The 72,089-nt window shown below is 38.9% G+C and overlaps 4 protein-coding genes and 3 pseudogenes across 7 annotated transcripts; 4 read left to right on the top strand and 3 right to left on the bottom strand.

The window, feature by feature from the left end:
• The first annotated feature begins 25,937 nt into the window (after nucleotides 1-25,937).
• LOC104248678 (uncharacterized) lies at nucleotides 25,938-30,597 on the top strand. 4 transcript variants are annotated; one of them, XM_009804982.2, is made up of 9 exons: nucleotides 25,950-26,012; nucleotides 26,107-26,146; nucleotides 27,737-27,915; nucleotides 28,218-28,256; nucleotides 28,399-28,485; nucleotides 28,594-28,654; nucleotides 29,174-29,298; nucleotides 30,213-30,304; nucleotides 30,421-30,597. In XM_009804982.2, the coding sequence occupies exons 2-9, from the start codon at nucleotides 26,110-26,112 to the stop codon at nucleotides 30,533-30,535; spliced, it is 735 nt and encodes a 244-aa protein (XP_009803284.2). In that variant the 5' UTR covers nucleotides 25,950-26,012; nucleotides 26,107-26,109; the 3' UTR covers nucleotides 30,536-30,597. The 4 variants fall into 4 exon arrangements, with proteins under 4 accessions (XP_070006173.1, XP_009803284.2, XP_070006172.1 ...); XM_070150072.1 differs by lacking the exon at nucleotides 26,107-26,146 and having other exon boundaries at nucleotides 25,938-26,012; XM_070150071.1 differs by lacking the exons at nucleotides 25,950-26,012; nucleotides 26,107-26,146 and adding an exon at nucleotides 27,347-27,459.
• A 6,018-nt stretch (nucleotides 30,598-36,615) lies between these two features.
• LOC104226265 (3-isopropylmalate dehydratase small subunit 1-like) lies at nucleotides 36,616-37,418 on the top strand (annotated as a pseudogene).
• Nucleotides 37,419-38,579: 1,161 nt separating this feature from the next.
• LOC138872275 (U6atac minor spliceosomal RNA) lies at nucleotides 38,580-38,714 on the bottom strand (annotated as a pseudogene).
• Nucleotides 38,715-39,951: 1,237 nt separating this feature from the next.
• On the bottom strand, nucleotides 39,952-41,586 carry LOC104226267 (non-functional pseudokinase ZED1-like; annotated as a pseudogene).
• A 6,395-nt stretch (nucleotides 41,587-47,981) lies between these two features.
• On the bottom strand, nucleotides 47,982-49,296 carry LOC104226266 (serine/threonine-protein kinase ZRK4-like). The gene has a single exon (XM_009778212.2). The coding sequence runs from the start codon at nucleotides 49,253-49,255 to the stop codon at nucleotides 48,179-48,181; it is 1,077 nt and encodes a 358-aa protein (XP_009776514.1). The 5' UTR covers nucleotides 49,256-49,296; the 3' UTR covers nucleotides 47,982-48,178.
• Nucleotides 49,297-50,167: 871 nt separating this feature from the next.
• On the top strand, nucleotides 50,168-51,369 carry LOC138871577 (uncharacterized). Its single transcript, XM_070149462.1, has 3 exons — nucleotides 50,168-50,630; nucleotides 50,827-50,887; nucleotides 51,078-51,369. The coding sequence occupies exons 1-3, from the start codon at nucleotides 50,168-50,170 to the stop codon at nucleotides 51,367-51,369; spliced, it is 816 nt and encodes a 271-aa protein (XP_070005563.1).
• Nucleotides 51,370-51,427: 58 nt separating this feature from the next.
• Nucleotides 51,428-52,045, top strand: LOC138871576 (uncharacterized). Its single transcript, XM_070149461.1, has one exon. It carries the CDS (start codon nucleotides 51,428-51,430, stop codon nucleotides 52,043-52,045), a length of 618 nt encoding a protein of 205 aa, XP_070005562.1.
• Nucleotides 52,046-72,089: the final 20,044 nt, after the last annotated feature.

Genomic DNA, 72,089 nt, shown 5'->3' with positions numbered 1-72,089 from the left:
AATAAAACTCCGCTCCAGGATTAACTTTCTCACCGGCCACCACTCTCAAAATTTATGGTACGCCACCTCACTCACGAATCTATCTTGCCAAACCTCCGGCTTTCTAGTTCTAGAAATGCCCCCCACTTGCAGTTCACCTCCTTCTCATATTTCTTCCTCTCCCCCTATTTCCTCCTCATCTCTTACGGCACCCTCTCCACATAATGAAGTTGTGGGAGAGGTGGAGTATCCATCCCCACTACCTACTGCTGAGCCTTCAGACGACCCAAAAGAAATGTTCATTGATGCTTGGGCAGCGGGGGAAGTGAGAGGAGTGTCTCTCAGTCTGTACGTCTCCGGATAAGGGATGTATTCTGGGATTGAGTCCGAAGAGATCTCCCAGGAGGACTCGTACTCACTCCCCGACATGTCAATGGCTCTGTCAGCAGCTTTTATGGCCTTCCTCATGTTTTTGATGTTTTGCCTAGCTTGGGGAGTGAGTTTAACCATTTTCTGTTTCCCTCCCTGGGAAGATTCACCTCTGCTAGGTTGTTTGGATACTTTACCTCTTTGTTTTACCATTGTCTACAAACACAATTCAAATGACTTTGTTAGTCTAAGTAGCAGCAGGTATGAAGCAGGATTGCCGAACAGATGTTGCAGACATGTTACAGATTTACCCAGTGCGGACCACACAAAATGGTGTGCGGCCGCACAGAGGCTAGTGCGGACCGCACAAAATGGCCATGCGGTCCGCACAGGGGTGGGGTTAAGAAAACCCACCCTATGTATCTTGGTAGTGCGGTCGCATAGGGGCCAGTGCGGTCCGCACAAAATGTAGCGCAGCCGCACTACCCAAAATTCAGCTTCCCAGAAGTTCATCAGTGCAGTCCGCACAAAATGGTAGTGCGGACCGCACAGGGGCACCGCGGACTACACAGAATCGATTGCGGTCCGCACTGAGTGCCCAGAAGCAGCACTCACTTAGGCTTCTAAAAACTTTGAAATTAAGTCTAATCTAACACCTAAGTCATGCTCCTACGTGTTTACCCAGAGTATTCAACTAACTAATTCTATTTTAATCAAAAGATTAAATACTCTAACCTCAACAATTTGAAGAAATTATGGGAAGAACAAAATAAAAACAAGGAAAATAAAAAGTAAATGGAAATAACTAAATTAAAGCAATCCAAAAAGGAAGAGTTACCAGTGGTGAGATTTACAAATGATAAGAGAACTTTAGCAGCTATTTACGAGCAGAAATTATGATGAACAGTGCTTTTTAGATGTTTGAGAATTAGAGGATCGAAAAGTTTGAAAAGGAGGGCCTCAGAGTCTATTTATAGAAAGGCCCTGGGGCCCATTCTCACCAACTAGTACGAACCACACAAAATTGATTGCGGTTCACATTACACTGTTTTATTCAAGTTTGCTCAGGCACCCCACTGCGGTCTGCACAAAATGGATTGCGGCAGCAGTAGTCCACCGCAGACCGCACAAAATGTAGTGCGGCCGCAGTGGCAACTTCAGAGAGGTGGTCATTTTACCATTCACCAGTGCGGTCCACACAGAATGTAGTGCGGCCCCACTAGTAACTTCAGAGACCTGTGCATTTTTCTACTATGTCTTGCACTGCATCAACACAAACCTATAGCATCTCACAACCAGTCAGCTAAAAAATCAATCTTATACTACAAAGAAAATCAAAGAAACAAGAAGAAGAACACATGGGTTGCCACCCAAGAAGCGCCTGATTTAACGTCGCGGCACGACGCAGGTTACCATCACATCATTTGAAATGAAGAAGTACCACCATGTGGCTGTCATCAATTTTTCGAAGATAATGCTTGACCCGGTGCCGATTAACTGTGAAAATTTCACCATTTTTGTTCTTTAAATCAAGAGCACCAAATGGGGTCACACACACCACTTCAAAAGGTCCACTCCATTTTAATTTGAGCTTTTCTGTAAATAGACGTAATCGGAAGTTGAACAAGAGAACCAAATCACCTACTTTGAACTCCTTTCCACGAGCATATTTATCATGAAGGTACTTCATCTTCTCCTTATATAAAGACGAACTAGCGTAGTCATGGAATGTGAATTCATCAAGTTCATTGAGCTGCTCCACACGAAGATTGGCTACAACATCCCACTCAAGATTAAGCTTCCTCAAAGCCCACATGGACTTGTGCTCTAACTCAACCGGTAGATGACAAGCTTTCCCAAACATCAACCGATACGGATACATACCAATCGGAGTCTTGTAAGCAGTTCTATAAGCCCATAGAGCGTCATCCAACTTATTCGACCAATCGGTCCTATTTGCATTGACCGTCATGGACAGTATGCTTTTGATTTCCCTTTTGGATACTTCAACTTGACCACTTACTTGAGGATGATAGGGGGTAGAAACTTTGTGATTGACACCATACTTTGAAAGCAAAGTGTCGAAAGCTCTATTGCAAAAATGAGAACCCCCATAACTTATGATTGCATAAGGAGTACCAAACCTTGTAAAAATGCTCTTTTTGAGAAATGCAACAATACTCCAGGCCTCATTGTTGGGCAAAGCCATGGCTTCAACCCACTTTGAAACATAGTCCACCGCCACAAGAATGTAAGTATTCCCACAAGAGCTAACAAATGGGCCCATGAAATCAATGCCCCATACATCAAAAATATCAACCTCAAGGATGGTGTTGAGGGGCATCTCATCTTTCTTCAAAATTCCACCCGCTCTTTGGCATTCGTCGCATCTCTTCACAAAATCACCTGCATCTTTGAACAAAGTTGACCAATAAAACCCACAAATAAGAACTTTATAAGCCGTCCTTGCCACGCCATGATGGCCACCATAGGGAGAGTAATGACAAGCCTCCAAAATACTCAATTGCTCTTCCTTAGGAACACATCTTCGGATCACACCATCCGTGCAAATCTTGAACAAGTACGATTCATCCCAATAGAAATACAAACTATCCCGCTTGAGCTTCTTCCTTTGGTTAGAAGAGAGCTCACATGGGATTATACCAGTCACAAGGAAATTAGCAACATCGCCAAACCATGGCATATCATTCATTGACACCGAAAGGAGTTGTTCGTCAAGAAATGAATCATTGATATCTAGGCCATCACGAGACCTCCCCTCCTCCTCCAAGCGGGACAAATGGTCCGCCGCTTGGTTCTCACTACCCTTCCGGTCCACAATCTCCAAATCAAACTCTTGAAGTAACAAGACCCATCGCATCAGTCTAGCTTTGGAGTCCTTCTTCATCATCAAGTATCGGAGTGCGGCATGGTCGATATGAATAATAACCTTGGCACCCATAAGATACGGCCGGAATTTTTCCATTGCAAACACTATAGCCAAGAGTTCCTTGTCGGTCACCGTGTAGTTCACTTAAGCATCATTCATTGTCTTGCTCGCATAGTATACTGGATAAAACATTTTGTTCATTCTTTGACCCAAAACTGCCCCAACCGCAACATCGCTCGCATCACACATGAGCTCAAAGGGTAAGATCCAATTAGGCGCGGTAATGATAGGAGTGGTGGTCAACTTATGCTTGAGAAGTTCAAAGGCTTGCATACACTTTTCATCAAATATGAACTTAGCATCTTTTTCTAACAACTTGCATAAGGGATTCACTGCCTTTGAAAAGTCTTTGATAAATCTCTGGTAGAACCCCGCATGCCCAAGAAAACTTCATTGTATTTGGGTCAACTTCTTGTATTGCCTCGTTCAACCTCTTTTGAGTTGCAAGAAGAGGTAATACCCATATGATCTGATCGTGGCCTACTCCGCACTACTAATTATGTAGTGAGATAGGGTCGTAGCAGCTTTTACCCGATTTTGGGTCGGGATCGATATCCACAGAGAGCTAGAATTGGAGTCGAGTATCTATCTAGTTTAGGATTGCGTATATATTCCAAATTACACTTCTCATCATATTTGGGGTTTTCTTTATAATTCTACTTTTATCAAACTACAAATTGTAAGTGCAATTAGATTAAGCTAAGAGTTAAATGTTATCAAATAGTTAGAAGGGCATTAGGGTAGTGTCATCCGCCTAGGTGGTCAATTGACGGGTACTTGAGACTAAGGCACAATTGACATGATTGGGGAGTATGATATAACCGTTGCACTACTTTACCCACTCTACACCTCTCGGTGGTTCAAGTGATTTTGCCCAATGGACTTTCTCAAGACCAATTGGGTATGCAAATTTGCACAAGCAACTAGGGTTCAAGTCGGGTATTACTCTCTCGAGGTCTAACCCTTTAATTGGGGCTATCAATCTCTTGAGTACGCCCCAATTCCTTGTTGGATCAATTTCGGAGACTTAGGCTCTATTTCTCAAGAAGAGCCCTAGTCAACTAAACACAAACTAGTATTTACAACCACTAATTCAGCAATTAACCATGAAATTGACCCAAATATCAAACACACATAGTCCATTTAGCCCTAAAATACAAGATCCATCAATTACCCACTCTAGGGTTGAGCCACAACCCTAGCTATAGGGTCTAGCTACTCATATTCAAAGAAGAAAAACAAGAAATAGAAGAAGGTAAACTCATATTAACTAATTACTAAGATAAAAGTGAAGATTCAATGTTGCAAAGTGGATAAATTGCCCAAAAATCGAAAAAGAATCTATTTATACTAAGCTGAAAAATTTGGACAAAAATGCCCCTGCGGGGTAGTGCGGACTGCACAAAATGGAGTGCGGCCGCACTAGGGCTCTAAGCTTGAAACTTCAACTCTCTGAACTCGGGCAATGCGGACCGCACAGAATGTACTGCGGCCGCAGAGGCTTCTAGTGCGGTCCGCACAAAGTGGATTGCGGACCGCATTGGCTTGAAAACTCCAAATTGCAACTTCTCTGATTCTTGGCTTTGCGGACCGCACTAAATCAAGTGCGGCCGCATTGCCTTCAGTGCAAACTGCACAAAACATAGTGTGTCCACACTGTCTCTCAGCCTGGAAGTTAGCCTCTCTGACTCTCCTAGTGCGGACCACACAAAATGGTGTGCGGCCGCACTAGGCTTGTTTTGCCTGAGTTTGTCTTGTCTTTGGCACTTGTCCAAGTTTCACTCCTTTTGAGCTGATCTTTGACATCTTGTCACGTTGTTGATCAAACCTGCAATCAAGCATAACTTGTGAGCCTTTTGGGACTATTTTTATGAAATTCTAATCAAAGCATAAGCAAGAAGGAGTATAAAATGCGTCAAAATCCCTAGTTATCATGATCAATCATTAATTAGTTTCTTTAAATCCTTAAAACTTCATATTAACAATTTCTAATAAAAAATTCATTACTCGGGCTAGGGGACTCAAAATTCGATTCCGGGCATATGCCCAGGTCCCATATTTTCCTATGGACCCTCCGGGACCGTCAAATCACGAATCTGGGTCCGTTTGCCCAAAATATTGACCAAAGTCAAACTTGGCCTTTTAAAAAAATCCTAAGGAATCCAATGAGCATATTTCAACCCAAACTCTTCCAAATCCCGAACCAACCGTCCCCGCAAGTCGTAAATTAGCTAAAGCAAGCGCGGGAAGTTTTATTTAAGGGAACGGAGTTCTAAAACGCAAAACGACCAGTCATGTCATTACACATCACGAACTACACTGACCTGATTCCTTTATAGCCAAGGATATAAAGGCAACTTCGGAAGCAAGGTGTGGTTAAATCTTTCAAAAAAAGGCTTCCCACGGAGTATTCAGACGGGCAAAAATCGCTCGTATCCGCTCACTTTATCTTTGTACGAAAACTCTTCGTGTTTCTGAGCAAAGAGGGGCAGCTGTGAGCACGTAATTTTTTCCCTATATGAATTACTCCTATAAAATTCAAGAAAAATAAAAAAGTTCCATTATTTGCAATTTTATAGGATTTTATGGAAATTTGTGCTAATTGTTTGCATTTTTGTGCATGTTTATTTTCTGTTAAAATCATGAAAATGCAAAAAAATACCATGCATTGCGTTTAGGTTTTATTTTTACAATTTTAAGGTTAATTAGTGAATTAGTTGCTTTATCAAAATTAAAAATCACAAAAATTGGTTTACGTTTGTATTTTTAGCCTTTTAGTTTTAAATCAGTAATTTCCTCTTTTAATTTAGGAGTAATTAATTTTCATAAATATTTTAGTAGATGATTAGTTATATTTTTCAAATTAATCATTTTAGGAGTTTAATTTAGGTTTGAATTAATTAAAATAGGAAAAGAAAATAAAAAAAAAGAGAAAAAAAAGAATTAGAGTTAAAAGGGCTGGTGTTGGACCAAATACCGAAAACCCAATTCCCCCCTCAGCCTAAATCACTCACCCGCCGGTCAGCCCAAACCCTTGACCCGCCTACCCCAAACCCGCCCTGTTTCCCCCTACTATAAAAACTCATTATAATATTTTTCTCAATTAAACCCTAAATCCAAGAGACCCAAAAACGGCGCTCAACACTGTCCACGCGACGTCCTCGTCCGAGCCAAGCACCAACTCACTTGAAACTCAAGCGAGTTCACTCGCACACACCCCCCCCATCTCACCATATCATCAAGATGCTAATGGTTTCTAACACCCAAAGTTCCCTTCCCCCCCACCCCCTCACTCACCCGATTTTGAGCTATATCATGCGATGGAAGGTTCTGGAGGACGTGCGTTGGATGAGTGAGAGGCGTTGGATCTATTTCACTAAATCCAAGCCTCACATTCATCAGGTGTTCGTTTTCAAAAAGGACCTCATCCGATTATCAAGGGAACAGAGAATTTTTGAGTGAAAATCGGAAAAAAGGTGGAAGGGTTTTTTTGGCTTGGCTTCTGATTTCTCTACTCTAAAAGTTTCTTTTAAAGGTTCAAAGAAGGACACAGTTATTTTTAAAAAAAAAATTCAATTTGGCTTTGAGTTCCAGAGACATGAAAAATGAATTGAGGTCTATCGATTAGTCGTGAGGTTCAAGTTCGTCGACTTCATTTTTTTACTATTGTCCTGCTGATTTGCTGTTGAACCTCGCTAGGATTTGGAGTCAAAAAGGTATATTATTGAGTCTATAATTATTAAAAGAAGTTGCAATTTCAGGTATGATCTTTTCTTTCATGTAACTCTTTTTTAGATGTTCTTGAGCTATGGGATCTCTGTCTTTAGAATGGTTTGTTCTTTGTTCTGTGATTAGACCTCATGAAGGAGTCGAGTTTGGGTTTATTGTTTAGTCTCGATTCATGTTCGAAAATGATATTTGATATGTGCTAAATGTGGTCAATCAATAAAAGCGGATTTGAGTATTTGTCTTCCATCTTCTGTGTGTTATAATTGTTACTATGGGTCGCAGTACATTCTCGAGTCAAGATGTCATCGTTTTTAAATGAATGATGAATTCAGCTTTGAAAATAGCACGCGAGCATGAAACTATGATGTTACTTCTCATTATGTGTGTTTTCCGGACTCTAAATGACCTGCTCCTGTGAAATCTCTTTGTTTATCAGAATTTTTTTTTTAAAAAAAATTAGAGTTCAAAGACTTCCTAGTTATGTAGTTAAGGAATAGCCACTTCACAAAAATGAACTTTTCTTGTGTTTCTCCTGCTGTATGCAACATGTTCTGATACTCATCGTGGTTTTCTCGAGCCTACTGTTTTGGCCTCAATGGTTCGACATGAACTACCAAAGAATCTTCTCTTTCCCTTGATTACATGATCCTTTTGACATGTTCTTGCTGGTCTGGAGCTGCTGAAACTATCTTCAATAGTATGTGCTCTTTATGGATTACCATGTTGAGATGACCAGTGAGGTTCATGTTTCCAGCAGTCATTTCTGCTTAATGAACTTCTTAAAATAGAATTTGACATGAAACTTGTGTAGTAGTGTGTTTTGTTTTCTTTAAAATCAGTTTGTATTTGCTAGCTCTTCTTGAATCTTTTGTCCTAGTGAAGCGTAAAGGATAAGATTCCATTCCCTGTTTAAATGGCTAAATATTTTGTTCTAATTGATGGGTTAAGGCATGTTATTTTTTTATTTTGGTTTTGTTTTATAGAAGTTGGCAGTGCCTAGCCCGAGGTAGCAACTGAATTGCAAGTTTGAAGTCAGGGAAAGCTTTTAAAACTGCCATTTTGATTGAATACATAAGTGTACATTACTGAATCCTTATTTACGAATCTGTGTCAACCCGTAAAAGAGAAAGATAAGTTGGTTTAGCAAAGAAATGAGTTCAAAATGGGTTGCTGGATGAGAATCCTAAATGTGCTTGGATTAACTTTGTTTGTTTGATAGTTCTTGTATGGAATGATAACAAGCTGAATGTGCTGAAGCTTGACGACATAGGCCTATACAGTTTTAAGTGTTTTGTTTACTTCAAGTTGTGAAAATTACCTATTAAACAGAATGTTTTAAGTTGCTACATGACCTCCCAGATTTGCTGCTACAGATCCGATTCTCCTCTTCTCTAGTTGTATTCTTCATTATGTTTATCCACAATCTCTATCTCTTCCATTTGGTTATTACTAAGGCACACACACAAGGAACTAGAATTACAATGATGGAATAAAACAATTAGATTATTTTCAATCCTAGTTACTATCCAGTTTTGTCTTTTTTCTCCTAGTTTGAAGTCTCTCTTTTGGGTATTGGCACATGATTTGCATCTTTTGATGAATAAGTAATATCTCTGCTTCTTGTGAATTCATCATTTCTAATTTCTTTTGAATAGTGACAATTACTTTGATCTTGGCTGGGTCTTTAATTCCACCTACTGCAGCGTGAACACTGTAGCGGCTACAATTTTAAGTTGTTGAATACTGTCTGCAATGATGAACCATTCTGATTTGTTGAATATGTCCTTTAGGAATGGGACTCGTTTAAACGGATGGAATAATAAGTTGAAAAGAGATTGAGCATAAAATTAACTTCCTTTTAGTAGTATTTATTTTACTTCTATTACTTGTTCGCTAGGAGTACGCTTAGGTCGTCAATAATTGTGAATCTCGTAGTTTTTTTTAGGCCCGTAATTAAAACATACCCCGTGACGTAGTTGCGATGATTAATTTTGAATTAGCTCTAAATATGAATATCCTAGTTCATTTAGTTGAATAGGTTTGAGGCGTGCCATTCATACATCGAATCATATAACTTATGGCCCTCATATTTATAATTTAGACACTAAAAAATAAATCTCGTAGTTTGCTTTAGTCACGTAATTAAATTATTGCAACTACGGGTACGGTTCCTGTGATGTGGTTGTGATACTTAGTTTTTTTTTAAAATTAGATATAAGTAGGAGTATTTTTGGTTTGCCTTAGCTAAATACAATTCTTTTCCTAAAATAAATTGAGGTGCACCATACACAAATAAAATCCATAACGTATTGACCTCTCATAAATACAAAATTAGTATAAAAATGCCTTGAAATTTAGTAGTTTTCTTAAGCCGCGTTAATTAAATAAATTGTCATAGCTACGGGTACGGTTCCCATGACGTAGTTGTGATGCTTTAATTTCTAAAATCTGGGGGTAAATTTATGTGACCCGGCGACAATTTAATTTTGTTAATAAATTAAACATGTTGTGGATCGTGGGTACTACTCCCATGACATGATTCACAACGTGTAATCAGATAATTAGCTTTATAACAATTGGATTATTAAAAGCGGTTTTAAAAAAAAGAGTTTTAAAATTCTCGTAGGTTTCAAAGATGTTTTAAAATCAAATAATTAGGCCAATAATAATAGTTGAGCAACTGTGCTAAAACCACGGAACCCGAGAATGCCTAACACCTTCTCTCGGGTTAACAGAATTCCATACCCGGATTTTTGTGTTCGCGGACTGTAAAACAGAGTCAATCTTTCCTCGATTCGGGATTTAAAACAGGTGACTTGGGACACCATAAATTATTCCAAGTGGCAACGCTAAATTTAATATAAATAATCTCGTTTCGATTGTCACTTAAATTGGAAAAAACTCCCTTATGCTCCCTTACGGGGGTGTGAAAAAGAAGGTGTGACAGTTCCCCACCGCCTGTATGAGCTATGGGTCTATATGCTGAGGCCCAATGTAATATATACAAGGGTTTGTGGGAGGCGGGGCATGTTCCAGAGGCCGCCTTTGAAGATGCTCGGGCGAAGGCATGCAAAGCTCGTATTGCCTGTGGTTACGACCCTGTGACACCGGAAGCTGGTGAGTGCGTTGATGTTGAGGATGGACTCCCTTCTGATGATGATGACGCTGGGGATAACGACGGTGGAGGTGACGCTGAGTGAAACATTGCTGCAACTTTGTACTTAGCTTTTTTTTGTCCTTTTATCACTTATTTTTACATTTTTCTTGAGGGCCTGTTTCGGCCTTTTGTAAGGCGCGGTTGTTGTGCACGTACATTTGAATAAAATAGTTGCTTTGCCTCTGTTTATGTATCTCTTGACTTTATTTCTCTTTCACCCCCGTTTTTCTTTTTGTTTTGTTTTTTTTTGGTTTTTGGGGAGAAGATTTTTGGATTTCTCCGTGATGAGTCCCTAATATTTTAATTGGGAATTCGAATGAGGGCGGATCTGGTTTACTTGACTAGAGTGAAATTGGATCCCATTGTGCAAGTTCAGGCGAGGTTGACTTCTTATTTGCCAACTTGGGCGGAGTCAACCTTGATTTGTATATTCGAACGAGGTCGAATTTAGACTTGCCAGCTTAGGCGAAGTCAATCTTGATTTGTATATTCGAACGAGGTCGAATTTAGAATTGCCAACTTGAGCGAAGTCAATCTTGACTTGTGTATTCGAACGAGGTCGAATTTAGACTTGCCAACTTGGGCGAAGTCAATCTTGACTTGTGTATTCGAACGAGGTTGAATTTAGACTTGCCAACTTGGGCGAAGTCAATCTTGACCTGTGTATTCGAACGAGGTTGAATTTAGACTTGCCAACTTGGGCGAAGTCAATCTTGATTTGTATATTTGAATGAGGTAGAATTTAGACTTGCCAACTTTGGGGAAAGTCAATCTTGACTTATATGTTCGAACGAAGTCAGTTTGATTTTTGGCGATGGCCGATGATCATAAGAGTATTAATTCGAGCGAGGTCAAAATTGTAACGTGTTTTAAATTTGAGTGAGGTCAAACTTTCCTTTCGTTTGGTGATGGCCGATGGCGGTAAGGGTGTTAATTCGAGCGAGGTCGGAATTGTAACCCGTTGTACATTCGAGCAAGGTCGAACTTTCCTTTCATTTGGCGATGGCCGATAGTCGTAAGGGTGTTAATTCGAGCGAGGTCAAAATTGTAACCTGTTGTAAATTCGAGCGAGGTTGAACTTTCCTTCTGTTTGGCGATAACCGATGGCCGATGGCCATAAGGTTGTTAATTCGAGCGAGGTCAGAATTGTAACCCATTGTATTATTTTTATTGGAGAACATTACACATCGCCATGTTGTTTATGCGTGCGTCGGTGTGAGTCCCGGTATGCTTGGTTTTGCTTTGATTGGAGAATATTGTGTGTTTTCATGGGTGAGTCCTAGTTCGCTTAACTTTGCTCTCATTGGAGAATATTGTGCATTTCATGGGCGAGTCCCAGTTCGCTTAACTTTGCTTTCATTGGAGAGTACTTTTCGTTGTTGCATAGTTTGTATGCGTCGGTAGTGTCCCGGTTTATCCGATCCCTTCGTTGCTTGGCCCAGAAAAGGCCATTGGCGAGACGGATGATGAACCTTTTGTTTGGGTTACTGGGCACTAGGATTTTCCATCCCATGCTTCATCGGTTGGGGAGACTATACGTTTCATGGACTCAATGCTCAGTCCCTGGTTCCGCAGATCGTTTCTTAATAATGCCGGCATGTTCTAGTTCAAATATGTTATTTATGATACGGCATGGCGCAGAGGGATTTGCTCGGTTGTTGCTTGCGAGATGGTACGGTGTGGAACATTTTCCTGGTGTCTGGTGGTGTTCGCTCCTCGTTCGCGTACCTGTGAGAATGCTCGTGTTCCTGTTCTAAGCCAAAGAGAGTATGATAAGTTAAATCCAAACGGAATTGCCTATTACCTTGACCTGCAAAGTCGGTGAAGGGGGAGAGGCGCTGTGAGGTTTCTTGCTTCGCCCTGTGCTCGAATGGCGGTTTCAGATTTGGTAGCCGCATTTGACTTCATCGTTGGTCGCATCTAGGCTTCTTGTGGGGTGGACTTACTTCTCCTGTGGGGTCTCGAGTCCGAGTCCCAATCCGATCCCATCCGATATATGCAAATAACATGGGAAATATGTCATACTCGTTCATAAATCACGCAGCGCGTGTGGGTACGAAAATAAGGCAGGATACGCCCATTATTTCAGAGAATCACTCAGTATGTTATCATCATTTCCTAAGAGGTGGGAGTACAGGCTGGTACATAGCGTAAACATATTAAGTAGGATTGCGGTTACGTCCGGTGCGTAGTGACTGTGGTCCTACTTCGAATATGCATATGACGTGTCGAACCCATCACTACGGATGAGGCGTGGGTTTTGCATAGATGTCGGACATGACTTTGATTTCATGTAGAGATCTGACCCAGATTGGTTTGGTCATCTCGAAGGCTTATCTATCACTTTTTCGAGTTGGTGTTGGTACCGAGATGGTGAGGTTACGACAGCCCCGAAATGATACTTGGATGGTTTTAGACCTAAAGGAAACTAAATATTTAGTTAAGAAATCCCTACAGACAGCGCCAAATTATTTGACCAAAAAGTGTTAAGCTTTTCGTCAAACTAATTAATAAAGAAAATGGAGGATAATTCTTAGCCAAACATAATTAACTCTATATCTAAACATATTGAATACGAGAATCGAATGAGGCCGATCTTATATATTAAAAGACATCAAACATAAATGATAAGCTTACATATTTGATATATTGTTCCATAATTATAAGTGCAAAGAAGGAAAGGAAGGAATGTCGTTCATAACTATGAGATCTATTTTTATTGATTCAACAATGACGATTACCAAGGTTTGTAACCAAAATCTAGCTTTTGCTTTGTTGTTGGAGGTCTCCTCCGATTCTTATGTTCCTTTTTCTATTTTGGGAACCTCTCCTTTTCTTGCCCTCTTATCTCATATATATATATATTACAAATCTTCCCCTTTATCCAACGGTCTTTAACCAGCATACCCCCTCTTGACTATACTCTTCATTACTCGCTCAAGTATTACGACATATATTCTGTCGTGCAAGCCTTCTGATGGCTCAATCTCGGTAGTGGCTGAGATACTCGTCACTATTACGCCTAGTGGGTACGACTATGACTTGGTTGACCCCTTATCATTCCTTTTAATGATAATTCACTTGTGGTCAGATTTTGACCCATACACCTATCATATCGAACGACCCCTAAGTTGGAAAACAAGTTATCACATGATTATTTATCTCGGAATTAGTTATCATACCCTCTCATAAGGATAAAAATAACACTATAAACCCGGGATAACTAATTATGAGATTCGTTATACCGCGATTTTATCTTAACCAAATATGGGACAAATTCATCTCAAATTTAATTCTTGAATTAATAATCACTTATTCCTCATATCAACCGAGCCCTAAGTGTGTAACTATTAATACACATGAGTTAAGGGTTCTCATGCCTTTTTCTTTCGAGATCGTTTGGTTTGTTAACAAATTATACCACGATTATAATGTAAGAGTTATAATATGAGATTTAACTAATGCTGGAATTATTTAGTGGATATATATTTTTAAAATATTTGGTTTATTAAATTAAAAATGTGATATATAGAATATAAATATGTGTTTCAAACTTGAACAAACCTTATTCTTAATTTTGACATTAGTTTTCTTAGAAAACTTTGACAGAGGACTATTAAAAAAGAAAGAATTACAAGAAAATATACATGACGTCACACCATAACAAAAAATGGCCCATATTTTTAAGTTTTACCCGATTTAGCTCATATTGTACATATTTTGAAAATAGTAGCTCTTGCAAATTCAAAATCTGTGTTCTTACAATCATTGCTTCTAAAAACTATGGAGTTAAATTTGTGTTCTCACAACCATTGCTTTCACTCTCTTCTTCTCACATCTTTTACATATGTTTCAAGGGGTCGTCCGCCATTACTGCTTCTCCCCCTATATCACCTGGCTGCAATATAAAAAAATTAAAGAGTAGAAGTCCACTATTGAGGACCATTCAAAGCTTTGGTTTCAAAAATAGGACTTTTTGAGTTTATTAGTTGTTTGGACTGAGTGTTGTTCCAATTGATTGAAAATATCAAAAGGGGTTCAAAATTTAAATTTGAAGTGATTTGGAGTAGATTTGAGCAAGATTTGAGTTAAATTTCAGAAAAGACGCAAGGAAGAAGACGAAATCGATTTTTTGTATAATCTTGTATAATAGTGTATATGAGTGTATAAACACATCTTATACACTTTTATACACCTTTATACAAGCGTCTGTAGACAACTTCTTTCACGATTTTCAGTTGCAATTCTTGTTTAAAACCAATTCAAATTTCAATTAAATGACTTCAAATTTAATATACAACCTCCTTATACTATTTCTAACAAGTCTAAATAACACCCACTCCAAATTTCTCACAAAATCAAATTCGAAATTTAAATCCCACATATTTAAGCTTGTTAAAAATCTAATTTTCTCCACCCCAATGGATTTGGTTTGTTGAACTAATATTTAAGTCACAGTTACTAATTCGAAAATTAACTTAAAACTTGAGCAATCTTTTTTAAAAATTAAATAGTAATTTTGAGAACCTATTGGAGTTGGATGTTAAATCTTAGTCTATTATTTTTGGGTTAGTTGGTTGTAAATTGAAATATGGGCTATAAAATTGAAAAGTAGGGAGCCGAAATTTTCCCAATTAAAAAAGAGCAAATGTGGCATAAGAAATAGTAAAAATGGCGTGTAGTAGCCACTAATTAGGGGTCTTTAATTTTTATCCACTAATTATAATGCTCAGCAAAAATAGCCACTACTAATAGATAAAAGACAATTTTACCCTTTCTTCCTCTCTTTCATGTTGCATTTTCATCTAGAATACCCAAGGTGATTTAACGGTCAGCCTCCTCCATGCTTGTTCAATAGCATCGGGTCTATTAGTAGCCCCAATTACTAGGACATAACCAGGTCCATTACGAGATCCTTCTGATTTTGCTTCACTATTTCTTTTACCAATACGTACAATAGTTCCTTTTGCATCATCAAAATTTTCAAGTTCTGAATTTTTGAGCAGATGTCTCAATTACATATAGTAATTTCTTTCTTCTTACCTTGTTTTTGTTTCTTTTGAGTTCAAAGATTAAAAGTTAAGGACATGAGTCTTTAAGTTTGACATGCAGGTTTAAAAGTTAAGGACACGCAGTCCTTAAATTTGATATGCAGGTTCAAAAGATAAGGACAGACAATCCTTAACTTATAGTTTCAAGTTCAAAACTTAAGGACAATCAGTATTTAAGTTATTGTTTCAAGTTCAACACTTAAGGACTTGTTGTCCTTAACTTTGAGTTTCAGGTTCAAAAGTTAAGGACAAACAGTCCTTAACTTATAGTTTCAAGTTCAAAACTTAAGGACAGGCAGTCCTTAAGTTATTATTTCAAGTTCAAAACTTAAGGACTGTATGTCCTTAACTTTGAGTTTAAAGTTCAAAAGTTAAGGACAGACAGTCCTTAACTTACATTTACACGTTCAAAAGTTAAGGACAAGCAGTACTTAACTTATAGTTACAAGTTCAAAAGTTAAGGACAATAGGTCCTTAACTTTGACTTACAAGTTCAAAAGTTAAGGACGCTTGGTCTTGAAGTTTGAGTTCCAAGTTCAAAAGTTAAGGACATGTAACCTTGAAGTCCTGAACTTAGAGTTCCAAGTTCAAAAGTTAAGGACATGTAGTCCTGAAGTCCTGAACTTAGAGTTTGAAGTTCAAAAGTTAAGGACATGTAGTCCTGAAGTCCTTAAGTTAAGAACATGAGCAGAAGGGTAATTTCGTCCGAGCAGTTAAAGTTTGTTAAACCAGTGGCTAAAGACTAAAGACATTTAAAACGCTGGCTTTAAAATAAAGACATGAGCGGTTAGTGGCTATCTGTGCAGATCGCCCTGTCAAAATGGCGTGTAGTAGCCACTAATTAAGGGTGTCTCTAATTTTTATCCACTAATTATAATGCTCAGCAAAAATAGCCACTACTAATAGAAAAAAGATAATTTTACCCTTTCTTCCTCTCTTTCGCGTTGCATTTTCATTTGGAATACCCAAGGTGATTTCACGGTCGGCCTCCTCCATGCTTGGTCAATAGCATCGGGTCTATTAGTAGCCCCAATTACTAGGACATAACCAGGTCCATCACGAGATCCTTCTGATTTTGCTTCACTATTTCTTTTACCAATACGTACAGTAGTTCCTTTTGCATCATCAAAATTTTCATGTTCTGAATTTTTGAGCAGATGTCTCAATTACGTACAGTAATTTCTTTCTTCTTACCTTGTTTTTGTTTCTTTTGAGTTCAAAGATTAAAATTTAGGACATGAGACTTTAAGTTTGACATGCAGGTTTAAAAGTTAAGGACATGCAGTCCTTAAATTTGACATGCATGTTCAAAAGATAAGGACAGACAGTCCTTAACTTATAGTTTCAAGTTCAAAACTTAAGGACAGTCAGTATTTAAGTTATTGTTTCAAGTTCAAAACTTAAGGACTTGTTGTCCTTAACTTTGAGTTTCAGGTTCAAAAGTTAAGGACAGACAAGTCCTTAACTTATAGTTTCAAGTTCAAAACTTAAGGACAGACAGTCCTTAAGTTATTGTTTCAAGTTCAAAACTTAAGGACTGTCTGTCCTTAACTTTGAGTTTAAAGTTCAAAAGTTAAGGACAAACAGTCCTTAACTTACAGTTACACGTTCAAAAGTTAAGGACAATCAGTACTTAACTTACAGTTACAAGTTCAAAAGTTAAGGACAATAGGTCCTTAACTTTGACTTACAAGTTCAAAAGTTAAGGACGTTTGGCCTTGAAGTTTGAATTCCAAGTTCAAAAGTTAAGGACATGTAACCTTGAAGTCCTGAACTTAGAGTTCCAAGTTCAAAAGTTAAGGACATGTAGTCCTGAAGTCCTGAACTTAGAGTTTGAAGTTCAAAAGTTAAGGACATGTAGTCCTGAAGTCCTTAAGTTAAGGACATGAGCAGAAGGGTATTTTCGTCCGAGTAGTTAAAGTTTATTAAACCAGTGGCTAAAGACTAAAGACATTTAAAATGCTGGCTTTAAAATAAAGACATGAGCGATTAGTGGTTATCTGTGCAGATCGCCCTAAGAAATATATCACGATTGTGGTGTAAACCGCAAAAAATCTTATATCAAAATTAAAAATTCAATCACATTATTTTCACATTTTATTCCCACTTTATTTTCGATTAACGACCCCTTATTATTTTGCATTTGCAGTAAGCCAGAAATATGAATAGCACATAAATGAAAAGTTTACATTAATCGATTCAATAGAAAGTCGAAACAAATGTAGAGCGCAAACGAGGGGAAATTTGTTTTGCGGATGATCTGAAACTCCAAAATTCGAATTGTTCTCTGTAATGGTGTCTTAAAATCCTTTTTGTTAAGTCTTTGTTATATGTTCAATATCAATGGCGGCTCTGCGTATTTTAGTCGCTTATTACGCTCTAATTTACTGCATTTTAATTGAGTTTGAGCTTTAATCGCTAGTGTTTTGCACTAAATATATGTTTTATGTCTTGTAGGAGTGGTTCCGATGTATGTAGGTGTTATGGAATGAATTCAAGTGATTTGGAGCTTTGAAGTCTGAGTAAAAGCCCAAGACATTAAGTCGGGATCGTGTTCAGAGGTCGTGTACCAAATCCGGATGTTAAAAGAGGACGAAATATGTTCACCCTGAGAAAATTACACTGCCGCGCTGCATAGGCCGCCCCAAGGCGCGACGCAGCAGTGTAAAATGCTGCCTGATGCGAAAAGTTGAGGCTGCTGATAATTTCCATTAGCGCGGCGCATGGTGCGGCGCGACTGTACAAAATTTATAGAGCCAGAGTCCTATTTCGCGCAGGAGAAGATGTTTTCGTCTGGACCCGACCCTACTTGGTATATATACATGGAAAAACGTTACTTTGAAGATATCTAACAGACTTTTGACACATCTTAGACCTAAGGACACACTTTAGACGTGGAGGAAGACAAACCACACTTGGAGGAGACTTCTAACTAGTTTTTCTTCTCTTTTCTTCTTTTAGTTTCATAGCTTATTAGTTCTAGAGTTTTGGGTGCTACATGAACGTTGTAGTTTGAAGCTTAGATTGTTCTTATTATTTTATCATATTGGTTTATTTATTCAATCTTGTGCTTAATTATTTAATTGCTTGATCACCAATTGAATACTATCTACGAGTCTAGGATTGAACTCGGGAGAGGGAATTCTAGATTGCATATAAGATTGGGTAGAGCAAGATCTTAACTCTTAGGGAGGGCAGATTTACGGTTAGGATAGGAATATACCTAATCGCGTTGCTTGGTTACTATACAGGAATTATTAATGTGTTCTTGTTAATTCTAATTCTATAGGAATATAGGCGTTAGGTTAGCTTGAATAGGCGAGTTGTACTTCGGGAGAAGGCTACGAGCAATATTAACACTGTCAACCAATAAACTAGATAAATTAATTAGACGATTTAAGTGGAAAACTCAACGGGATTTTTAGCTAACCCATAGCTCTAGAATATTCACTCACATTGAATTCGCCGTTAAGCTTGTCGTTGTTTTCTTTGATCTCTTAATTTGTTACTTTATATTAATTTTAGTAAAATATTCATACTTTAGGATTCGCTTGAATAGATTAATTGTTTGGTTTAATTTAGTTGATAGTTAATCACAAGTCCCTGTGGGTACGATATCTGGACTTACAATCCTATATTACTTGTCGACCATGTATACTTGCGTGTGCGTTTGGGAGCTACAGGCTCCATTCTTTTCAACGCCTATTCAACCTTTCGTTTATCAGGTATTCTGTGTATGTGTAGTTCGGCTTTTCCTTAATCAGAGTAGTATTGGGTTTTGTTTTTTTTTTGCTGACCAACTTCAGTTACTAACGAGTATATTTACCGAGTATCCGTGCAATAAAGGTATTAAATCTTTTCTATCTGGTTTCTGAATCTTACCTGGGAAGTGAATTTGTTACCTCGTGTTCCGTAGTCTTTACTTCAATTTTAGATAGCTAGTTGCAAATTTATTGATGGTAATTTCTGTGAGATCAGAATTTACTGGGACATAAAGTAAAAAGGGCTTTGGCAGAGAGGGTAACAAAGATGTTGTAAAAAGGAAAAACGAAACTGTAATTTTCTGCTTGTGTATTTGATGAATGAAGAAAAACTTGTTCTTCTCAAATGTACAATGCTAAACATATATACAGAAGAAAATCTTTAGGGTAACCTCCTGCATTGGCAAGTGGCCAAGTTGTACATTAAAGGAATACAAAGATGGAACAAATAATTAAATAAAATAAGTATGGGAAAACTACCTAAAATATAGTGTAGCATGTGTTGTACACTAGATTGTGTATTCTGAACAAGGCAGTGGCACAAGTGAGCCGGTTGAGCAGGCCTAATTGTGTAGACCACAATTAGGCCCAAAAATATTAAACTATCCAAATGCCAATTAGGCCCAATGCCCCTCAACCCGTCCAAAATCCTCAAATCCGTCCAACATACCAAACACCACTCAAATCAAAACTTTCTGCCTCAAACTCTCAAACCCTTCGAGAACTTTCGATTCCAACACCCCCTTCAAGCTGGAGGGGGTAGACGACACACCCAGCTTGCCCAAATGATCACGATGAAGAGGTCCGGCGAGTGGTTTGGTGAAGAGATCTGCTAACTGGGCAGAAGATCTAACAAATGTTAACGAAATCAGCCCAGCTAGGTATTGGTCGCGTACAAAATGACAATCAATTTCAACGTGCTTCATCCGTTCGTGAAACACAAGATTTTTTGCTATGTGAATTGCTGCTTGGCTATCGGAGTAAAGAGGGACTGGAAGAGAGATAGGAATTGACAAATCCTCAAAAAGACGGACCAACCAAGTGAGCTCTGCAACTACTCGCCGCATAGATCTGTATTCTGCTTCGGCGGAACTGAGCGAGAAGGAAGTTTGCTTCTTTGACTTCCAAGAGATCGGAGAGGTACCAAGAGAAATATAAAAACCACTGACCGACTTCCTCGAATCCGGGCAAGTGGCCCAATCGGAGTCACAAAAAGCTAGGAGCTTGAAGGAGGAGGAAGCAGACATAAAAAGCCCTAGCCCAGGATCTTTGAGCAGATACCGAAGAACACGGAGTGCTGCATCTAGGTGGGGTTGTCGAGGGTCCTGCATGTACTGACTGAGGTGCTGGACAGTGAAGGATAAGTCTGGGCGGGTGTGAGTGAGGTAGTTAAGTTTACCAAGGAGATGACGATACAAGGTGGGATCTTTCACTTGTTCCCCTATGTGAATAGACAAACGAGTAGACGAATCGAGTGGAGAAGAAACAGGGGACAAGTGCAGAGAGTCAAATTCTCGGAGAAGATCTAAAGTGAATTTGCGCTGAGAAAGGAGAAGTCCATCTGTTTCTCGGACAATTTCCATGCCTAGAAAGAAATGTAAGTCCCCGAGATCTTTAATTTTGAACTCTTGATTGAGAAAGTTTTTCAAAGCATGTAGTTCTTTGGTGTCATTACCTGTCAAGAGTATATCATCCACATAGACAGCCACTATAGAAACGGAAGAATCTGGCCTTTTAAAGAACAAAGAATAGTCGTTGAATGAGTGAGTGAATCCCTTAAAGTTCAAAGCAGTTGTAAGTTTAGCATACCACTGACGAGATGCCTGTCGTAGCCCATAAATTGATTTCTTTAGCTTGCATGCATGAGTAGGTGAAGTAGGTATAACTCCAGGTGGGAATTTCATGTACACTTCTTCATTTAGATCTCCATGTAGGAAAGCGTTATTCACATCTAGTTGATATAGACCCCATCCTTTCTTTACGACAGTGGCTAGTATGCATCTGATTGTGGTCATCTTAACCACCGGTGAAAAGGTTTCATTGAAGTCTATTCCCTCTTTTTGTATGTCTCCTCTAATGACCAATCTTGCCTTTAGTCTTTCCACACTCCCATCTGAATGGTGTTTAACCTTATAGACCCATTTGCATGGTAAAGCTTTCCTCCCTGGTGGTAATTCAACCACTTCCCAAGTCATATTAAGTTCAAGTGCCTCAATCTCTTTATTCATTGCTTCTTGCCACCCTGGGTGATGTGTTGCCTGTAAATAGTCAGTAGGTTCTTGTATATTGGACAATGTGTTTAGCATATGTTGATTGGTAGAAGATAGTCCACTAAAAGATATATATGTAGGTTTAACTGGTGCGAGAAAGCAGGAGTTGCTAACATCTGTGAGTTGGAGTGCATTACAGATAAAATCTTTGAGATAAGATGGAGTTGTGTGTGGTCTGGTAGACTTCCTAATAAGAACATCCATCGTAGAATCAGAATCCAAAGCAGGAAAAACTGGTGTAGATGTATGTGGTTGATTAGATGTAACTGGAGAATTTGGAGAGAAACTAGAAACAGAGATAGAGGGAATAGGTGAACTAGGATGGCTTGAATAAATGGGGGAAGAACAGGAGTCACTTGATGCAGTAGCCTCTTTGGAGAGTTGAGAATCTGTTTTAGTGTGGGGTCTGATAGGAAAAGATAGAGGTTCAGGAATCTGATGATTTGCAGAAAATGGAGCAGTGGGTAAAGAAATTTCAGAAAAAGAATTAGACTTAACAGAAGCAAAAGGAAAGAATTCTTCATGAAATATAACATCTCTAGAAACGAAAGGCTTCAAATTCTTAAGGTTCAACACCTTGTAACCCTTCTTTCCATGAGGATAACCTAAGAACACACAAGGTATAGCTCTAGGTTCAAACTTAGTTCTTTGATTTGAGACAGTAGAAGCAAAACACAAACACCCAAAGCATCTAAGGTTAGAGTAATTTGGCTTGCTTGAAGAAAAGACTTCATAAGGAGTCTTAAGCTTTAAGACACTTGAAGGAAATCTGTTGATCAAATAGGTTGCTGTAAGAAGGCAGTCACCCCAGTATGATGTAGGCAGGTGTGATTGGCATAACAAGGCTCTAGATGTCTCTAAAAGATGCCTGTGCTTTCTCTCCACCACTCCATTTTGTTGTGGTGTGGATACACAAGTGGTTTGATGAATAATACCTAGTGACTCAAAAAATTCTGATTGAATTTTACCACTTCCCAATTCAAAAACATTATCCGACCTTATGATTTTCACCTTGCTATTAAACTGTCTTTCTACCATAGCTATAAAACCTCGTAGAATAGTGAATGCATTGGATTTGTTGGTTAGTAGGTAGGTCCATGTGCCTCTACTGAAATCATCAATAATTGTAAGGAAGTATTTAAAAACATCATATGTAGCACTATTGTATGGTCCCCAGGTATCCACATGAATTAATTCAAACACTTTCTTAGTGAAAATAGAACTAGAGGGAAATGGAAGTTTGGACTGTCTTGCCATAGGACAAATAAGACATGGACTAGAGAATTTGGAACACTTGGATATAGAAATTGATGAAACATTTTTCATATTGCTAAGGGGCATATGGCCTAATCTGTAGTGCCATAGCTTGTCTTTTACAGTTGAATCAGAAAAGCTAAAACATGAATGCAAACTAAGATTGGAAATAGAATTCCTTCTTGGAATAAAAACACTTCTAAATTTGAGTCCACTCTTAGACACTGGTGTTGTATGTCTGGATCTGAAAATGTAGAGGCCCCCTTCCTCTTTACCAATTTTCAGTGGGCTCTTCACTGAAGGGCCCTGTAGAAGAAAACATGAAAAAGGTGTGAATAAAACATATTGGTTGAGTTGTCTGCACAACTTGTGCACAGACAACAGATTATATTTGAAGGATGGAACGTAAAGAACATTTCGAAGAATTAGATTAGGCAAAAGAGAAATGGTTCCTGAATGAGTGACCTGAACTCTGTAAGAGTTTGGGAGTTTTACCATGAGAGGTTTAGCCAAAGTTTTGAATTCTGTAAAAAAATCTTTGTTGAAAGACATATGTTCTATTGCTCCACTATCCAATATCCAAGACTCATCATTGATTTGAATTAAACATGCCAATTTTTCACATAAATTTGTCATACCAGCATGGCTCACATTTGCTGCAACATCAGGGGTTTCTGCACTGGAATGTCCCACTCTCACTTGCTGAAGAAGCTGCAGCAGCTCAGCCACATTTTCTTTGGTGAGATTCTGAACTCCTGATGCACTTCCCTCTTCATTTTCTTGATTTGAGAAGGAAGCTTTATTTGCCTGGGCACTTCCTTAAAATCTTCTCCCTTGTGAACTTGAAATCAGCTGGAAACCCATGAATTCTATAGCATTTCTGGATGCTATGTCCAGGTCTTTTGCAATAGGAACAAATTCCCAAATACTTCTTAGATTCAAAACTTGTTTTCTGCATCCTGTTCTCATTAAATCTTCTGAAACTTCCTTGTTGGTTGGTAGCAATGAATGAGGCAGATTCCCCTGAGTATGCAGGGGTAGCATGTATCTCCCTTTGCTTCTCGTCTTGAATCACAAGAGAGTATGCCTGTCCAATGGAGGGTAAAAGTGATGACAATAGAATGTTACTCCTTACCCCAATAAAAATATCATTTAGTCCCATTAGGAACTGCAAAAGTCTTTCATCTTGGTGTGCTTTCAAGCTTTTGACTTTTGCACCACACTCACACTCACATACACAAACATAAAATGTATTGAGTGTATCTAGTTCATCCCATAGGCTTTTGATTTTGGTGAAGTAAGTTGATACACTTGAATTACCTTGCACTACTGAACTTAATTCCTTTTGTAATTGGAATAACTTTGCTCCATTTGCCTGTCCAAATCTGTCTTCCAGGTCCCTCCACAAATCTTTTGCACTTTGTGAATAGAGCATATTTTCAACTATCTCTTTGGACAAAGAGTTGAGAAGCCATGAAAGTACCATGTTATTACATCTATCCCATGTCTGCTGGACAGCAGAATTTGTCTTAGGGATGATAAGAGTACCATCGATGAATCCCAGCTTGTTCTTTGCAGACAAGGCAATGATAACTGCCCTTCTCCAACCTCCATATCCTTTGCCATCAAAAACTGAGGATACAAGGTTCATCTCTGGGTAGTCAGAAGGATGAAGGTAATAAGGGTGAGTGGAGTCAATTACTCCTGAAGCAAAGGTCACTGCAGGTGCAGGAACATTAGTGGTGACAGCAGAAGCAGAAGCTAGAGTGTCGGATGATTCTGGTGAAGTACCCATATAAGATAGTGACAAGATGAAGATGAAAGAAGAAAAAAAAGGAGCTGGTTTAGTGACTGAGAAAGCAGAAAAATACCAGAATTAAACCTGCTCTGATACCATGTAAAAAGGAAAAACGAAACTGTAATTTTCTGCTTGTGTATTTGATGAATGAAGAAAAACTTGTTCTTCTCAAATGTACAATGCTAAACATATATACAAAAGAAAAGCTTTAGGGTAACCTCCTGCATTGGCAAGTGGCCAAGTTGTACATTAAAGGAATACAAAGATGGAACAAATAATTAAATAAAATAAGTATGGGAAAACTACCTAAAATATAGTGTAGCATGTGCTGTACACTAGATTGTGTATTCTGAACAAGGCAATGGCACAAGTGGGCCGGTTGAGCAGGCCTAATTGTGTAGACCACAATTAGGCCCAAAAATATTAAACTGTCCAAATGCCAATTAGGCCCAATGCCCCTCAACCCGTCCAAAATCCTCAAATCCGTCCAACATACCAAACACCACTCAAATCAAAACTTTCTGCCTCAAACTCTCAAACCCTTCGAGAACTTTCGATTCCAACAGATGTAAAGGTGCTAGTTTAGCATGTTTTTGCGCGGACCCAGGATTTGAGTATGACGGGGCACCATTGCCTTGAGGATATTTACCCAAATAGTCGGTCATATTTATTATTTACCTTTTTAGCCATATATATAAATTATACACATATAATACATAATTTATCATATATAATACGTCTACCAGCTATTTCTAGTTTAAAAGGTTAGGTGAGCAGCTATTTGGGTTAATTCTTCAAAATTACTCAAATAAAATTAAAATTTACTCAAATAAACTTATTGTTTCGGTTGAAGAAGAGTCTCAAAGTCAGTAGTCGTCGACGATTGGGATGTCAAAGTCGAGCTCGAGCAAACGCAGAATAAGATTAAAACAATCGCTTGAAAAAGTATTTTTGTTTTTGAGAAGAAGGGATGATGGGAGGGTTTTACCTTTGTTTGAAAAAGAGAGGTGAGAGGCAGAAGGGTTACTTTTGTTTTTGACTTTGAAAAAGGTTAAAACTTTAGGTTGACTATTGTGTAAGAGTATTGAGATTTCAAAATAAATAAAATAAAAAATCAGTAGACAACTAAGGCCAAAGGAGATTTAAAAACAAAACTAAAAGAAAATAAAATAGAAGTGCAGGAGCTGCGTTTCGAACCAGGGTGCATCAATCAACTGAAGCACTCAAGCAGGCTACAAAAACCACTTCTTCTGTCCTGCATTTGTTGTTGAGGGGGCCAGGAAAATTATTTAAAGGGTCTTCAGTGTATATACCAATATATATAAAATATATTTACAATATTTTTCCGAGGATAACGGGTTCCGGTGACCCCCTACCCAAGGTAGGCCCGCCTCTGTAATCTTGCCCATGTAATTAAATTCAAGTTATGAACTATATATTAAAAAAACATTTAAGTGCATCTAACATGTAGGTGCATCTGCTACAGAGGGGATTGGTAGGAAATAGAAAAACAAAAAGAAAAATGATAATGTTGACTGCTGTTGGATAAATCCTAACAATTTAACATTTGACTACCATTCTTTGTCTGTATATGGCTAGTATCATGACATTTGTCTCATATCTATGCTCTGTAGAGTCCACAAGATGCTGTGACACCTTTCCAGATTCCGGGTAATGAAGCCCAGATTGTTCAGGTACTCATTTACCTATTTTGGTTTCGCTGTAAATGACAAGTTTATATGATTGATTTCTTTATTGTTGTACACCTTTTCTTCATCTATGTTTCAGATTATGTTGAAGCCGCAAGAAAAGATTATTGCTAAGCATGGTAATTTGCTCATTGTGTTATTTGTAGAAGACATCTCCTGCATGGTATAACAACCATTTAGGGAAGCATTTGCTCATAAGAAGTTTCAGTTGTTACCATTAGTTAATGGCATGCCTAACACATTAAAATCTCTTCGTTGTCCATGGTGTTTGATTCAGATATTGGAGAATGAGCCAGTTCTGACAGGCTTTTATAAAATCTACAAACTTGAAAATCTAATTGACTGGATATTTCCTCAAGGATGAATTAGAATATGTTGAACGCATTAGAAGTTGTTCTCGCAGCATACTAGCTTATTACTTTTTGGGGATAGAAGCACATTGCCTTATGAAAATAGGAGGTTTTCTTACCTGTCGGCCACATGATATGCAAGAAAGACAAGCAATGAAATCATGATAAACAATAATGATCAAATGGTGATGTCCCAGTAGGTATTGGTTTTCCTTGTAGAAGGTTGAGCAGCCGAAGCATCGAAATGCTCCCCACCTAAAAAATAAGGAAAAATAATGTAGATCTATGTATTAAAGCTTATAGTTGGTTTATCACTATTCTAATTTGGTGGGATTTAGAATGGAATCGAATAGCGAATTCGTGTGCGGTTAAGACAACTCCTGCATCTCCTACCTAATGCAATTGAGGGACCTACCATTTCTTTCCTTCAATAATGCCTTCGCTTCAATTCAAGACGCTATTTACCAAAGAAACGCTACCTTTTTCTTTTAACGGAAGAAGCCAAAGGGCTGAATGAACATTGCAGTAACGAGCTGTAAGAAAGATGAACAGGGGGAGCGTGGTGAGATAGATAGACGTCCAATCCTGCAGCAGCTAGTTGCTCGGCCTTAGTCTTAGACTGATCTCAGACTTCAATCAACACTACCATTAGTTGTCGTACTTGTGTCATCTCAATATATTATTCTTTTCTATTGACAAACAACCACTCTAAGATTTGGTTGCATCAATGAATTGTTCTCAATGCTTGCAGTTTTCTGAATCTCATTTGACATCCTTGAAGGAATAACGTGCTCTTATTTGATTCCTGTAAATATCTTTTTTACACTACTTAGAAGTAAAATCAGTAGCTCTGACGTGTGTCAAAGAAAAGCAAATAATTTTTTTTTTTTTTTTTTTGCATTTCTATCCTCTCCTCAAAGGTTTTTGTTGTTGGGGATTGGGGGGGAGGGGACAGGGTCTTTGCTGTCAAAGAAGGGAGGTTCATTTTCTCAATTATATATAGTCAGTTGCCACTGTTTATATGGATAGTATCTTGTTTACACTAACAGATATTTCATTTTACTTGCCCGACATCGTCACGAGTAAGCCCCCCCCCCCCCCCTTCCTTTTTTTTTTTTTTTTTTTTAATGTTTTTCAATCGCCTTTGTTCATTGTGAATCCGTTCGACATATATGCCTTCACTGTGGTTCAACTCCACAGCGTGGTTAGAGAAGCACAACAAGCCAATCAACCAACAAATAGATACACTTCACAGAAGGAAGAGATAGAATCCAGCTTTTATGTCTTAATCCAATTATCATAAAATTACAAAAAGAATTCATCATTTTTATTACACTCTTAAGTGACAATACTTTGCAGGGTCCATGTGCTACACGTCTTCTTCGACTCACTTGGAAAATGTCTTCGCCACTGAAAATGATACAGGTGTCTGGCAGTGGCTTTTTGGAAAGAGTATTTCGAGTGTGGTTCTCCAGAATACAGGTTCAACTGATGGATTTGTTGGAATTTCTGCGCCTTCTTTGGCAAGAATCCTACCGGTTTGTTCTCATCTCAACTACGTTCCTTGTTTGGTACTTTGGTTGGTTATATTATGTTAGATGGACAATTTTTTTGCCTTTGCGTACCTATCTTGAACGGGTATGACACGGACATGGTACATCATATGGTCCTTCATGGCGTGTTGTATTTGCACCTGTACCTAATACTTGTATCTGATTCCATCATTCCATGTAATGTAGGGTCTTATAATTCTTATTTCCTTATAGATCTAATTTAATTTCTAGTATTACTAGATCAATTGTTTTTTTCTTTTTTTATCTGATGCACCGACACTGTACAGATTGATCTAGCAATGTTTGGCGGTGAAATCTTATGCCAGGTAAAGATTTCTCATTCTCTCTTTTGTTCCATCCTTGTGCTAAGGATATTATTCTAGCTTCTTCTTACAATCATCCCTGTTTTCTTTGTGGTTTATTTAAGTTTTCTAACTGGATCATCTCTTTTATTGATATATTTTGTAGCCAGATGCATTTCTATGCTCTATCAATGATGTCAAAGTCAGTAATAGCTTTGACCAAAGGGCACGTAACATGATTGCCAGTGCAGAGGTGAGATGACAGAATTATTTTGTGGTTATGTGTTGCATGATTATCTGCCTTTGTAATTTTATCACAGACAGATCAAACCTTTGTTTGATATGCTAGTAATATTTCCAGGGATCTTTGAGGCATAAGATATCTGGACAAGGGCTTGCTTTTATAGTCGGAGGCGGTTCTGGTATGAAGCTGAATCTCAGTTACTGTGAAAAAACCTTTTTCACTTTTTAGGCATGGCTATAATTTAAGTGTTTGATTCATGTTGTATGTTTAAACCGGCAAAAGAGAGAAAATGTGGGTCGTCCTAGAAACTTTAAAACTATCTTAGATACAGGCAATGAGATGCTATCGTCATGTTTTTCTGATTTCCGACAAACGTTATTTTAATTTTGGACACCGATTATTGTAATATATTCTTAATCTTAATGTGAAGATCTACAGTGTACTTAGATGTTGGTTATAGTCAGAAAGATGATCCTTCTCAGTGAATACAAAGCATTATGTGTTCATTGGGATGCTATTGGTGTTTCTCATGAGAATTGGATGGTTAAGATTTCTAACGTATTTGTTGCCAAATACGAAATACTTGGCCCATTAAATTTTTTCTGTTTTATGATATTAAGGAATCTTAAGTGTATTGAACATCACAAGTTTTATCATCTGATCCCTTTATTCCTGCCCAATGTTTTTCATCATTCAGTTGTACAGAAAAATCTTGAAGTGGGAGAGGTACTTGTTGTAGATGTGGCAAGCATAGTTGCATTATCAGGAACTATCAATTTTCAAGCCAAATACAATGGACAGATGAGAAGGGCGGTATTTGGGGTATTTGACTTGTCAGCTTCTTTTGGCTTCTGCCTTTTTCACTATTCTTAATATATATATATATATATATATATATATATATATATATATATATATTGTTCCTTTGCAGTATTATTTTAGATTCTCTCTCATGTTTGCCCTCCTGGCGAAAATTCCTCATGTTAAAAATTTAAAAGTAGCTTAGGACGGAAATTAAGATTAACAGCTAACAACAGGAACGCATGAAGTTAACAAGGTATATACTTTAGCCTGATCCTTCTCTTACACATGACTGATCTCTCCCTCACTGCTCCCTACCTGGTGCTTACATGCAAGATGTTCCAGGGGTATTTATGTGAATTATCATTAGAAACTTGCAGTCAAACTTGGGAAATTAAGAGAGGTGAATGAAATTGAGGTGCTTCTGGAAATGTTTGTTTGGTGGTGGAGTTAGTTTGTAATATATGTTATCATGAAACTTGTATATGCCATCCTTGCTTTTCTTTGATATTCCCTTTTTGTGATACATGTACTGATTTCGTGGAATGATAGTAGCGACATAAGCAAAGTGCGACTGATCCAACATAAGGGAACAGTTTTCTAAAGAAAAAACTGAAAGTCAGATATACTGGTCATGATCTTTTGGAACTTCAGTTATACTGCAGGTTTCTGGTGCTTTCTTCCATTAGAATGTCTCAGATCCAAGTTGCATTCAATAACCAATGTATATAGTGTCTACATTGCTGCTAATAGCATAATTACTTTGGCACTCTACTAATGATTGAAACATTATCCAATAGGAAATGTGATTTATTATCTACGATCCTCTGGCTTTGAGTTCTTCTTTTAAGCAAGTAATCCAACTTGAGTCCTTTGTCATCTCTATAATTTGGTTTCCGAGGCATGTTGTTCTGACCATGTTTATGCAATTACAGAATGATAATATGATAACGGCTGTTCTAACGGGGCCAGGTATTGTCTTCATCCAAAGCATGCCTTTTCATAGGCTTTCTCAATGCATTGCTAGGTAAATCTCCGAGCAGCACCAGCAAGTGGAACTAGTTGAATTATTGGACAGTCTTCCCGTCAGTTAAACTCTAGCTTTGGAGAAAATTGATCAGTTGTTTTGTTTCTCTGTTGCAGGGCGGTAACATCTCCAAACATGAGGGACAATCCAAAATTCTTCCTTCAGATAGCAATTTTTTTCTTTATAGCATATGTTGTCATTGTATCATCTTTAATCTTAACTTATGTTTGAGCCTTCTTATTTCCTTTTTGTTTATGTTAATATTCTATATCATTCTTTGTCACCTTTATTTTCTTTTGGGTTGACCAGCATTTAAATCTTAGTTGCAAATATAGAGTAAATATAAGTAGGGATTTTAGCGTGGCAATGATGGAGTCATGTATGACGTTGGAATTGTAAATCAATTGACCTTGCTAACTTCTACAGTATCTGCATCAAAATTTCACATCATAGCAGTGGCTTTTCTTGTCTTAGAACTGCATGATTTGTTCCTGTATTAAATTCAGTATGATATGGATCATTGAATAAGGTTCAATACTTGATGTCTTTTGCTAGTTGCTACAAGTGAAACGCCGAGAAAAGAAGAATCTATTATTTTTTCTAAAAATTTAAAAACTTCACATGAAAAACAAAAATGGAGTTTATAATCACTAAAATTCAACAATTTCAAACTTTTAGTAGCTTAAGCAGTTAAGTGAGAAGTTGAGGGGGACCGGACATATTACATGTTTGTTCCTGCACAATAAATACAGTTTTAATCAGACAAAGAAAGAAATATACTGCATATACAGCTTCAACACTATTGCCAGCCGATGGACCAAAAGCATTTAGTGCCTCCCAATGTCTACACTAGTGTTTGGTTATGCTAGCATTGCTAGGGTGTTTATTTGGTTTTAGAAAAATGTACCTAACAATGCTATTTAAACAAGATTTTGAAATATTTGGCTACCTATATTGATTTATTGAAACATGAGTTCTTGTGATTAAATACTCTTATGTCCTACTACTTGACACATTCTCAAAAAAGAGAGGAGAAAATGAAATAAATATAGGGTTAGAGAGAGTAGGGTTAGGTGGACTCTAAAAATGGCGTCACTGGTCCATTAAACTGGCGGCTCGCCTGCTTTTCTAATCCATAATAATAAGGAGTACGGAACCCAATTGTGGTTTTTTTGGACTCAAAATACATAAATAGGTGAGAAAAAAAAGGTGATATTTTTATGTATAGCGCCACAATACTTGGCGCTATACAGTAACGTTAACTGTATCGTTACTGTATAGCGCCAAGTATTGTGGCGTTATACTGAAAAAGGTGACACGCCCATGTATAGCGCCACAATACCTCACGCTATACATAAGTTTTATAATTCGAACCGTCTTCTTCATCTCCTCTGGTTCTCCTCTTCCTCAATTTTTTACTCCCTTGGTCCCCCATACCCGCTGCCCCCAATTTTTTTAATTTTTTTTTTGGGTCCCCCCGTTACATAATAGTTGAAGAACGTAGGTCCCACATTCGAGTAGAGCTTCATATTATTGTTGATTCACACTTCCGGAGTCAAAATTTCATTCTATTTGCTTTCCGAAAATTCTAAATCGAGGTATTTCAGTTTATTTTAAGTTGAAACTTTGATAATAATGCATATTATTTGATTTGTATGTGTTCTATTTCGGTTTGTGTTTTTTTTTCGAAACTAGCATGTTAAATTTATCCGGATTTAATATTAGTGTTTTATAAAAAAAAATATAAATTTGTGTGTTAATATCCTGATTTATATATATGTGTTTTCATGCATTTTTGTGTTTTATTTGTAATTAAATTTATTTGTTGTTTATGTTTAGTTTAGATTATTTTTTAGCGTAGTAAAATCTAGACCTTTTTAGCGTAGTAAAATGTAGACCCTTTTACAACAACAACAACAACAACAACAACAACAACATCCCAGTATAATCCCACAGTAAAACGTAGACCCTTTTAGCGTAGTAAAATTTAGAGCCTTGTATCGTAGTGATGTGTAGTATTTCCCGGGCCTCAAAATATCGAGCCCGGAACCCATAGGTATATATATATATATATATATATATATATATATATATATATATAATTTGTACAATTAAGTTATTAAAAAATATAAATTTAAATTATAAAAAAAACACATAATTATTAATGATAGTTTGGTGCCACTGGCCTCAAAATATCGAGCCCGGAACCCATAAGTATATATATATATATATATATATATATATATATATAATTTGTACAATTAAGTTAGTAAAAAATATGAATTTAAATTATAAAAAAACACATAATTATTAATGATAGTTTGGTGCCACTGGGCCTCAAAATATCGAGCTCGGAACCCAAAGGATATATAATTTGTACAATTAAGTTATTAAAAAATATGAATTTAAATTATAAAAAAATACATAATTATTAATGATAGTTTGGTGTCACTGGTCCTCAAAATATCGAGCGTCATACCCAAATATATATATATATATATATATATATATATATATATATATATATATATATATATATATATATATATATATATATAATTTGTACAATTAAGTTATTAAAAAAATATGAATTTAAATTATAAAAAAATACATAATTATTAATGATAGTTTGGTGCCACTGGGCCTCAAAATATCGAGCTCGGAACCCATAGGTACATATATATATATATATAATTTATATATATATAATTTGTACAATTAAGTTATTAAAAAATATGAATTTAAATTATAAAAAAAACACATAATTATTAATGATAGTTTGGTGCCACTGAGCCTCAAAATATCGAGCCCAGAACCCATATATATATATATATATATATATATATATATATATATATATATATATATATATATATATATATATAATTTGTACAATTTAGTTATTAAAAAATATGAATTTAAATTATAAAAAAATACATAATTATTAATGATAGTTTGGTGCCACTAGGCCTCAAAATATCGAGCTCGGAACTCATATACGCCTTCTCTTCTGCACTTGTCTTTTACGCAAATAGGACTTGTTACACACCATTTTAAATGGTTCCGGAGGCCAATAATGCTCAGCACCCACTGGCTGCAACTGACCACTATATGTGTTTAGGTACTTGGCACTATATTGTTGATCAACATAGTTGGTCTCCGCATAACCAACACGTTGAAAACACTTGATGGCATGTGAGCAAGGCATGTGGTAGATGGACCATTTCCCACAGGAGCATAACTTTGCAGATTCATTTAGGGCATGTACATTATTACCCCGATTATTATGGATAGCGGTGCGAACTTCAAAAACACATATTTCGTTATCATACTGCAAAAATGAATGTCAATGTGCTCGCAGTCTGTATTTCTCAAATCTCTTCATAGGCACTGGCATAAATTCAACCCCCCTCTCCATCAATTCCGTTGCAGCTGCAGACCGTTCAACAAACCTCTCCGCCATCTGCTTGAACGACATCCACACCATGGCTGTGACAGGCAATCCTATTGCCGACTTCAATAACCCATTGAATGACTCTGACACGTTTGTAGTAAGAATTCCCCATCCTCTACCACCATCCGCATGCAACATCCACTTTTTAGGGTCATGTCGCATTAACCAACGATAGGCTGCCTCGTCTTCTTGCCTGATAGAATCCATATGCCTCCGGAATTTATGTTGTTGGTGGTCTGTTGCTGCCATCCACATTAAATCATATAGATACTTGTTGGGATGTGCCTTCTGGAAATTGGCCTTAAAGTGCCTCACATAGTAACGATGGTATGCATAAGGTTCTTGCCATGCATGCAAGTTATCCACAGAACTTAATATACCACTGTGCCGATCAGATATTAGACAAATACTTGAACTCTGTTTGACAACGTGCTCTTTCAAGTGGTTCAAAAACAGCATCCACGTCTCTATGCTTTCATTGGCACAAACAACAAAAGCTAGAGGAACTATCTGTCTATTAGCATCCACTGCCACGACTATCAATAGCTTGATATCGTACTTTCCATAGACATGAGTTCCGTCTATGGATATTACGGGCCGGCAATGCGAAAAACCATCAATTGCTGGCTTAAACTCCCAGAACACGTAATTGAATATGTATTCTGGTGTTCCCGGACTCTGCTCAAGCTTCCATTCAACAACTGTCCCGGGGTTAAAGTGCTGCAGTGCATCCATGTACTTTGGCAGAGATGCAAATGACTTATCCCAATTACCGTAGACAATTTCAAACGCTCGTTTGCGCCCGAGAAATGCCTTTCTTTTCGTAATGGTATAGCCATATTCCTGGTGGACTGATGTAATGCACTCTTTGATTGTATACCTTATGGACGCTTCGAGGTGCGGAATAAGTACAAGAGAAATCAAGTCAATATCCAAGTTGAAGTGATTCCCGTTGAATGTGTCCATTTCGCATGTGTGGGTGGGAATGTATTTACCCACTTTCCACATACCTGTCTTCTTCTTGGTCGCACACAACATGCAATTACATGGCCAAAACCACATGCGGCAAACAACCTTGTATACCATCGGACTTGACTCCCATACCTGCATCTTACGACACTCTTTTACGTTGTGCATTTTACAAGCCCTGCTTAAGCGTGCTTTATCAGGAAAAAGCATCCCCTTTGCAAGCACCGTTGGTCTAGACTCATCCCACATTGCTGTCCGGATTTCATCAAAATCCCTTGTGAGAGCTTCCACATCCGGCACGGTTGGCAAGTTATCAATGTAAGGAATCTCCCTTGAATGAAACGACACTTCAGACTCGTACACTCTTCGTCTAGGGGGGTCTCTCTTCAAATAAGGTCCTTCCTCCTCATCCTGCTCATCACCATCCTCACGAAAAAGGGTGTCTCATCTCCGGATTCATCGGCATTGTTATCATAATCACTGTTCTGTTCCTCACTCTTTGCATCTGCCAGATCCCGATGTAATACATCGTTTTCGGTCAATTAAGTGAGTACGGGTGGTTCAACTTGCTCGTTTTCACTGCACAACCAACAAAAATATAAGCTACTAAAATTAATAAATGCTTTCCATATGGCTATATCACTTCACTTACAAGTCGTAATGTGATGAAATTCCATGATGGACGTTTTCAATTAGGTGATAACTACCGGATGAGCCACTTGTAAAATTCATATCCGGCCGGTACCCCCTATTAAATATATGAGCGTGAATACAAATTCAATAAGCCAAAAATATACATAATTAACACAAATGAAAATTGAAGTTTACCACTCGTCTTGTGAATTAAGGAAAGCAGGGTATAAATTATTTTCTCGCTACTCATTCGCCGGCGGTGATAAGTTTAAATCAAGGAAAACTCTTTAATCCGGAACCTGTCTGGCAAAAACTTCTCCAGAATAACCACCTGATGACTGGGGGTTATCTCTACTACGCACAACCTTGTTTTTTGGAACGTCTTCGACCTTCACGTACATCTCCAACATTGTGATTACAAGAAATTCCCGGTATTCGTCCGGAGTCCTCAGAAAATCACTCAAAGTTTCATCATCGTCGATGTTAAACTCCAAGCAACCCCTTGCAGAGTAACAAAATACGGATATATTCCGATTACTTTAAGTATCACTGAACGTTTCTTCACACTCATTTTTTTTGCATAACAACGATATCAATTTATCGTACTCTATTGTAAGTGGCAATTTAACATGACACTGAGCAGGTAAACTGTAGCCCACAGAGTTATTCTCCATCACAACCTCACCCCCCAATATAAATATAATGAAACTCTTATTCTACGCTCTTCAGACATAATGAAAAAATGTTGGAGAATTTAACAACAATAAACGTTTCAACAAGAGTTAAATTGTTTTTTGAATGAATTTCTATACAATCCTAACCTCTTTATATAGGAAAAGGATAGCCGGGAATTTTTTTTATATATATGTAGCGCCCAAAAAGTTGGCACTATACACTTTTGAATTATTGAAGTCAGGAATTGTTGGTGGGGCCAGGAAAAAGGAGTATAATGCCAAAATACCAGGCACTATATATAAAACTATGTATAGCACCAGGTATTGTGGCGCTATATCTGGGCGTATTAGCTTTTTCAGTATAGCGCCACAATACTTGGCGCTATACAGTAACGACACAGTTAACGTTATTGTATAGCGCCAAGTATTGTTGCGCTATATATAAAAATATCACCTTTTTCCCACCTATTATGTATTTTGAGTCCAAAAGAACCACAATTGGGTTCCGTCTAATAATAAGGCCCAATTTCAAATAAGTACTGCCCACATTTTTAACACACTCCACTCTCTCAGCAAAAATTAGCAATCTCTGAAGCTTTCAGCAATGGCGGCTTCATCAACTCTTTCCAGTTCCATCACCACCTTCAAACTGTCTCCGTGCCAACCACGCGCCTCCTCTACTACCGCCTCCGTCAAAATCCCTTCAATTCCTCCAATAACCCTTTCAATCCTTTAATTTCTCATTTTGGCCCAACTCCCAAAAACCCTACCGTCGCACCACTCCGTTGTTCCGCTACCTCCACCACACCAGAAACTACCACAACGACTTCCACACCATTCCACGACCTTTGCTACGTCGTCGGGGACAACATCGACAATGACCAAATCATCCCTGCAAAATACCTAACCCTAGTTTCGTCAAACCCAGACGAGTACAAAAAACTCGGGTCCTACGCGCTGTGCGGACTCCCTTTATCATACCAAACCCGTTTCGTCGACCCAGATGAATTCATCCAAGTACTCCATCATCATAGGCGGTGAAAACTTCGGGTGCGGGTCGTCGCGGGAGCACGCGCCGGTTGCTTTAGGAGCTGCGGGTGTGGCGGAGTCGTACGCGAGGATATTCTTCAGGAACTCGGTTGCGACTGGCGAAGTTTATCCCCTTGAATCAGAAGTGAGGATTTGTGAGGAGTGTAAGACGGGTGATGTGGTGGCTGTTGAACTAGCAGAGAGTAGGTTGATTAATCATATGACTGGGAAAGAGTATAAATTGAAGTCAATTGGTGATGTTGGTCCTGTCATTGAAGCTGGTGGCATTTTTGCTTATGCAAGAAAGGCTGGAATGATTCCTTCCCGAGAAGCTTAGTTTTTCAAAGTGGTAATTGATGCGATTCACATATTTTCTTTTAAATTTTTGTACTTTAGGCTTGCTGAAAACAGATGATTGCATAATAAATATGTTGTTTGTTGTATGATTTGGAGAAAAAAATCAGCACCTTTAAAAAGGGGTCTTGTGTTCTGTTATGCCTATTTCAGTATAAATCAATGGATAAACAACATCTGAATTCCAAAATAGTTGGGTTGATTGTATGATCCTGAGAGGATACGTTTAATTAATTAAAATTAGATTGTTTTTATGTTTACTGCCAGCTCAGCATTGTTGCATCTTTGTCCGAGCTTGAGACGGCTTTGCTTTGTGACATAGGCTATGTTATGTTTTATCAGGAGAACAAAAGGAAAGATGTAGACTCTAGGCTGTGTTATGGTTGTTGCTGTATGATTTGGGAAAGATGATTCGGTTATCCTGAAAGGGTATGTTACTAATATTTTCTTATGCCTATATCAAGAATCATACTTGAAATATGCTTATCACTATGGCAATTTGTACTTTGAAGAGACCCGGAGAGCTTTACTTTGCTAGATCTTTCATGTTACTAAATTTCAAGGGTTCAACTAATTTTTGGGTTTATGCATATCTCACATAATTCCCTCCCCGCCTTCCATAAATTGTCTCAACAAAGAAACCTTTTTATAAAGGCCTCAAAATTACAACTTGGTCCTATAGGAACTTAGAGTATGGTTCCTCAATAATATAAGAAGAAAAATGAATCTAACTTTAACTCAATGGTTCCTCAATAATCTAACAAGAAAAATGAAACTAACTTTAACTATCTGTCGGTGATTATATTTAGGTGACAATCAGGCAAACACACCAAAAAGTAATTGTGTCTTCTGAGGAAATTAGTGACTTCCTGATGATTAATAAGGTTTGAGCTTCATCGAGGATCGTCCTTGACTAGTAAGCAAGTTTAGATGAAACTAGAGTTCATATGAGGATCTGCCAAGTAAAATAACTACTGACATATTATATCAAATAAAAGTCAAGTTCTGTTGGCAATAGATTCTCTAGAGTAGAGCAGCATTACTTGAGATGGTTTGAAAGGGGTTGGAAAATTGACTAGGATATGATTAGTGGATTTTCGTAGGGATGAGCAACAACAATCATCGATATAGTTTGCTATGTTCCAAATATATTCTTTCATTAATAAAATTAGGGTAAGATCCACCGAAATGGGTAGCCTTAAGCCCTTAACCGGATATATGTGGTAACAGGTAAAGCCCGAAGGCTATTCCTGTCCCTATGGGGGAGATGCCAACTGTCTCTCCTTTCTACGAACACATGTTCCAAATATAATGCTTGAATCTTCTACATTCAATTACTAGAAAATAGCAAGATCATTTTGTTCTAGGAGACATGACAGCATGAAGATTTTGATTCAGGAGTTTCTACGATATGTAATTTTATCCCCTTAGATATGAACTTACATAGCTTGCCTAGCAATGATCGATGGACCTACATGATGCACATTGTTTGTTCGTTGATTCCGGAAGGTGATTTTTCTGCTTATCCCAGGTTCGAAGTTGAAAATTTTGTGTCACTTGTCCTGCACTTATTCACTCGGTTGCACCTCACAAATTGAAGAATCTAAATTGCTCGTTCCTGGTGTACTCTCTTAGGTAGTTGTTTTTTCACCTTATGTCATATGGACTTTCCTCTTTTTGGTTGTCAATTAAAGCAAGTTTCGTGGACCTATAAGCATACCCTCCTCTTTTTAGACTTTATCCTCATCTGGATGAACGGGCTATAAGTAAGTTACATCATTCGAGTATTGACTTGTCTCCAGCTATAAACGAGGCAATTTCCCAAAAGTTTGCTTGTTATCATTCCAGAGACAAAATTGGCTCATCTCCCCTTTTTGTTCATTTCAGTGGATGTGCCAAAAGTTTACTCATCTATATATGTTTATTGTAAAAGCTTATTCTCCTTTTTTTTAGTGGTGGTGGGGGGGGGGTGGTACATTTATTCAAAAACCTTAGCAGTATTTGCAGCAGTAGCAGACTAGCGTTACAGCATGCAAAATCTCCCTTCGATTGGTGGAAATGGTGCTTTGTATTTTTTGTATAGATGCTAAAGCTTGTCTATAATGTGCTCATATTTTACTCTTGATAGAGTCACTGTGACTTCTATACTTTTGCTTTCTCCAATGACAATAGTTTATTCTTATTTGCGTGGCTACTATGACAAATCACTGTTGCACCAACTTACTTGAGATTGTGTGCTTGTGATGACAAATTGGTTTCTCCTAACTCCTAAGAATCAAGAGAACTCAACCCCGCTTCTGTTTTGATTTTTGTCTTAAATTTTGTATTGCCTTATAGTGTGTTTTGCAAGTGGGTTAGTCAGTAGTCACAACTATAGTTGCATAATGGCAGGGATTAAAGTTGTGGCTTCCTAGCCATACTCATTTTAAATTCTCCAGCTTTACTATGCAAATCTATCAATATGTTAAAGCTCTAGAATTTATCTGTTTTCCTCGCCCTCGTATAGAAACTTTTGCTTGAGCTAAAGTTAGAGTCTGTCCTCCAGGAATATCCAGGAACCTTTATCCTGAATATTTTTTTTGTTTCATAGAGAAATTAATTTTATTACCAAAGCAGGAGGTTACAGCTAAAGAAAAAGAAAAAAAAACAGCACTCTGGACAACCCCAGATGTGCACTACATAAACTCATTGCACCATAACTCATTGTACCAGGAATACATTCAGCAACATTCCAAGAAGGGTAATACTTCAAACTGTGTAATCTCCTCTCCAGCATCTTGTTCATGCTGCCTCTTACAAATATCTCTTGAATGATCACTCTGATTATTGCATCTGCTTGTCTCCTTTTGTTTTGAAATACCACCATATTTTTTTCTTGCCATATGTAGTAGACAGTGGCAGCCAAGGCAATCCTATAAATAGTAGCTGATGCATTCTTTCCTCTTACATTGTCTCTGCAGTCCATCCCATAGCCCTTCGTGCAATCCCCTGCCATTGTAGCTAATTCTGACCAAGAGTGAGGCCATGGTAACATTTCTCAATTTTGCGTAATTCCTTTGCAACATGAATCATGTATGGTTTCTCTTCTCCCTTGTAAGCGGTGCATTTCTTAACAAGATCCAAGTAGTCCTCCAGTTGTTGTCGAATCTCTACTCCATGCTCTTCCAAAATGGTAGGATCCGCTATGTCCATTACACTGCCCTCTTCAACATTGGTTTCGACGTGGGGAAACTCTGTAAAATCTGTCATTTTACCATCAAGTATACTCATTTTCTTTCCAGTTAATAGCTGAAAGAGAACAACTCCGAAGCTATAGGCGTCAGTTTTTTGACTAGTAATACCCGATTGCATATATTCAGGATCTAAATACCCAAAATATCCGCACACAACACATGCTACTTCCAGTTCCCCTTGAGGCAATGATATGGACAATGAGAAGTCCATTATTTTGGCAACGCCGCTGTTCTGATCTATTATTACATTTGATGCACTTAGGTTTCTGTAGATGATGGGCATACTGAATTCGGTATGGAGAAAAGCAATTACTGAAGCGATCTCATTGGCAATCCGTAATCTACTTCCCCAAGATAATGATTTTCTATTTTGATCGTGATTACCCTCTATGAAAAGTAGCTCATAAAGCCTTATAGCCTCAACATATTCATATACCATAACTGGGTTTTCCAATTCTAGACAGCAACCGACAAGTCTCATTACATTCTTGAGATGACTCATTTGAGCAGTAATTGCTATATCTCGGAAAATATTACGGTGATAATCTCCACCATAGCCTGGAGCAAAAATCTATTTAAAACAAGGTGTTTGTCGAACTTAACCATACAGCTTCCAAAGAGTATTATTCTCTTTTCAGGGTTCTTTATTGCCTTCTCGATTTCATAGGCGCTGAAGTAACGGAGAGGAATTCGACAATTTCCGTCGCATAAAGCAAGAAGTTCCTCTAGCACTGCACTTCCATTCTTTAGATAATACTGCTTTTTCTTCAGTCTTTCTGCAATGGCATAGGATAACAGTCTCCTTATGATTCCGCTGATAATGTGAGGCATTTGTCTTGCCAAGAACTCTTGCGAAAGTTATGAATAAATTTAGAAGTTTGTTTTCTCTTCTAACACTTGATCTCTCTCGTATCCACTACTAGTCTTAATGCAGTGGGCTTAAATTCAATAAGGTACCAATTACATCATCACTAGTGGATCTTATAAGTAAATTGGAAGCTTCCTGCTGGTCTTTTTCTACTCTAGCGCGTGCATTGAATTCACGCAAAATGCCAACAAATCGCTGTCATATGACTATTGACTTGACTCTCATCTGAATTGCTGCGTAGTTTCATTGCCAATTGGTTAGTGTCTCTCTCTTGAATTTCCATGCACTTTCATTGCCACTGTAGACAATTAAAATTTTATTAAATTCATATCCACAAGTAATTTGGATTTTTATCATATATTAAATATATATTAGTCCAAAAAATACTATGGGCTACTATAATCGGGCCGATTGTTTAAATCTAAAATAAATTGATTTAAATAAAAGTCTAATATATTATTGGGCTAGTCCGTCAATTGGTCTTCTATCAAATGGGTCGGCCCATAAGCCTCAAACCCAATGACCTACTAGGGTTTTCTTGGAGCCTACTCCATCCTATACATATATAAAGGGTTTAAAGGAGAAGGCTAGAGGAACAAGCAAGTAAGCGGAAGGAAAGGCTAAAGAAGCTCTAAAGAATAGCATCAAGGTCTCCATCCATATCTGCAATCATCGTCTGTGGTCAAATTCCAAAGGCGAACTCAAATCATAGGCGGGCGGCTTAAAATCTTCCGTTCGTGATAACCCAACACCAAATCTTGGTTCGTGACGGCCTTCAAATTGTTCGTGACATACTACAAATATGAAATCTGTGAAGTTCAAGATCAAGCTCTCAAGCCCTTGAACCATCGTCTGTGAGGAGAAGAATCAGAGGACTGCATCTCTTTAGATCTAGAGATATTTTAGAGATTGTAATCCCATCACTTGAAATCGAATATAATATTTGTCGCTATATTTCTTGTCTTGATTATTATTTTTCAGGAACGAAATTTAGTTGTTACAAATTTTGGCACGCTCAGTGGGACCATCTCTACCTCTCATCTCTTCTCTTCGAAGTTCAAGAACACCAAGATAACCTTAATAAAAATCAACTCTAGATCTGACTCCAAAAGTGGATTGGAAGTTGGCAGGGAGATTGTTGGCCAAATCAAAATAAGCAAAGCCGAGATGCTAAGACAACAAATGCTTGAAGTGTCGTCCACAACTCATATTTTTGGTTCATCTTCTCCAAAAGAAGTAAGATCCTCTTCGTACATGCTAGAAGAAGGGAACAACATCACTGAGGCGGTCGAACGAACTTTGGCACGATTCAGCCTTTCAAAAAGAATGCCACCACCAGTCCCACAATCCCTTCGTGCAGAAAGATGATAATGTCTTGAGCAACAAATTTTCTCCAATCTCTCCTCATGTCACTCCACAATCTGCTCTGTATCCAAGTGATGTTCCATACCATTCTTCATCCTCTACGTTGGTCATGCAAATGATGATGGTTGAAGCGTCTACAATAAAATAACAACTTGCAAATTTGACAAAAGTAGTTGAAGGCCTGACAAAGTACATGAAATATCAAGATGATAAACTTTCGAAGTTGATGAATAAGGTGGAGAGTATAACGGAGGAAGAATCAAGCCAAGCACCTATGAAGCTTCCAGAAATTCATGAGAAAGGAGAGTCCGCTGCAAAGCTAGCAACAATGACCAAAGAGCTCTAAGTCTCTTCTGATGGACAAATTCATGTTGAGCAATTGAAGGACTTCATCATAGAGGCCATCAAAGATAAAATTAAGCCTTCGCCTAAATCTTTCCTTACATACGCAAAGCCGTACACACAAAGGATTGATAACTTGAAGATGCCAAGCGGATATCAACACCCTAAGCTTCAACAATTTGACGGTAAATGGAATCCCAAGCAACATGTTGCACACTTCGTCGAGACGTGCAATGATACTGGAACTTATGATGATCACCTTGTCAAGCAGCTTGTTTGATCTCTCAAAGGAAATGCTTTCGATTGGTACACAGATCTTGAACCTGGTTTCATTGATAGTTGGGAGCAACTCGAGCAAATATTCCTCAATCGCTTCTATAGCACGAGACACATTGTGACCATGATTGAACTTACAAATGCCCGCCAACGGGAGGAGGAGCCAGTTATCAAATTCATCAATCGTTGGAGGAGTTTAAGCCTCAACTGCAAAGACCGCCTTAGCGAAACTTCTGGTATCGAAATGTGCATTCAATGTACGCATTGGGGCCTTCGCTACATCTTGCAAGGAACAAAGCCTAAAACTTTTGAAGAGTTAGCCACCCGTGCACGCGATATGGAATTGAGTATGGCTACATATTAAGATCAAAGGTTGTCTGTCTTTGAGACTCAAGACGAAAAAGAAGTAGACGATGCCAAAAATGGGGGCAAGTATTCATTTGAAACTGAAATCGAAAAGTCCATGCATGTCACTATACTCCTTAACGCATGAGCCTAAACTGTAAGTCGCAATGCTCCTTGACGCATGAGCCTAAACTGCAAGTCGCAATGCTCCTCAACGCATGAGCCTAAACTGTATGTTGTAATGCTCCTTGATACACGAGCCTAAATTATATGTCATAAAATTCCTCAAAATCGAGTCAAATCTTCAAGTTGTAAAGCTCCCCAAATTTGAGCCAAATCTTCAACTTGAAAAGCTCTTCAAAATTCGAGCAAAGTCTTCAAGATGTCAAGTTCTTCAAATTTGAGCAAAGACTTCAATTTGCAAGCTCTTCAAATTTGAGCAAGTCTCCAAGACGTAAAGCTCTTCAAATTTGAGCAAATTTTTCAAGTTAATATACTCCATGTCCACACGAGTATAAACTGCATACAAAAAAAAGAACTTTTACTTTTTTTTGAACTATGTAATGACTTGATCCTCTTTGCTGGGTACGTAGGAAACTTAGATTTCATTATAAGTTCAGTCATTTAAACGAAAAAAATAGCCAATTCTTTTTCACGATAGCCAAAAGAGGGTGCTAGCTCTTTTTATGCGACATGCGCTTCTTTGGTAAGTTAAGAGATGTCGTTATTCCACGTCAAAGCTTAAAGGATTACGCGCCATATTTTCTTTTATCCAGCCGCATGAAAAAAAATGTGTCATGTGCTTCTTTCAATAAAGGTAGAAGGACGAGATGCTCTCCTCCATAGCTCGAAATATGGAGCACTACATGTATCTTTTCGTCAAGTGATGAGAAGGACGTTCTATGCAATTCTTTTCTAAATTGCAAGAAGATGTTGTTCTACTCCAAATCTTGAAGTTTAGGACACCCCATGCACTTCTTCGACAAGTTGAAAGAAGATGTGGTTTCGCGCCAAAGATTGCAGGATGGCTACTCCACATACTTTCTCACAAAAAATGCAAGAGTAGTACTCCTAGTGTCTAGCCAAGCTACAAAAGGGGAGATATGCCACGTACTTACTCGCCTAGTTGGAAAAGGATACTCTAAGTGTCAATCTCGCCCAACCGCAATAAAGAGACAAACGGTTCATCCACAATCATGCGGACCTCTAGTGAATCTTCTTAGGGATATTATGACTGCTCTTGAAAATCTGCAAAAGAGAAAGATTTTGGAGCACCCCGGTGCCAATGGCACAAAGCTTTTGGTATTGCTTAGTAGATCGGTGCCAACGACACAGAGCTTTAGCTCAACAACAAGTACCAGTGTCAACAACACGACGCTTTAATGTGGATGTAGGACTTGCCATGGACTTCTTCGCCAAATTGCAAGAAGAGGACACCATGAAACTCCTTCTAAGGCAGGGAAGGAATGCGAGCCGTAATCATGGCGGTGAAAGACGGACATACTCGAGTGATTATGTGTTTGCCAAAGCTTGACCGAAAAGGTGGATGCACCAAACTGTTGTCCGCCAAAGCCTCTGCCGAAAAGGTAGATGCGCCAAATTTTCATCCTCCAATTCCACGAATATGAGGATGCGCCAAGTTTTCCCTCGCCAAACCTGCAAAAAAAAAAAGTATGCTGCCCAAAAAAATAATCCTCCTAATTTCGGTGCTTGATTAAAAAAACTTATTGTGGCCGGATAGAAAAGGGAAGGGCTTCGAGTTTTATGTATGTTGTAGCTCTCTTATTCTTCTTTTCAACGGTGCAAACGGCTCATGATTTGGACCCTCCTACCTCGAGATATGAATTATTTGGCGAGAGTGCACAAAGCTGAAAGAGCCGGCACGTCGGAACTCATCGTGTAACTTCTAAATAGTATCTGGAACGATCTAGAAGCAATCTGATTGTGATCTTTACAGAAGTCGAAGTTTGAGGAGTATAGTTTTCATAACTTCAAACCGTTTGTGATTCCGATATTTCTGCACCCAGGTATGAATCTTTCAGTGAAGGCGCGCAAAGCTGAAAAGTCGAGCACGGCAGAATCTGAAGCGAAGTTTAGAAACACTCCTGAGACAGTTCAGAACAAATTTGGCTTCGTATTTTTGATATGTTGTAGCGCTCCGTGTTTAGTGTAAATAAAATCAAGCGGAATGCAATTCGCACGCTCATACACCAGGTTATGAACTTTTTTGTAAAGGCGCGTCAATCTGAAAGGTCAAACGTGGCAGCACCTGAAAAGAAAACTCAAAACATTTCCTGAGGTGGTATAAAAAGATTTTTGCTCCAATTCTTGGATATGTTTCAGTTCTTTGTGTCATGTTTTAGGAGAATCGAGTGGCTCGCGTTTTCGACGCTCCTATGGCAAGGTATGAATGTTTTCTCGTAGATGCGCATAGTTAATAACTCCAGGCAACTTCTGCTACCAAGGAAATGAAACGTGACTCACTGATTAAAAAAAAGGAAAACGAAGAAGCAAAAATTGTGGAGACGAGTTGATCAGTTTCACGGGTGAAAACAAAACCACACAACAAGGTTCTTATATAGACAATAAGTTGGTGGTGCTTTTCCCCTGGCACAAAGAAATTCCCTTATAAGAAAATGAAATTACCATGTCTAATAAGGAATTATGGAATCGTACCTTTTGTACTCCAAGAAAGAATCCATAAAAAAGGAAAAGAGTATTAGTGAAACCTTTGGTTCTCGTAATTGATCATCTCAAATAAGGAAAGCTCTACCGTTAAAGATAATATTCAAGATAGAATCAAATTAAGAGTTTCCGAGACGTCAAATTGAAGGCATATTTAGCTAGTTCAAAACATTAAAATTTCGGACTGTGTTTGACTAGTTAACTGCAATTAGCTCTTAAGTGGGCTAAAATAAAGGAAAAAATAACGTCTCCTTTGCTATTTCAAGTCTCGTCTTCAAGTTTCGTCAAGTATACACCTCGACAAGCCTTGAAGCAGGGGCATTTATAGACAATTAAAATTTTATTAAATTCAAATCCACAAGTAATTTGGATTTTTATCATATATTAAATACATATTAGTCCAAATAATACTATGGGATACTATAATCGGGTCGATTATTTAAATCTAATATAAATTGATTTAAATAAAAGTCCAATATATTATTGGGCTAGCCCATCAATTGGTCTTCTATCAAATGGGTTGGCCCATAAGCCTCAAACCCAATGACCTACTAGGGTTTTCTTGGAGCCTACTCCATCCCATACCTATATAAAGGGGTTAAAGGAGAAGGCTAGAGGAATAAGCAAGTAAGCAGAAGGGAAGGCTAAAGAAGCTCTAAAGAATAGCATTAAGGTCTCCATCCATATCTGCAATCATCGTCTGTGGTCAAATTCCAAAGGTGAACTCAAATCATAGGCGGGCGGCTTCAAATCTTCCGTTCGTGATAACCCAACACCAAATCCTGGTTCGTGATGACCTTCAAATTGTTCGTGACGTACTACAAATCTGAAATCCGTCAAGTTCAAGATCAAGCTCTCAAGCCCTTGAACCATCGTCCGTGAGGAGAAGAATCAAAGGACTACATCTCTTTAGATCTAGAGATATTTTAGAGATTGTAACTCAATCACTTGAAATCGAATATAATATTTATTGCTATATTTTGTTGTCTTGATTATTATTGTTCAGGAACGAAATTTAGTTGTTACAGCCACATTCCATCTTTCTTTTCTAGTTTAAATGCATTTAACAAACATATTACTTAACATTATGATTTATGACCTAACAAGAGCTCATTTGTGACAAAGAAATTACGAATTGTCCTAAAGCTATGATAATAGAGAGTAGAAATTCAACAGATAAATCACTTGGAACTTTACGCAAGTAGCAATCATTAACATTGTATGCAGACCACTCATCCTGCTTAAATACATTTCGAGTGCTACTTCTCTAACTGCTCATTATCATAGTACCATTAGCCATAACTTAATCCAGAGTAGTAGATTTATAGTCCTAAAAATACTCTCATTATTGACTGTATGATGCATACCTTAAGATACTCTGCTCTCATAGCAAGGGTGAACTATAAACAATGACATATTCTGAAACTACTAAAAATAATTAGGTGCCAAATAAAAAGCTAACATGGTCTCACCTTTTTATTATATAAACCAAAAAAAAAAATTAAGGTAGATTTGAATCCAAATAGAGCAAAAGAAAGCATTTAATAATGATTTTTTTGCAAGTTAAAAACCCTAAATAGATTTCATTGTCTGCACTTGAACGAGGTGCACGCAAATTTTTTTCACCTCATGTATTACAATAAACATTTAAATTTGACTGATGGTGAGGGCACGGAAGCAGTTCCCAATTCGACGTAATTCCTTTGCAACTTTAATCATATATGGCCGATCTTCTCCCTTTGACTCAGTACATTGCTTAACAAGATCCAAATAGTCTTCCAAGTGTTGTCGAATCTCAATTCCGTGCTTTTCTAGAATGGCAGGATCCGCCATATCTATTGCACTGCCCTCTTTAATATAACGTTGGACGCTGGTGGGAAGATTTGGATCTTCAAATTCGACGCTAGGTGGAATATCTCTAATATCTATCTCGTGCATGCTTGTTCCAGTTAATAGCTGAAAGAGAAGAACCCCTAAGCCGTAGACGTCAGTTTTTTGAGTGACAATACCCGAGCGGACATATTCAGGATCTATATACAGGACTAATGTTCCGCGCACACAATCTTTTACTTCCAATTTTCCTGGAGGCAATGATATGGACAATGAGAAGTCGACCATTTTGACAGCGCCACTATTCCGATCTATTATCACTTTGAATGGGTTTATATCTCTGTGGATGATAGGTGTAGTAAATTCGGTATGGAGATAAACTACTGTTGAAGCGACCTCATTCACAATCCGTAACCTATTTTCCCAAGATACTGGTCTTGTGACACGCTCACGATTACCCTCATTAAAAAGTAAATCATGAAGACTTATAGCCTCAACATATTCATATACCAGAACTGGTTTTGCGAATTCAAGGCAGCAGCCGAAAAGTCTAAGCACATTCTTGAGATGGCTCATTTGAGCAGTAATTGCTATATCTCGGTGGATACTACCGAAGCTCTGATAATTGAACCTAACTAAAACGAGCTGGTTGTCAAGCAAGCCCGTAACCATATCCACACCGGAGAGCTCTATTTTACTCTTAGAGTGCTCAATTGCATTCTCGATCTCTGTGGCACTTAGGTAACGGAGGGGAATTCGGCAATTTCCGTCACATAAAGCAAGAAGCTCCTTTAGCACTGCACTTCCATTATTTAGATAATATTGCTTTTTCTTCAGCCTTTCTGCAATGGCATAGGATAACAGTTTCCTCGCGAGTCTGCCAAAGTGATGCATTTGTTCTTTTCCAAATCCGAGTAATGGATAAATTTAAGACTAGAAGTCTCTTTTCTCTTCAACTTAGTCTTAATGCAGTGGCCTTATATACACTTGTGGAATGTTTCCAATTTGTCTTTCTACTATAGCGTGAGCTTAAAATTCCACACAAAATGACAAATTGCGTCAGATGGCTATTGATTGAACTTTCTTCTAAACTATTCACTGGGTAGTTTCATTGCAATTACTTTATAGTGTGTCTCTCTTGAACTTCCGTGCACTTTACCAGTTGCAACTGTATAGCTCGTCCAAAAACAAAGTTTGAAACATTTAACGAAAGGATCATAATTCATAAGGACACACACGCGGAGTGTGCCTTGGATTCCACACAAAAGTTGAAAGTACGTAAATTTGCTTTTAGAAAACATGTTTTAGAGCTATTCATATATTTGTCCTTATCAAATTATCTTCTTCTTTTTTTTCTTAACTTTATCGAGCTCCAACTTGTATTGGGTGAATTTCATGCGTCAAAATATTTGGGGAAAAATGTTTAAATTTATCCATTTATGTTTTACTATAATTTAAAGTTATCTTCATTATACTTTACTCGAGTTTTCCGAAGAGGGAAGAGCACCTGGTCACTTTCCGGAATTCAATGGACAAGACTCGAATTGATTATCTTCTCTGCAGAAAATGCGATAAAGATCTGTACACTGATTGCAAGGTCATTCCAAGTGAGCACCTCACGACCCTACATAGGCTCCTAGTTATGGACCTGGAGATCAAGAGGAATAGGAGGAAGAGGGCGGGGTGCAGGCAACCTAAGATCAAGTGGGGTAACTTGACCAAGGACAAAGCTCAGGAGTTAGGGGAGAAGTTGTTGGCTATGAGGGCCTGGATGAGTAGGGGGATGCATCTAGTATGTGGTTCACGATGGCGAATTGCATTAGGGTAGCTGCTAGAGATGTCTTAGGGGTCATAAAAGGCTCTCCTGGGGGTCATAAAGGGGACTGGTGGTGGAATGGAGAGGTCCAAGGTAAAGTGGAAACTAAGAAAGCTGCTTATTTGAAGCTAGTGGATAGTACAAACGAGGAGGTAAAAAGGACTTATCGGGAGTGTTACAGAAAGGCAAAGAAAGAGGCAAAATTAGCAGTTACGACGGCTAAGAACGCGACATTTGCTCGTTTGTACGAGGAGCTCGGGGGCAAAGGCGGAGACAAGAAGTTGTACCGGTTGGCCAATGTGAGGGAGAGGAAAGCCCGCGACTTAGACCAAGTCAAGTGCATCAAGGACGAAGATGACAAAGTATTGATGGACGAGGCACTTATTAGGAGAAGATGGCAAACATGCTTCCATAAACTGTTGAACGAGGAGGGGGATAGACGCATTGTGCTGGGTAAGTTGGAGCACTCCGAGAGTTGATGGGATTTTGGGTACTGTAGGCGGATTACGGTAGAGGGGGTGGAAGGGGCGATGCAGAAGATGTGCAGGGGCAGAGCGGCGGGGCCAGACGAAATCCCAGTGGAATTCTGGAAGAGCACGGGGCGAGCAGTTTGGAGTGGCTCATTGGGTTGTTTAATGTTATTTTTAAGACGAAGAAGATGGCCGAAGAATGGAGGTGGAGTACGATGGTTCCGCTTTACAAGAACAAGGGTGATATCTAAAATTGCAACAATTATATGGGTATCAAGCTGTTGAGTCACACTATGGAGGTTTGGGAGAGGGTGGTGGAGGCCAGGGTGAAGAAGCATGTGACTATTTCCGAGAATTAGTTTGGATTCATGCCGGGGCATTCGACTATGGAAGTGATTCATCTAGTAAAGAGATTAGTGGAGTAGTACAGGGAGAGGAAGAATGACTTACATATCGTGTTTATTGACCTTGAGAAAGCGTACGATAAAGTTCTGAGGGAGGTCCTGTGGAGGTGTTTGGAGGTTAGCAGCGTTCCGGTAGCGTACATTAGGGTGATTAAGGATATGTATGATGATTCTAAGACTCGGGTGAAGATTGTGAGGGGTGACTCGGAGCATTTCCTTATGGCGATGGAGTTGCACCAGGAATCAGCTCTTAGCCAATTTTTATTTGCCTTGGCGATGGATATACTGTCACGACACATCCAAGGGGAGGTGCCTTAGTGCATGCTATTTTCCAAAGGGAGGTGCCTTGGTGCATGATATAGTGTTGATTGACGAGATGCAAAGCGGAGTTAACGCGAGGTTGAAGGTTTGGAGACAGACCTTGGAGTCTAAAGGTTTCAAACTGAGTAGAACCAAGACAGAATACTTGGAGTACAAATTCAGTGACAGGACCCATGAAGCAAACATAGAGGTAAAGCTTGATGCTCAAGTTATCCCCAAGAGAGAGAGTTTTAAGTATCTGGGGTCTATTATCCAAGGTTATGAGAAGATTGACGAAGATATTGCGCATCGTATCGGAACGGGATGGATGAAGTGTAGGCTCACTTTCGGTGTTTTATATGATAAGAATGTGCCACCAAAACTTAAGGGTAAGTTTTATAAGGTGGTGGTTCGACCGGCTATGTTGTATGGGGCTGAGTGTTGGCAAGTCAAGAACTCTCACGTGCAGAATATAAAAGTAGCAGAGATGAGGATATTGAGATGGATGTGTGGGTGTACCAGGAGAGATAAGATTAAGAATGAAGCTATCCGGGACAGAGTTGGAGTAGCCTCCGTAGAGGACAAGATGTGGGAGTCGAGACTGAGATGGTTCAGACATGTTAAGAGAATAAACATTGATGCTCCTCTTAGGAGGTGTGAGAGGTTGGCCATGGAGAGTTTGAGAAGATGTTGAGGTAGGCCTAAGAAGTACTTGGGAGAGGTGATTAGACAGGACATGGCGCTGCTTTAGCTCACTGAGGACATGACCCTGGATAGGAGGTGTGGAGGTCGAGGATTATGGTAGAAGGTTAGTGGGTAGTTTTTAGTTATTCACCGATAGTCTTAGTAACACGCATATCCCTTCATATTCTTAGATATTTAGTACGTTATGTGGTTCTGTTCGCATCAGGTATTATATTTTCTGTTGCTATTATTTGGTATTACTTATCCTTTATCTCGCCCTTTTTCTTTTCTCTTCCTTCTTTCCCCCTTCCTTGCTTTCCTCTTCTTCTTCTTCTTTTTACCCTTTCTGGGCTGAGGGTCTATTGGAAACAACCTCTCTACCTGAATTAGGCAGGGGTAAGGTCTGCGTACAGGCTACCCTCCCCATACCCCACCTATTGGGAACATACTGAGTTTGTTGTTGTATCTTCGTTATACTTTAAGCTGAAGCACTATGAAATGATTTCCTAACAGTAAGAATATAAACAATCTTAAAAGAGAACGAATGATAAAATTAAGATATCTCATACTATAAAGAGATATTTCAATTCTTTCTCTTTTAAATAATAGGTGTAGAATATATATTTATCTGTATCTATCTATTTATATCTATATCTTTTATGCTAAATGTTGAATGACTAAAATATTTTCGAGATATTGATAACCTTTTATAACCTTAAATAGTTGTATAATTTAAGGATATAATTGTAAATCACCTAAGGCTAAAATTCTTTTTTCGATTTAAACTACACATATACCAAGCCTACTAAGTTGAATTTGGGTCAAATTCTTTTGCATCTTTATCTGCGTCTATGTAATAGTAGCCTACTTCTTCTTGGACAACATAAAATTTCAATGTTGTCATACCAATCCTACTTGGACTATAACACGGGACAAACAAGGTTAGATTCAAATATTTATCTAGGCGGCAAACATAAAGCGCAAAGGAATTAAAACTCGAGTGATTCAAAAAAGAAACAATATAACAGAATTGCGAAGAAACTAACATAAATACTTTTCCTTCTTAATCTATTATTTGGAATATGTAACAAAACTTACTCATAATTTTTTGAAAGCAATATGACTCACTATCACACGACTGAATGAGCATCCTCTTCAAATGATTTAATTGTTTAATGCAGGAAAATTATAATAAAATTCAGGAATAATTTTAGAAAGGCTTTACAAAAAAAAAGTAGAAAACAAAGAGTAAAATTAGAAATAAGGTAACTGGTTGATTCACTATAAGAAAATGTAGTGGAGAGATTAAGGCAATTACTCCAAATTAGTAACTAATATAATTCTTCTTTAAAACGATATCCCACAGTTTTGAGTCCGAATACTAAATTATTAAAAGCATCAATGTTCACAACATTATTCTAACTTCAAACAGTAAGAAATAATTTTGTTATTATTTTAAAATTTGTAGCTCCAATATGATGTAGTTACAAAATTCACGCACCCAACTAATTCGCATTTGTGTCAATGTGATGATCCAAAAGATCATCTCTTGTTTTAGAAGTCAAATCTGTGTTTTGAGGCCTTAAAAACCTCCTTTTGTCTCACTTTGATTTGCGTGTGCAATCCGAACGCGTTTCCGGAAAGCTTTTATGTGAACTTTAAGAGAAATATAGAATTTAGCCTTTAAAATTGATTAGAGTTGACTTGGATCAATATTTTTGGTAAACGGATCCATACTCGTGATTTGACGGCCTCGTAGGATCCGTAGTAAAATATGGGAATTGGGTGTATGCCCAGAATCGAATTCTGAGGTCCCTAGCCCGAGAAAAGAATTTTTAAAGAAAATTATTTGCTGGAAAATATAAAAGCTTTTGGAAATAAAATGGTGTGTGTTCTTGATGGTATCAGGCCCGTATTTTGGTTCCGGAGCCCGGTATAGGTTTAAAATAATATTTAAGTCAATCTGTGAAATTTGGTAAGAAGCAAAGTTGATTTGGTATAAATCGGACCTTAGGTTGAGAAAATGAAAATTTTGAACTATCTTGAGAAATTCATGAGTTTTGGTATTAAATTTGTTGTTTAAAATATTATTTTGGCGATTTGATTGCACGGACAAGTTCGTATGATATTTTTAGACTTGTGTGCATGTTTGGTTTGAAGCCCCGAGGGCTCAGATGAGTTTTGGGTAGGCTACAGAGTGTTTTGGACTTAGGTAAAATTGTTGCAGCTTTCAGTTCTGGTGTTGGCCTCTGGTCTCGCAATTGCGAGATCAGGGTTCGCAATTGCGAGGTCTGTCAGTTGGTAACTGCGAGTAACTCATCACAATTGCGAAGAGTAACTGGGCCAACAGTGTTCGCATTTGCGAAGAAATCTTTGCAATTGCGAAGTACAAGCTGGGAGGGGACTGATCGCATTTGCGATCTTTTTGCCGCAATTGCGGAGGATGGTGTTCGCAATTGCGAAGGCAACAGTGGTGTGATGGTTCTCGCATTTGCGATGTTCCTTCATATTTGCGAGCTTCGCTGTGCAGCCTGTTAAGTTAGATTTCAGACGGGATTTCAACTTCATTCTTCAATATTTCGAACCCTAAACATCTTTAGGCGATTTTTCAAAGACCCAAATTTCTCCAAATAATAGATAAGTGATTTCTAACTCATTTTCTTCAATCTAATTTATCTTTTTACATGACTTCATCTCAAAATCAAGGGCTTTTCATGGGAAATTGGGTATTTTTGGATAGAAGTTAGGATTTTCAAATTTTGGGGATTTGGATCTCAATTTGAGGTCGGATTTTGAAACTAATTGCATATTTGAAATCGTGGGCGAATGGGTAATCGGATTTTGGATCGAACTTCGAGTTTTGACCAAGCGGGCCCGGGTTCGATTTTTGACTTTTTGGAGAAAATATTGGAAAATCTATATTCATGCATTAGAATTGGTTTATTTAGCATTCGTTGATGTTATTAAGTAAATTATGATTAGATACGAGCGGATTGGTGATGGAATCGAGGGGTATAGAAGTGATTGAGTGTTGAATTACCCGTTGGCTTGAGGTAAGTGTTTGGTCTAACCTTGACTTGAGGGAATATGAATCCCCGACTTATTTGCTATGTGAAATTCCATGTGTATGGTGTATATGTGTGATAACGAATACCTATGTGCCACCAGATGACCATGTTTGGCTGTTTCCCTTCCCCGTTTCCTATTATACTAATTCCTATCTTAATTGTTACCTGCTTAACTGTTTCCATGCCTTAACTGCTACTTGCTCATAAATGTATCCATGCCTAATTGCTTCATATTAACTCCTGCTCTCTTATTTGAAGTATCTAATTATTTCATGGTTTCGCTTTATTACACTGTTGGCTTATATTGGCTTGTTGGTGCCTTATGGTGCACCTTGGTTGGTCCCACTGAGTAGTTTACACTGGTGAATTTGCATAATCGTAGTGATATCCCATTGTATGAATTGAGGTATAAGTACATTAGAGGATTGGGTTTAACCTGTGAAACACTTGTCTTTATTTTTGTGGTTAGTGTTGATTTATACAATGGGATCGAGTTGCACGCCGCAACAATATTGTCTGGTGGGATCGGGTTGCACGCCGCAACAAGGAGTAATAAGGGTGGACATATGGGATCGGGTTGCGCACCGCAACATGAGGAATAAGGGTGATATGTGTTGAGGAGTAATAAGGGTAGACAGGTAGGATCAGGTTACACGCCGCAACAGGGAGGAATAAGGGAGAATATTGATACTGTTGTTGTTGTTGTATATATGATGGGATCGGGATGCACGCCGCATCAATTGTTGTTATGTGTTCATATCTTTGAGGTCCATTATCGTGATATGGAAAACACTCTTAAGGATTGGTTATAGCTGGATACTAGTAGAACGGTTGGGTTCCAGATTTACTTAATGCCAGTTACTGCTTTACTATATTTTGTATTTCCTTTCTGTTTAGTATAAATTGTTGCAGGTTGTATATATTGTATGCCCCGCCGTAGCCTCGTCACTACTTCGTTGAGGTTAGGCTCGGCACTTACCAGTACATGGGGTCGATTGTACTAATACTACACTCTGCACTTCCTGTGCAGATTACAAAGCTAGTGGCTGACCAGAGTTCGAGGTTGCTGCATTCAGTCCATAGGAGACCCGACGTAGTCCTGCAGACGTCCGCATGCCCTGACGTCTCATTCTCTCCTAGTTTATTTCTATTTTATCTATTTCTGAGACATATGTGTATTCCTTCTTTCAGACTATTATTTGTAGTATTCGTAGACAGTCCGTGAGATTGTGACACCAGTTCTGGGTAAAGTTTTATTATTGTTTCTTAACTGTGTACTTACGCATTTATTTCCGCTAATTTACTGTTGTTAAGCTTAAATTGTTAAAGGATAAAATAAAAAGGTAATGTATTATAACAACCCGGCCGGTCGTCTTATGAATTGCAACCCCATTTCTCCCATTTCTGCTTCTTTATATCTTGTTCAACTATATTATGTGGTATCGGGTCGGTTGGTTCGGGTTTGGAGTCGTTTTGGAGTGTTATGAGACACTTAGTCTCTTAAGTTGTCCATTTAGTTGGAAAAAGTCAATCGGAAGTTAACTTGTGAGTGAACGACCTCGGAATTTAGTTTTTATGATTTGGGTAGCTCCGTTAGGTAATTTTGGATTTGGGAGATATTTGGAGGTCCGTGGAAGATTTAAGCTTGAATTGACGAAGTTTGAAATTTGGCGTTTTTCGGTCGGCAGTGGAAATCTTGATATCGGGGTTGGAATAGAATTCCTGAAATTGGAGTAGGTCCGTAGTGTCATTTGTGACGTGTGTGCAAAATTTTAAGTCATTCGGAGGTGATTTGATAGGTTCCGACGTCGTTTGTGGAATTTGAAAGTTTATAAGTTCTTAGGCTTGAATTCGAGGTTGATTTGGTATTTTGGCGTTGTTTTGAGTGATTCGAAGGCTCGACTAAGTTTGAATGATGTTATGTGACTTGTCGGTATATTTGGTTGCGGTCCCGAGGGCCTCGGGATGGTTTTGAGTGGTTGATAGGAAGTTTGGAATTTGAATTGTGCTGCAAATTTTGCTGTTCCTGTTATTTCCACACCTGCGAATTGGGGACCGCAGGTGCGAGGTCCGCAGAAAAGGTTATGTCGCAAGTGCGCAGCAGGGGTCGCAGATGTGGTTTGGTCCCCGCCTCTGCGATAACCGCAGGTGCGGTCAGGCAACCGCAGAAGCGGAAAATGCCTTTTAATAAAATTCCGCAGAAGCGAAGGATTTTGCGCAGATGCGGCCCTGTAAATGCGTAATGGGGATAGCAGATGCGGAAGTGCTGGGGAGAGTGTATATAAAGTCTCCTTCGCGAATTTTTGGTCATTCATCACCATTTTTGGCCGGGATTTGAGCTTTGGGCAGTGATTTTCAAGAGGAATCAAGGATTTTCAATAGGGTAAGTTACTTGGGCCTTATTATTTGTGTTTATGATGATTTTTCCATATTTTAATCATGAAATTAGTAGGATTTAAAGCCTAAAAATGGAGGATTAGTGCTTGAGTTTTGGAGAATTTTGAGTGGTGATTTGAGGGACCATTTGAGGTCCGATTTTGATGTTCTTGGTATGTATAGACTCGTGGGAGGATAAAGCTTTTAGTGATGTAATTTTTATCGAAATCCGAGGAGTGGGCTCGGGGGTCGGGTTTGACCTCAGGTTTTTTGATGTAATTTGATTATTTCACGTGGGCTTTGTTCACTTAGCATATATTGATGTTATGGTTTTGATTTTGGTTAGAGATGGATCATTTGTAGGCCGAATCGAGAGACAAGGGCGTCACAGGCTAAATTTTTGCTTGGCTTGAGGCTTCCAAACTTGGTTCTGAGGGTTCGAAACCCCGAACTATGTGTTCTATGATTACTATTGAGGTGACACAAATGGCAAGTGACAGGCGTGTGGGCGTGCACCGTGGGAACCACGGCCTAGATCATTCCATGCCACCGCTTAGTGAACCTTTCTTACTGATATTTGTGTTGTAACTATGTGATTAAGTTAATGAGCTGTAAATCATGCTAATAATCATGTTAAGGTTTCACGTCAATACTATTGAGACCCGAGAGGTCGTTTCTTGCTGTCATATTATTATCTTCATTAATATTCTATACTCAATCTTGTTTATGCATATTATATCATGCCTCAGTCTCGATTATTTTTATTTGACACATCATACCATTGTTCGGGCTAGTATCATGACATTTTGAGCCCGTGTGTGTGAGACTGGAGAGTAATGACTGAGTGAGTCTAAGAGCCTGATATTGAGTTACAGTATGGGATCGAGCTGCACGTCGCAACAAGATATTAATCATGCCTTCCTTGGTTAGATATAGTGCTTGGGCTAAGAGAATCCATCCGGAGTCTTTACACCCAAAGTGAGCACAGTTAAACAACATCAAAACACCAAATTTGCATCTGATTCAAGCCTAAGAATTCCAAAAACTTCCAAATTCTGCTTTCGATCAAAAATTCTATCAAACCACGTCCGAATGACCTGAAATTTTGTACACACATCCAAAATGACACAACAAACCTACTGAAACTCCCGGAACTCCATTCTGACTCCTATATCAAAATCTCACCTAACAACCGGAAAATGCCAAAATTCCAATTTCGCCAATTCAAGCCTAAATCTACTCCAGACCTCCAAAACACATTCTGATCACACTCCTAAGTCCCAAATCACCTCCCGAAGCTATCCAAACTATCGAAACTCACATCCGATCCCTCTACCACATAAGTCAATAGCCAGTTGACTTTTCTAACTTAATCTTACTTAAAAGAGACTAAGTATCTCAAACCTTACCAAAAACCTTTCCGAACCCAAGCTAACCAACCCGATAACACATAATACCACTGAACAAGACAATAAGAAGCAGAAATGAGGAAAATGGAGAGGTAACTCATGAAACGACCGGCTGGGTCGTTACTTCCTCCGCTCTTTAACAAACATTCGTCCTCGAACGGGTCACGAAACATACCTGAAGCCTCAAATAGGTGATGATATCTGCTCCGAATCTCCCGCTTGGTCTCCCAGGTAGCCTCCTGCACGGACCGACCTCTCCACTATACTTTAACTGAAGTTATATCCTTTGACCTCAACTTTCGAACATGACGCTCCAAAATAGCTACTGGCTCCACTTCATAAGTCAAATCATCATCTAACTGAACCATGCTGAAGTCCAAAACATGAGACAGATCGCCAATATACTTCCGGAGCATATAAACATGAAATATCAGATGCACACTCGATAAGCTGGGTGGCAAAGCCAGCTCATAAGCCACCTCCCCAATCCTCTGAAGCACCTCAAAAGGCTCAATGAACCGAGGACTCAATTTTCCCTTCTTCCCAAATCTCATAACACCCTCATGGGTGAAACATTCAACAAGACCTTCTCACTAACCATGTAGGACACATCTCGAACCTTCCTGTCAGCATAACTCTTTTGTCTCGACTGAGCTGTACAAAACCTCTCCTGAATAACCTTTACCTTTCCTAAAGCATCCTACACCAAGTCTGTATCCAATAGCCTAGCCTCACCTGGCTCAAACCAACCAACTGGAGATCTACACCGCGTCCCATACAAAGCCTCATATGGAGCCATCTGAATACTCGACTGGTAACTGTTGTTATAAGCAAACTCCACGAGCGGTAGAAACTGATCCCATGACCCTCCAAAAACAATGACACAAGCGCACAACATGTCCTCCAATATCTAAATAGTGCGCTCGGATTGCCCGTCCGTCTGAGGGTGAAAAGTTGTGCTCGACTTAACCTAAGTACCCAACTCTCGCTGCACCGACCTCCAAAATTGTGAAGTAAACTGAGTGCCCCTATCTGAAATGATAGAAACTGGGACACCATGTAAACGATCAATCTCCTGGATATATATCTCTACCAACCGCTTTGAAGAATAGGTAGTACACACAGGAATGAAGTGCGCGAACTTGGTCAGTAGATCCACAATCACCCAAATAGCATCGAACTTCTTCAAAGTCCATGGGAGCCCAACTATAAAGTCAATGGTGATCCGCTCCCACTTCCACTCTAGAAAATCTATCTGCTGAAGCAAGCTACCCAGTCTCTGATGATCATATTTCACCTGCTGACAATTGAGACACCGAGCTACAAATCCCACAATGTCCTTCTTCATTCTCCTCCACCAATAATATTGTTTCAGATCCTGATACATCTTCGCGGCACCCGGATGAATGGAATATCGCGAGCTATGGGCCTTCTCTAGAATCAACTCCCGAATCCCATCTACATTGGGCACACATATCTGGCCCTGCATCCTCAACACCCCATCAACACCAATAGTCACATCTCTAGCATCATCGTGCTGAACCCTATCCTTAAGGACAAGCAAATGAGGATCATCATACTGGCACTCTCTGATGCGATGAAATAAGGAACACCGAGAAATCACACAAGCCAATACCCGACTGGGCTACGAAACATCCAACCTCACGAACCAATTGGCCAAGGCCTGAACATCAACTGCAAGAGGTCTCTCCCCCACTGGAATATATTCCAAACTCCCCATATTCACCTCCTTCATACTCAAGGTATCGGCCAGTACATAGCCTTCCCCGAATGGTACAAAATAGTGATATCATAATTCTTTAGCAACTCCAACCATCTCCGCTGCCTCAAATTGAGATCCGTCTGCTTGAACAAATGTTGGAGGCTACGATGATCAGTAAACACCTCATAGGACATGCCATACAAATAATGCCTCCAAATCTTCAACACATGAACAATGGCAGCCAACTCCAAATCATGAACATGGTAGTTTTTCTCATGGGGCTTGAACTGACGAGAAGCATAAGCAATAACTCTACCCTCCTGCATTAATACACACCCAATACCAACTCTCAAAGCATCACAATACACGATATATGAACATGAAGCTGATGGCAAAACTAACACTAGAGTTGTGGTCAAGGCAGTCTTGAGCTTCTGAAAGCTCTCCTCACACTCATCCGACCACTTGAATGGAGCACCCTTTTGAGTCAACTTGGTCAAGGGAGATGTGATAGATGAGAATCCCTGAATAAATCGGTGGTAATAACCTGCGAAACCAAGAAAGCTGCGAATCTCTATGGCTGAGGACGGTCTAGGCCTGAACCGCCTCTATCTTCTTTGGATCAACTTGAATACCCTCACTGTACACCACGTGCCCCAAGAAAGCCACCGAACTAAGCCAAAACTCACACTTGGAGAACTTTGCATAAAGCTTCTCCTCTCTCAATCTCTACAACACAACTCTCAAATGCTCCGCGTGCTCCTCCTAACTACGTGAGTACACCAGAATATCATCAATGAAGATGATGAAAAACGAGTTGAGATAAGACTGAAACACGCTGTTCATCAAATGCATAAACGATGCTGGGGCATTGGTCAGCCCAAAAGGCATCACCAAGAACTCATAATGACCATATCAGGTCCTAAAAGCTGTCTTAAGAATATCCGAGTCCCTGATCTTTAACTGGTGATAACCTGAATGGAGATCAATCTTGGAGAACACTCTCACTCCTTGAAGCTGGTCAAACAAATCATCGATACGAGGCAAAGGATACTTATTCTTGATTGTTACTTTGTTCAACTGCATGTAATCAATGCACATCCTCATCGTGCCATCCTTCTTCTTCACAAATAGAACAGGCGCACCCCAAGGCGACACACTAGGCCGAATAAACCCCTTATCAAAGAGTTCCTGAAGCTGCTTCTTTAACTCCTTTAACTCCGCTAGTACCATACGATACAGTGGAATAGAGATGGGCTGAGTGCCCAGTACCAGATCAATACCAAAATCAATATCCTTGTCCAGCAGCATGCCCAACAAGTCTGCAGGAAACACATCGGGAAATTCCCTCACAACAGGAACAGAATCAATACTAGGAGTCTATGCACCGACATCCCTTACAAAGGCTAAGTATGAAAGACAACCTTTCCTAACCATACGCTGGGCCTTCAAGAATGAAATCACCCTACTGGGAACATAATCGGTCGAACCTCGCCCCTCAATCTGTGGCACACCCGGCATAGCCAAAGTCACTGTCTTAACATGACAGTCCAAAATAGCATGACATGGAGATAGCCAATTCATGCCTAATATAACATCAAAGTCTACCATGCATAACAACAAATGATCCACTCGGGTCTCCAGACCCCCAATAGTCACAACACATGACCGGTACACACGGTCTACAATAACAGTATCGCCCACCGGAGTAGATACACGAACAGATAAAATAAGAGACTCACGGGGTGTATCCAAATAACGAGCAAATTATGATGACATATAAGAATAAGTGGAACCGAGATCTAATAATACAGAGGCATCTTTGTGGCATATTGAGACAATACTTGTGATCACAACATCTGAAGCAATAGCATCGGGTCTAGCTAGGAGTGCATAGAAATGGACCTGACCACCACCTAATCGACCTCCCCCTCTAGGGCGAGCCCTATCTGGGTGGGTGGTAGTGAAGTGACTGGCACTGAAGTCAATGACTGACTCCTCTGTTGAGATAAACCCTCAAGACAATAAGGACACTGCCTCCATATATGACCCAACTCTCCACACTCATAGCAACTCCCTGGATTTGGAGACGGGGACTGAAGGGAACCCCTAGCACCGGAATGACTAGCGGATACACCTGGCATAGAAGAGCCCTAAACTGATGGAGCACGAGATGAATAATGGGCTGGAAGGGCACTGAATGATGACTGGCACTGATGAGAACTGTGAGAACCATGATCTGATGACACCCCATGATAACCTGAACGAGCTGACTAAGCATGTCTGAATGGATGGCCTCTGTCGTGCTGAAACTGACCTCTCGAAGGAGCTTTACCATAACTACTATATCCTCGAGGCCTCTTGGCCTCCCTCTCATCTCGCTCCTAGCAACGAACTGACTCAATCTCATGAGCAATGTCAACAACCTCCTCAAAAGTAGCACCAGACACCCTCTCCTTGGTCATGATAATATGAAGCTGATATGTGAGGCCATCAACGAACCTCCTAATCCTCTCTCTCTCTGTGGGAACCAACCAACATCTCATACTGCATCACAGTCATATTTCCCCGATGCAACCACTCAAACTACCTAGGCAGCTACTCTCTGCAAGACTGTGGCACATACTTCTCCAAAAAGAGAACAGAGAACTACTTCTAGGTAAGGGGTGCTGCACCAACATGCCTACGTCTCTCATAAGCCTCCCACCAAGTGAAGGCAGCTCCAGAAAACTGAAAAGTAGTGAAAGCGACCCTGATGGTCTCCAGAATACCTATTTTACGAAGAATCCTCTGACACTTGTCCAAGCAACCCTGGGCATCCTCGCCCTCTGCACCACTGAAAGTCAGAGGCTGAAGTCTACCAAACCTTTCCAGCCTGCGTTGCTCGTCCTCTGGCATAGCAGGAGCTATATAGTCCTGAGAAGCTACAACCGGTTGGGCTGGATGTGCCCCCGATGTCTGAAGTCCCAGCAAAACCTGCTCAGGTGTGCAAGCGGCGGGAGTCTGAGTGCCTCCCCCGGCCTGAGAAGTAGCTGCGGATGTAGTAAATGAGACCGCCTGAGCTTGGCCAGTGCGTACTAATAGAATCTGAGCCAGGGCCTCCTAAAAACCTGGAATCATAATAGGCATAACGGGTGCCTGAGCTGGTGCTGCTGGAGCGTCCACAACTGGGACCTGATCATGAACTGGGGCGGTTGGTGGATCTATAGGTGTTGCCTTAGCTGCTGTAGGGGCTACACCCCTGCCCCTACCACGGCCTCAACTGCATCCTCGGCCTCTAGTGGCCACAGCTGGTGGTACTGGTGGTCGTCCATCCTGACCGGGCGCACGTGTCCTCACCATCTGTGAGAGAATAGAATAACAAAAGTTTAGTACTCGGATCAACAGATTCGCACGACAAGAATTTCAAGAATATGAAGTTTTCCTAAAGGTTCTACATCCTCCCGAGGATAAATACAGACGTCTCCGTACCGATCCGCGAGACTCTACTAAACCTGCTCATGACTTGTGAGACCTATGTAACCTAGGCTCTGATACCAACTTGTCACGACCTAAACCGGACCCGGTCGTGAGCCTACCGTAAAACAAGGCCAGCCGACACAAACCCTCAAACCAATTAAATAGTTATAACAATTCATTTTAAGTCATTAATAAACTATAAATCCCAAAATAAAGAGTGAAATAGAACAATAGCGGAAACAACATAGCCCGACATCGAGGTGTCACCAGTCATGAGCATCTAAACATCTGTCTAAGAGTATGAAAAATACTATACAGTCTATTACAGAACTAGTACAAAGGAAAGAAAAGATAGGAAGGAGAAGCACTGGGCTACGAACGCCGAGCAGCTACCTAGTAAACTCCGAACAGCTTGCTGGAAAGCAATCAGCCCTCGTTAGCATGACTTGAGACTCCTCAATCTACACATAGGATGCAGGGAGTAATGTGAGTATGCCAACTCAGTAAGTAATAAAAGTAACGACAGTTGAGCGATAAGAAAATACGTAAAACACAGCAAAATGCTACAAAGAGGCGGTGTAAAACCAACATAATGCAATAAAATAGTGAAAACTTATAAAAACACCTTAGTTCAGCAAAAACCTCTTTGAAACATCTTTTAATAGTTCAAATGAGTAAATGAAAACAGGAAGAAAGATAGATACATAAAGAAGCCCCTCAGGCTAAATATCAACAGAATCAGCCCCTCGGGCAATAACATGGAACAACATCAGCCACTCAGGCTATATCACATATCACACTGGGTATCCGCGCTTACTGGAGGTGTACAGACTCCGGGAGGGGCCCCTTACGGCCCTATTGCAATAACTTGCCATCTCGTGGCATAACAACTTAGGCCATCGGCCTCATAATTATGAATCCATTTAATACTGTTGCGTCACGCAGCCCGATCCCATAATAACTGTCAACGCCCCCTTTTTTTCTGTAACCATGGGGTTAGAAATCGGGTATACGACATTGGGAGGAAAACTCTATTCCCTTTCGAGAATAGGGTTTAGAAGTTGAAGAGTCGCCACCTAATGGTTATAGTGCATTATGACACTTTTTTAGAAGAGTTTCAGTTGGAAAACCAGAGTTCGGGTAAGGGCTAGAAATTATCTCGAGGGGAAGGTGTTAGGCACCCCTCAAGATCCACTAGTGTGGTTCCCGACCATGTTTCATGTGTGACTTTACAAGTAAACAATCAAAGCACAAATAAGGACTCGCATATAACATCACAATTAGGTTGAAAACTTTTGAAAGTATATAGAGAGGGCAGAAATAAAAAGAGATTTGAATAATTTTACAAGAAAAGATGAAAGCAAATAAAGGGAGGGGGGTCCTAAGTTTATAATTAATATGGATCACTTCAATGCAATACCCAGCGATCACTCCTCAGAAGAGGGGTCGCACGTGATATTAGCGCACCGGTCATCATATCCATATCTACCCTTCCCACCCCGTTAAGGTATTAAAGCGCGAAATGGTATCGTTACTTATTGCATGCTAGTACCCGTCCCACAATCCTATCAGTCTCGGAGGTGTTGAGACTACTAATCCTAAAGGGGAGGGAGTTGGGGCTTTTTAGGGAGTTTCAAAGGAAAAAATACTAAGGCGTCGATCAAAACACATAATGCAATAAATGGGAGGGCAAATAAGCAAGTAAGGCTCAAGTAAACCTCCTTAAATCAGATAAGCCATAGAGTTTAGCATGTCTTGCACATACTGGTTTGGTCTGTATTAAACTTAAACGTTAAGGCAGGCTGATTTATCACATATTTTCAGATAAGAAGTCCGAATTAGGCCTGCCTGCTGGTTGTAATTATCAAAGACTGATGCAGTTATAAAATTTTACCCTAAGGCTTGCCTAGGCGTTAAACAGAACCTATAGGCATGATATCTATCAATTTCAGGAAAAACAAAGAGAGTAAACTGATTGCAGAAAAGATTTGTTAGTTACAAAAACATAAGTTCTGCAGGTGCTTACACGTTATTGCTACTGATTTTAGACGAATTGGCGATTCAAGTTAGTTAACAGCTCCTATAGGCATGCTTTCTAAGTGTCACTGATTTTAAACACTGTTTTTTAAGCACTGTTATTATTATACAGAAATCCTATAGGCAGGTCATCTATATGCAATTGGTTAGTTGTTTAAATCCTATAACAAGTTTACCTAATGACGGATGCACATGCAAAATTGCAGAAAATCCTATAGACATGGTATCTATATGAAAGTGTAGAAAATCCTATAGGCATAGTATGAAAATGCAGAGTTCCTATGGCATCTATATGAAAATGCAGAGTTTCAGTGATTTGTATAAGATGCAGAACTTTTAGAGATAGTAATTCCTACAAGCATGATCTCTAGATGGGATACAGAATTTCAGAAATGATAAGCCCTATAGGCATGATGTCTACCCCTTGCATGCATAGTTCCCCACCCCTTTTTTACTAGCCGACCCCAAATGTTATTACAAAATTATTACAGACTAGAATTAATCAAAAAATAAATAAAATACATCCGAAATCAGAATTCCAACCAAAGAGGGCCTAATTCAGACTCCCAGTCTGACATATGTAGTAAACCAACTTCCAAGGATCCAGGTTTCCAAAGCCTTCTCTTATTTGGGATGTGTCAAAGTTCCAAGGAACTTCAAGATCTCCAGGCAGTGCTTACACCCCAAACATCATTCCAGAATTGTAGTAAAGTGCAGTGTGGAAAAGCCAGCCCTCAAATATCCAAGTTCAGAGGGAACTCAAGGTCCCAAGGCAAGGCACATATGAGAGGGGCAACACTTAAAGTCTAAGAATAAGTGCAAGTGTAGGGGAGGGGAAATAATAAGCTAGTGGTCATGCCAAGCAATTTGAAGTGCTGGCACACCCCTGACCAATTTGTCATTTTCAAATTGAGGAGTTATGACTTATTGAAAGCCAAGTTCAGGCCTGGATAGCCATTTAAAGGCTACCAGACCATAAACTTTAACTCAGCATACATAGGGGGTAATGATAGGGAATTCATAACAGAAATAGTAAACAAAGGAAGAGGGGGAAAAGGGCATGATCAACAATGAAACATACTGACACACTCTTTACTTGGGGTCAAAATTTAGTTCATGGACAACAATTCATGTTGCAATGCCATGAATCCCCATTTATAAACACATAGAGGGTAAGGGAGTAGGGATCAAGCATTTGCAGGAAAGTAAAGCGAACAGTAGCATATGAACATGTCAAACTCTGCAGGTAATAGGCATAGATATAAAGACTATAAGTAAACACATTAGGATGATTGCTGGGAACTGAGTTAAGACATACCAGTAAAAGAGTAAGAGTAGGATGCAAAGATAAAGCAATAGTAGTATATTAGCCTTAGCTTTTAGCCGACTAATAATAAGAAGGAGCAGAGAACAGCAGTAGAGCAAAAGAGCAAAAGGGAATGCAGTTTTTGAAAGTATTCAGTGGTGTGTGTAAGTCAGAAGACTGTTGTGTTTTTTTTTTGTAAAAACTTAGGGTATTTATAGTCAAAAGTAGGGGGTAAAATAAGGTAAAAATCACGGAAATATGTTAATTGAAGAATTCAGAATCAATTAATAAAGAATCAAGGAAGTAATCCCATTAATTAAGGGAATCAAAATCAAACGAAAAGATTCAGCACCATATAAGGCAAATAGGAAAAATCAGCGTAGGATTAAATAAGGAAAGAGTCAAGGTTCAGTATTGTATATAGTAGTCAAGTAATACCAAATTCAGGAAAATTCCAATTAAGGAAAGGCATAAAAGAATAGAGTACTATAAAAAATGAGGTAACAAAACCAATTAATTCAAACGGGCGGGTAGAATGTTAGTTTTTTTTTAAGAAAGTTTTTGAATTACCAATCAATCAAGGAAAATCAGAATCAATCATGTGAAGTAATGATTGTGCATTTTTAACATATAAATAGAGGTAAATGAACAAAAGTAGCGAGCAAAGTTAACTAGAAAGGAACAAGGGGTGAACAAACATAACCACTCAGAGATAGTGAAAACAAGTTAAGATTCAGCAAGACATATTCAAAGCATGGTGTTACATCCCGCATTTTCGTATGTTAATGTTTCGTCGTAAGTTAATCGATGTAAGTTCGGGGATGGGATTATTTTGAGATTTTAAGTATTATGCTATTTTAAACAAGTGATAAGTAAATTCATGAAGGTGAGAAGGGAAGCAAGTCAAAGAAAATAAATTTTCGTCCAAGTTGGCATGTTGGAATAAAATACGGCCCGAGCTAAAATACTCGGTATTTATGGACTAGTGTCATACGAGGTACCACATGACCATGATAGTAAGGTGTATGAGGTATGTAAAAAGTGAGTAGTATTTTAAGTAAGTGGAAATAATTCTCAATTATGCGGGTAATAGATTAATTACCGGGTAACGAAACATTACCCGGTTACCTAATAAGTGGATAAATTTAATTAATTATCCAAAAGAGTAATGTGGCAGAAACACATGGCCATTTAAGTGACTCTTAAGTCACATTGAAAGGTGGCAAAATGGGAGGAATTATTGGTGGCCAAGTCTTACATAAGTGGGGCCCACAACCTACAAAATTTGGTAAAAGGCAAAACAATTATTGATGTCAACATTCTGTTTCAACTAAATACATTCATGGGCAAGGGAATCAAGAACTTGACTACAGAATGACCAAACATGCAATCCTAAGATGGTTCAAACAAATGAAACACAAAACAATTCATGTCAACGTTCTGCTTCATCTGATCGTATCATCATCTTTGGTGGAAGTTCTCTTTTATTTCCTTGTCCAAGACCTATGCGATGGAGGTATTGAAAGGGATATAGAACCGGCTTAGGTATGTTAAGGCTATCCCTTCTTTCTTTTGGCATGATCCATACGATACGAACGGAACATGCAAATGCACAAATTCCACGAATGACTCTATTCATAGAAGTATTAGAGATATCCGTGTTCTTGAATTTCCGTGTGTTATAATGTCTTATCATCTGTTCATGGGTCTCAGAAAATTACGAAAGTTGAAAAGAGTTTACTTTATGATATTACTCAGAGACAAAATGTTCTTATGACATTCCGAATAATTTAATTGACGTACTTTTTATGCACTGCATTCATGTGCACTGACACATGACCAGATGACATTATATACGCATATATATGTAAATATATGTATATGGGATATGGGAAAAGGTTACGGCGTTATATACGCATCACCACCTGATCAGCTGGTATATGATGATGATGTTGCCCATAATGGCTGAAATATGATTCAAATGGCGTTATATACGCATATATATGTATGTACTCAAATGGCGTTATATACGCGTATACATGTATGTACTCAAACGGCGTTATATACGCGTATATATGTAAATATATGTATATGGGATATGGGAAAGGCTATGGCGTTATATACACACTACCACCTGATCAGCTCGTATACGATGATGATTTTGCCCACAGTGGCCGGTATGAAATAATGGAATGCCCTCAGAGGCTGATGATGTTATGAAACAAGTACCTATGCACGACATGACGTTCACACGCACATGCATGACGCTAAAAGTAATCTATGATCTACAAAGTTATTCATACTTACAGGCTGAGTCATGTACTCTATATGTCTTCCATGTCTCTTATGTATTTATTTATGTGTCGTACATACTCGGTACATTATTCATACTGACGTCCCTTTTGCCTGGGGATGCTGCATTTCATGCCCGCAGGTCCCGATAGACAGGTCGAGAGCCCTCCAAGAAGGCTATCAGCTCAGCGGAAGATGTTGGTGCGCTCCATTTGCTTCGGAGTTCCGCGTTTGGTTAGTATGATTTAGATGTGTATTGTTTGGTATGGCGGGACTCTGTACCGTCCTATATGATATTTATGTATTCTTAGAGGCTTGTAGACATATGTCTTGTACGCAAAAGATTGTACGACCTTGTCGACCTATGTTTTGAGTTTATAAATGATTATGTTGCCCTATTAGGCCCGTATGTCACGTGTATATAATGATGTAATAAGAAAGATACGTTACATTGGTATTCGGTTGAGTAAGGTACTGGGTGCCCGTCGCGGCCCATCGGTTTGGGTTGTGACAAAAGTGGTATCAGAGCAGTTCTGTCCTAGGGAGTCTACAAGCTGTGTCTAGTAGAGTCTTGTTTATGGGTGTGTCGTGCACCACACTTATAAGTAGGAGGCTACAGGGCATTTAGGATTGTCACTCTTTCTTCTTACTCTAGATCGTGTGGTAGAGCTCACTTATAAGAATTCAAGTTCCAAAATTCTATGTTATTCATAATAACACGATGCCTACATCCGGAAAGAATGTTGGAAAGAGAGATAGTTGTGAAAGAGCTGAGTAAGAGGAATTGGATTTTTGTATGATGCCTACGATAAGTAAATATGAGGTCTTTAGCAGATCGTGGGTGTACTGAAAGGTGTAAGCTTCCTGATAAGAAGCCTTAAGACAAGAATGTCTATCCATCTTTATGGTGAAGGATAATGAGAGATTAAGAAGATAAGTACAAGTTTCAGCAAGTAAAAGGAGCAAGGTGAAAAAGGGTACGAGGTACCTAGTTAATGAAGGTTAACAGCGGTTATAATTGAGGTAGAGGAACATAAGCTTTTTGAGTTATATTCAATGGTAACAAAGGTATATACAATTGGTCGCACCCATTTCAGATATGACCTATTGGGATTAACAGAAGTAGTACAAGAAGATATGATGGATGAATTGTTTGCGTCAGTTGATATTTCTGAAGGATATTGCAAATATGCTAATAGATCTCTATATGAGACACCAGATGGTGCACTCTGAAATAGTGCAGCCAAATATGAGTATTACAAAGACATGCACCATAAGCCCTGATGGGATAAATATTACCTTAGTGTGGCTCGCGCCCCTAGTAAAGCGAGAACGTTAAGCAACTTGAAGAGCCATTGGATAGAGCAAAGGGAAGCTAAGAGCAAAAGAATGTCGTATTGAAGTTTTCGCAAGAAAAGGGATGTGCAGAAACATTAGCAAAATTATAAGAAGAGAGATAAGGAAGCATTTTGAATAAGGTTTGATACATGGATGAAACCAGTAGAGTGTTATAGAACCTATAGTTAAGAGAAGGAAGAAACGAGAAGTGGCGAGCCTTAAGACAACAAAAGTGTATAGGCCATAAGGTTATATCCTCATTTCGAAAAATAAGTTCGTGACTCCAAGGTGACTACAAGAGGGGAGAGTTAATCCCCAGAGTAATGTAAATCAGTATGGACTGGTAAACAAGATAAACCAAATATGAATTAGGGACTGAATGACTGGAAAATACTCGGCATCATTGAAATTTCATATTTCGTTCTGGCAGTAATAGAATGGACCAAATAAGAGGATTCATGATGAATTTAGAGAATGGGCATTCAAGGAGACGCTTTCCTAGAGCAAGAAATGTGAGCAAAGTTAAGCTTAAGGAACTGTATGTGCCAGTTACGCTAAATGTTACCCTCACAAGTAATGGAATTTGTCATCCTTGGTACAAAAGGATTGCCGCAAGGCGAGTAAGGATCATTGATGTTGAGATACAACGCCAAAGATGAAGAGGTAAAACATCTATAGGTATATCCTCGTGGCTTCGGCTTTTAGTACACCCCTAAAGGGGGGAATATGGAGTGATGTGACATTAAGTCAGAATTAAGTGGTTCTGGTAATTATGGAATGATAAGGAAAGAACGCGATAAGAATGAGAAAGGAATGAGATTGTACTTATTCAAATCTTACAAATACACTACGATTCATGAATATTGTGCAAGCACGACGTCAAGGAGAGGAAGTAAAGGTTCTTGCCCGAGCTATTATTAATAAATAAGGAGCCAGTGCGAGACGTAATTTAAGACCAAGGAAATAACCCAAGAAAGATTTCATGGAATATTGACATGAGGATGGGCCAACGAGTAGTTAGTAATTAGTCAGGAAGATCTCAGTTA

The sequence above is a fragment of the Nicotiana sylvestris genome, chromosome 6 (genome assembly GCF_000393655.2).
Source record: "Nicotiana sylvestris chromosome 6, ASM39365v2, whole genome shotgun sequence".
NCBI classification, from domain to species: domain Eukaryota; kingdom Viridiplantae; phylum Streptophyta; class Magnoliopsida; order Solanales; family Solanaceae; genus Nicotiana; species Nicotiana sylvestris.
The sequence above is the reverse complement of the archived record's forward strand: the minus strand, read 5'-3'. Positions and strand labels throughout refer to the sequence as shown.

Excerpts from the sequence above, each read along its gene's own strand:
- LOC104248678 (XM_070150071.1), top strand. The coding sequence starts at position 27,399 with ATGGATAGTATCTTGTTTACACTAACAGATATTTCATTTTACTTGCCC. Across the intron at positions 27,916-28,217 it reads CTTTGGCAAGAATCCTACCG|ATTGATCTAGCAATGTTTGG; the intron begins GTTTGTTCTCAT and ends GACACTGTACAG. Across the intron at positions 28,257-28,398 it reads GCGGTGAAATCTTATGCCAG|CCAGATGCATTTCTATGCTC; the intron begins GTAAAGATTTCT and ends TATATTTTGTAG.
- LOC104226266 (XM_009778212.2), bottom strand. The coding sequence starts at position 49,255 with ATGCATCACTTTGGCAGACTCGCGAGGAAACTGTTATCCTATGCCATT.
- LOC138871577 (XM_070149462.1), top strand. The coding sequence starts at position 50,168 with ATGGCGAATTGCATTAGGGTAGCTGCTAGAGATGTCTTAGGGGTCATA. Across the intron at positions 50,631-50,826 it reads GGATAGACGCATTGTGCTGG|ACGAAGAAGATGGCCGAAGA; the intron begins GTAAGTTGGAGC and ends GTTATTTTTAAG. Across the intron at positions 50,888-51,077 it reads TCCGCTTTACAAGAACAAGG|GGAGAGGAAGAATGACTTAC; the intron begins GTGATATCTAAA and ends GGAGTAGTACAG.
- LOC138871576 (XM_070149461.1), top strand. The coding sequence starts at position 51,428 with ATGCAAAGCGGAGTTAACGCGAGGTTGAAGGTTTGGAGACAGACCTTG.